The sequence below is a fragment of the Salvia splendens genome, chromosome 19, assembly GCF_004379255.2.
Source record: "Salvia splendens isolate huo1 chromosome 19, SspV2, whole genome shotgun sequence".
NCBI lineage: Eukaryota > Viridiplantae > Streptophyta > Magnoliopsida > Lamiales > Lamiaceae > Salvia > Salvia splendens.
In genome coordinates, this window is record NC_056050.1 from 1,613,737 (window position 1) to 1,673,277 (window position 59,541).

The following is a 59,541-nucleotide window of genomic DNA, read 5'->3' on the forward strand; positions in this document are numbered from 1 at the left end:
TGCCTTAAAATTAATGATCGAAATATTCATCTCCTCATCCATTACACATTTACATATAATGATTTTTTGCATGCCATGAATCAACAATATTCGAATGGCCAACATACACAATTGATTATATGATTTATTCCCATAGTTTTTTTTAGAGGGAACATTATTTTTGGTCCACGTACTTTGCCAAAGTATCATTTTAGGTCCGTGAACTTTGAAAATATCATTTTAGGTCCGTGAACTTTGAGTTAGTATCATTTGAGGTACTTTTTACTATTTCCAAGTTTTTTTGGACGAAAATACCCTCAATACCTTAAAGTATATATATTTTTAATAAATTTATCATATACTCATATTTTTTTATAAATATCTTTACAATATATTTTTGACAAATTTTCTAAATATAATTTGACCTTAAATATTATCACTTAATTTTGAGGGTATTTTCGTCCAAAAAAACTTGGAAATAGTAAAAAGTACCTCAAATGATACTAACTCAAAGTTCACGGACCTAAAATGATATTTTCAAAGTTCACGGACAAGAGGGAACATCATTTTTGATCCACGAACTTTGCCAAAGTATCATTTTAGGTCCGTGAACTTTGAAAAAATTGAATAAAGAACTTTCTTTAATAATAAAAAAATTGAATAAAGATCTTTTATAAATATCTTTACAATATATTTTTGACAAATTTTCTAAATATAATTTGACCTTCAATATTATCATTTAATTTTGTGACATGCAAGAAAAGATCTTTATTCAATTTTTTATTATTAAAGAAAAGTTCTTTATTCAATTTTTTAAAAAATTAATATAAAAAATTGAAGAAGCAAAATTAAGTGAAAATTATATTCAGAAAATTAAGTGATAATATTTAAGGTCAAATTATAATTAGAAAATTTGTCAAAAATATATTATAAAGATATTTATAAAAATTTATGAGTATATGATAAATTTATTAAAAATATATACACTTTAAGGTATTGAGGGTATTTTCGTCCAAAAAAAGTTGGAAATAGTAAAAACTAAAAAGTACCTCAAATGATACTAACTCAAAGTTCACGGACCTAAAATGATACTTTGGCAAAGTTCGTGGACCAAAAATGATGTTCCCTCTTTTTTTTATATGGTTTTATGTATTTTCTATAGTATGTGAGTGTTTCCTATCTGATCATGTCACTACCCACGATTACTAAAATAGTACTATATCTTTATCTTTAGCTTTAAACTTTAGTTTTCAATCAATACTACAACTTTAATTAACTTCATAAAAAAGTTGTCATTATACTATTTTGAGAGCCTAAAGAATCATTATCGTGGTTCATGTTAGATTCTAACTTTATAATTTTTTAGGACCCACGTGTTTCAAATTAAATTTATTTATTGCTACTTTTATGACAAAGTCATCGTTGAAATCCCACGATTGATTGTTCCATATATGTAATTAGCTTATGGTTATCTTGTTATGTGCCATTTTACATTTGAAAAAAATGAAAAAATATGAAAATCAAATAAAAAGAGTAATGCTTTAATTTGTAGAAATGTGTTACACATAATTGAACATCTAGAGAAAAATGTGTGAGGGGAGGAGTATTATTAAGCAATAATAACCTTCATTAGTGCTTATTAATTACCTTTTTTTCTTTTCACATTCGCTTTTTCACTTTGATAATTCGTTTTATATCATATCCAAAAAATTCCACATCTTAATAATTAATTTATCAGCATCAAAAAGAGAGTTGGGTGTCCATATCAACAAACTATTCTTTCAAATATGTTGTAGTATATTTTACACGAGACAATAATAAATAATCGGAAATATGGCAGAAAGACATTTTTGGAAACTCCATTACATCTTTACCAAAACAGATACATATCTTTTTTTTTCAGATTTTGAATAGTATATCAAAATACAGATCTTGTATTATCCTATCTTAGTTAAAAATATGTCAATTTTTATCTATTCATTACTTGTGTTGCAACAGATCATGTATTTACCCTTGTTGGCTCAGATTGGGCCAGCTCAGTCGGGCCTTTGGATCGGGTTTCTTGATGCACATGCACGAGCTCTTCTGGGGCAATGCTTGGTCTCATATCAATGAGATGATAAATAATTTTTTATGTTTACAATTTTAAATAATTCTAGTTGATAGAAAGTAGTATCGGTAGAAAGGGGTTTGTATTATTTCTTGATGATTTCATTATACACATTACACCAATATATAATACTAGGAATCCCTATACATGGTAAGTCTAATTAGCTTAATTACATGATTGCAATCTTCTATCTTTGGTAAGAGAATGATTCTCGAGTATCCTCCGTCTGATATTACGCAATCTTCTCCAACACTCCCCCTCAAGTTAAGCGACGGGATTTCCGATGCTCAACTTGCACAACACTTCTCGAAATATCTTCGAGTTTACCGCCTTTGTAAGAATATCGGCCAGCTGATCTTCGGATTTGACGTACGGCAGTTCCACTATCTTCGCCTCAATATTCTCCTTTATGAAGTGTCTGTCTACTTCCACGTGTTTAGTTCGATCATGTTGGACGGGGTTCTCTGAAATGCTGATAGCCGCTTTATTGTCACAAAATAACTTACACGTTCGAGACGAGTGTAAGTCTAACTCTCGCAGAAGTTTTCTTAGCCATAGTACTTCTGTTAGTCCACTCTTAATCCCACGGAATTCAGCCTCCGCGCTAGATAGTGCGACCACCTTCTGTTTCTTGTTTCTCCATGTCACAAGGTTCCCTCCAACAAAGGTAAAATATCCTTCAGTAGACTTCCTATCATTCGGATTGCCAGCCCAATCTGCGTCAGTAAATCCATGTATTTCTAAGTGTCATGCTTCTCGAACAGAAGTCCATGTTCTGATGTACCCTTCAAGTATCGGACGATCCTCACCGCCGCTTCCCAGTGCTCCTCTTGCGGTGCATGCATGAATTGACTTACTATTCCCACGGCGTAGGCAATGTCTGGCCTTGTGTGAGATAAGTAAATCAATTTCTCAACTAGCCTTTGGTATCTCCCCCTGTCCGCCAGTTTCGCATTTTCTCTCATCTGCAATCCATGGTTTTGGACCATAGGGGTGTCTACAGGCTTACAGTCTATCATTCCAACTTCTGCCAAAAGGTCGAGTATGTATTTCCTCTGGTTTATGAAGATTCCCTTTTTCGACCTTAGTACTTCTATTCCCAGAAAGTACTTAAGGAGTCCTAGATCCTTCATCTCAAACTCATTGAACAAGTTTCTCCTGAGCTCGATCATCTCCTCTGTATCATCTCCAATGATAATCATGTCATCTACATATATAATCAGACAAGTAATTTTACCTTCTTTCTTCTTGATGAATAGGGTGTGGTCAAAGTTGCTTTGTTTGTATCCATACTTCTTCATTACCTCTGTGAACCTTCCAAACCATGCCCTCGGGGATTGCTTAAGTCCGTACAATGTCTTTTTCAGCTGGCATACCTCTCCAACCTGGAATTCATTGGTAAAACCGGGTGGAGGCTCCATAAAAACCGGTTTTGGCAGCTCCCCATGTAAGAAGGCATTGGTCACATCAAATTGATGAAGTGGCCAATCTTTGTTAGCAGCAATTGAAAACAACACCCTCACAGTATTAATTTTTGCCACAGGTGAAAAAGTCTCATCATAGTCAATACCATAGGTCTGAGTGTATCCTTTTGCCACAAGTCTAGCTTTGTACCTCTCAATCGTGCCGTTCGGCCTTCGCTTTATAGTGAACACCCATCTGCATCCAACGGTCTTCACTCATTCAGGCAATTTGCTCTTTACCCACGTATTGTTCCTCATTAATGCTCTCATCTCTATGTTCATTGCATCCCTCCAATGCTTGTGTTTCATTGCGTCCTCTGCCGACTGTGGAATTTCCTCTTCTTCATACAGTGCGGCTTCAAAGGCTCGGGCCATCTTTGATAAGTTCCCGTGCACAAAGTTGGCTACTCCATAACGGCTCTTTCTGCCAACCTTTTCGGGAGAATATCTCTTAGGTGGGATTCCTCTTGTAGTTCGATGGGGAATAATATACTTTCCCGTGTCACTATCCACAGTGTTGTCCTCTTCCTCTGTACTTATAGAGTTAAGAGAAACTGAATCTTCAACAGGAATGGGTTCAGGTGTTACCTCGGATATCAGTGGAGGAGGATCTGTGGGACGCGGATGAGAAGACTCTTGCGGTGAGACTAGCTCGGCGGCAATGACAACTGGTGTTAGATCCTCAATCGAAGAGTTTGGAAGTGGCACAACCCAACTTAGATAGTCCGATGAACTATTCGGTTCACTCTCCCCCTGACTACTAAGGTGGGTGTGGTAGAAGAACTCGGTTTCTAGGAAGTTACAATTCATGGTGGTGATGATTTTTTTAGTGTGGGGGTCAAAACATCGGTACCCTCTCTGGTTTATCCCATACCCAAGGAAGACACATTTGGTTGCACAAGGCGACAGTTTGGTCCTCTCATGTTTCGGGACATGGATATAGACGGTGCAGCCGAAGACTTTTGGGGAGAGGTTAAGGTGTTGAGGAATTTTGGTTTTTGTGGATAGGACGTCAAGGGGGGTTTTTTGTTGAGTATTTTTGTAGGAAGTCGGTTCATGAGATAGACAGAGGTGGCAATGGCTTCGGGCCAGAAATGTTTTGGTACTTTGGATTCGATCATTAAGGCTCGGGTGATTTCAAGGATCGTTCGGTTTTTTCTTTCTGCTACCCCATTTTGTTCTGGAGTGTAGGCACAGGATGTTTGGTGGATCATTCCTTTATCTTTGCAAAACTAGGTCATCGAACTGTTAACGAACTCTCTCCCATTATCGGACCTAAGGGTTTGGATGGTGGTATGGAACTGTGTTTGGATCATTTTATAGAAAAAGGATAAATTTTTCGACAACCTCAGATTTATGTTTTAAAAAATATATCCACGTCATTCTAGTGCAATCATCCACAAATATCACAAAATATCGAAAATTACCCCCACCAGTAATTGGTGCAGGGCCCCACACATCAGAATGTATCAAGGAAAAAATGGAATTCATACGAGTATTTGTGGGTTTAAATGATTGTCTATGGCTTTTGGCCAAAACACATGTTTCACATGAAAAATCAGCAGGAATTGAAATGTTCGGAAAAAGAAGTTTAAAGTAACCGGAGGAAGGGTGTCCTAGTCTTCGGTGCCACAGACAAATTTCTTGTTTCGTGGATCCGTGAGCCAGCATCGCATTGCCATGTTGAGCTATCTCATCCACGTAGTAGAGTCCTTGCCTCTCATCCACGCCCAAGAATCCTCCTCGTCTGAATATCCTGTAATATGCAGAAAGTGGGATGCATTAGAAGAGTACAATTCAAGTCTCTAGTCACTGATAAACTCGTAGTGTAGCAAGTATTTTTGGATGTTTAACGTGAATACTTCAATGTTTTGTAGCATATTACTTGAGTTTGCATCCATTATCCACTACTTAAGTGTTTTGATGAGTTTGTCTAGTGTTTGGGGATAAAACAGGTGAAAATTACTTGAAAACGAGCTTGAAGCTGGATTACAGGAGAAGTGCCCGACCGGGCGTTCATGTATAAGAGAAACGCCCGGCTCGGGCGTTTGTGCGAAGAAGGAACGAATCCAGAGAGTTTGCCCGACCGGGCGTTCTGCCTCGGAAGAATCGCCCGACCGGGCGATGTGAAAGAATCAGGCCATCGAGAGATCGCCCGACCGGGCGTTTAGGCGACTTAACATCGCCCGGCCGGGCGATGTGTTCTGCGAGAGTTAATTGCTATTATTTCCGCCCCGGGTATAAAAGGAGAGCTAGGTTTTCGTGCCCAAACACACCAGACACGCCCCCAAGAGCAGTTTTCACATTGGAGAGCAGATTAAAGCGACAAAGAGTCCGATTCATCAAGAAGGTTGAAGACGAAGACGATTTTCCCACTCAATCCACCTTTGGGAGTATCTTTATTAGTTTTCTTATGTTTAGTTCACTTTCCATGGATTTATCTTGTGAATTTGCATTGAATATGAGTAGCTAAATCCCTTGTAGAGTTTTAGTGAAGACTACAATGAACGCTTTTGATTAATTTAAGGACTTTTGATTACCTATGCTCTTGTGATTTCTTTGTTTCATTCTTGTGCTCTTTCAATTCAATTGCTTAGCTACCAATTGAGTTTGTTAACCTAGTTTTGAGTAATCGAGAGATATAACAATGGTTCCCGACCCAACAACAGTAATTAATTCCCCATTTGCGGTTTTGATGTATGTATCAGATACTGTCTCATAGCTACTAAAATCATCTTTTTCCGGGGTCATAGTGTCTGTAGCTCCACAATCAAAAATCCACCCTTTATCCTTCGATCTATCATTATTATAGGTGTGCAATGCAGCGGAAATATTTTCTAGTGGTGCAAAGGGGTTTTCTAACACAAAACTACAAGTATTTGGGAATTTTCAAGTTTTAGGCAATATCTGGGGTGGTAAATGATATTTCACAGAGTCTGGGGGTCTAAACTCAATAGAGTGGGGTCTATTTTCGAAATAAACATTCTTTATGGGGGGCAATTCAAATTTAGGCTTCTTTATGGGGGACAATTTAAAATAAGGAAAAGGATTAGGGTTTGGTGTTAAACCAAACCCTTTACCTCCATTACCGCCGCCTCGAAGCTCCCGGTGGTTTCCCCTGGTCACCGATCGGTTCTCTGTTTTCGGCCGCGGATTGTCCCTTTTCGTTTATGGTGACCGCCATTTTTGCTTGAGCCGCTCGCGCCCTCTGCTTCTCCTCCCACCACTCCGGGTATCCGGTTAAGAGGAAGCACTCCTCCTTGGTATGTCTCGGTTTCCCGCAGTGAGAACAGACCAATCGGGATTTGTCCGGCTTGCTTCCTGGTCGGTAGGTGGCTGTGGTGGTCATGGTGGTCCGCGGGAGGTCGGGCGATGGCTCTGGGCAGCGAGGCCGAACCCTATTCCTCCAGCCGGCGAGTCGGTTGTTTTGCTGTCATCGTCTCCGACAGGTGGAGGGGCCGTGTTGATGCTCCTCCGGGTAGCCTCCCTCTTCACCCAGCCGTAGGCTTCTTCGAGTGACATCTCTGGTCCCTCCTTAAGGATGTCCCTCCGGATTGAATCATATTCCGGATTCAACCCCGTGAGAAACTTGATCAGTCGCTTGTTGTTGTAGAATTCTCGGAATTGGTCGACGCCCTTGTCGCAACATGTGATTGGTGATTTCTGGCAGCGATCAATATTGATCCACAGCCCGTTTATTTTCCGGTAGTATGTCTCTAGATCGAGATTTCCTTGTCTGATGTTGATTGCTTTTTCCTCCAGGTCGTAGATGAGATACGGATCCGCCTTGCTCTCGTAAGTCACCCTCAGGTTGTCCCATAATGCCTTCGAGGTTTGGTGATGTGCGAAATCTGCGATAATATCGTCTTCGATATTGTCGACTATCCATGAAAAGACGACCAGATCGTCTTCCTCCCAATCCTCGTACCCCTTGCTTGCGGGTTCAGGAGGCTCATTCCTGATGTACGAGTAGGCTCCTCTGCCTCCGATCTTGACCTTCATCAATCTGGACCAGATTGGGTAGTTCATCCCATTCAATTTGAACGCAACAGTAATGTTTTTGCTGTCCCTCAACTTTGTTGATGCTTTCGGATTCGTTTTCGTATCTTTCTCGGCGTCTGACATTGTTCCTGATGTAGGATTTGATTTCTGTGTTTGGTTTTGGCTATGGGTCGAGAATTTGGTATGGTATGGCTATGATGAAATCGTTCTGAGCCAAGATTAAACCTGCTCTGATACCATGATAGAAAGTAGTATCGGTAGAAAGGGGTTTGTATTATTTCTTGATGATTTCATTATACACATTACACCAATATATAATACTAGGAATCCCTATACATGGTAAGTCTAATTAGCTTAATTACATGATTGCAATCTTCTATCTTTGGTAAGAGAATGATTCTCGAGTATCCTCCGTCTGATATTACGCAATCTTCTTCAACACTAGTATTTACAGAATTTCTACCTATGTGGTTCAACTCCAAATATGACCATGGAAATAATTAACTGAGAAAATCCGAAAAGATAAATATAAAAATAACTTAACCTATTCAATGATTCAAAATATGGTGTAATCTGGAACAAAGATTTATTGATTGATTTGATTATAAATTGTATAAAGAACAATTATTATTATTATTATAAGTTAATGAACACCATAGGAAAGAATCAAATATCAAAAGCAAGTGTCTTTGTTCTATTCTTATTATTAACTATTCTTAACAAGTATTTGTGCCTAGATTTACCTTTCTTTTTCACTTGAAATCTATGGCTCTATTAAATCGTCATAATTCATTGTGACTGCTATTTTCATTAACTCAAACATCCTCCACTATAATAATTATCCATTCTTTTGCTAACTTAACTATTTATTAACCGTAATATCATGATAACTATGTTTTCTTATTAAAAAATATGTATACTTATATTTAATTATATAAAAGATTATATTCTCATTATGAAATTAACAATTGTATAAATAAAATATACTTCATTATTACAGAAAGCATTGTTAAATTGCAGAAAATTGGCCTTTGTGGTGGTCCACTATGGTTTCAAATCCAATCATGCCTAAAAGATAATGGTGTGATAGAAATTCGTGGGTTCCATCCTAAAACCAATTGGTGATAGGAGGAGAGGCTAATGAGACTTATATAGTGGATTAGCTCTTTGTGTACAAAGATGTGGGATATTTTTTATGTTCATTTTATGTTTCAATTATCTTGGAGGGGTTGGACTTTTTTATAATCGATTGGACAATCGGCCCAATTTTTTTCCGATCGGTTGGACCACTGGCCCAAATTTTCAGCCCAGTTATACTGCTGGGTCAGTCATTTTTTTTTTGGTTTCAGCCCAGATATACTGCTGGGTCAGTCAATTTTAGCCCACAATCGGTGATCCGCTCTGATACCATGATAGAAATCCGTGTGTTCCATCCTAAAACCAATTGGTGATAGGAGGAGAGGCCCATGAGACAGACTTATATAGTGGATTAAGCTCTTTGCGTACACCGATGTGGGATATTTTTTATGTTCATTTTATGTTTCAATTGCCAACATGGTGGAATATCAATTAAGTACATGATCATTGTTCCCTCGTTGAGTTTAGTAGTCATTGTGGTGATTGTCATGCTCGTGTTGATAAGGAGACGAAAACGGAAAAATGAGAGAGAAGAATAAGAAATAGGAGAAGAATTTCTTACATAGAATTGGAAGCAGACATAACATCATTTAGTGAGACTAACCTGCTCGGACGAGGAAGTTATGGTTCAGTATACAAAGCGACACTTTCAGATGGATTAGAAGTTGCGGTCAAAGTGTTCGACTTGCAACTACAAGGAGCAGCTAAGAGCTTTGCTACTGAAACGGAAATACTATGCAACATTCGTCACAGAAACTTAGTTCGTGTTATTGGATGTATTAGCAACACAGAGTTTAAAGCTCTGGTCTTGACTTACATGCCGAATGGGAGCTTGGATAAATGGTTGCATTCCGATATGTATGGGTTGGATCTTATAAAGAGACTTGAACTAGCAATAGATGTTGCAGCGGCCTTGGAATATCTTCACCACGGTTATACATTCCGGATTGTTCACTCTGATGTAAAGCCAAACAATGTGTTATGTGTTGCTTGATCAAGACATGGTTGCTCATCTTGTTGCTTTTGATATTTCTAAGCTTTTTGATGGAGGGGAAGCTGTCGTCCAAACACGAACAATGGCGACCATCAGTTATCAACGAAAGATCCACATTTATGTGTAAAGGAGCAATGTTTCTTGTCCCTCTTTGAATTGGCAATGAAATGTTCAGCCATTACAGCAAATGAAAGAATCAACACGATTGAAGCAGTTGCTGCTCTACACAAGATCTATACTACAATTGTAGCACTTACAGATAGCCATTGTAAAAAATATCCTTTTTTCGGATAGTATTCGCAATATTCGGGTTTGATTCTTACATAGCATTTATGTTGAGTTTCCTGATTCTTGTATAGGCCGTTTTGCAGCATTGGAATATAACCACATGCCAAGTGTTACACTATTTCTCCCAACAATCCAGGCAAAACTTATACGCTAATATAAACTTCTCATCAATTCTCTCCCATTCAAAGCACTGCAATAAAGACCCCAACGCCAACCCAACGACCCGCTGGGCCAAGGCTTTACCGGGGCACACGCGCCTCCCCATCCCGAACGGGAGCAATCGCGGAGCCTTGTGAGCGTCCGTATTTTCAAAGCGCTCGGGTTTGAAAGTAATGGGATAGAATAGAGTATTTTTTTTAGACTAAAGTCCAATTTTGGTCCCTTACATTTGCCTTAAAATTATTTTGGTAACTTTTGGTCCCAAACATATTGTTTTGGTCCAAAATAACCATTTTCTACTAAAATTAACAGTCAGAATGTTTGATCAATTTAATAACTTAATTATAATCTAGGACAAAAGTCCAATTTTTGTCCCGTACATTTTCCATAAAGTTCTTTTCGGGTCCTATACATTAAGTTTGTGACCTTGTCTGGGACCAAATATACAAAACAATACGTTAAGATCAAAATGTCACAGACTTAATGTATGTACCAAAAAGAATTTTAGAGCAAATGTAAGTGACCAAAATTGGAATTTAGTTTTTTTTTTATAACTTTTCCTCCCAAGAAAATATCTTTTTTCCCTTATAATATATTTCCAAAAATTAGTCCATTTTTGTAATAGCCACGAACTAATTTCCCGAGACTTATGAAAGAACGTTGGAAACGTGGAACGATTTCATCTTTTCAATTAATTAGCGTACGATGAGTATACAATTCTCAAACCCTTTTTTGGGAAACGCAATTTATAAGGGATGCAAATTTAGAATTTTAAAGAAAAAGGATAAGGATCGAATGAAGTGAAAGTGTATCCGTTCATTTCTTAACTAAACGAAATACGGTGTATATATTTCAAACATTCACTATATTTTCTGCATTTTTATCATTCACTCCCATAAATAATTTTGGTCTTATCTCCTAGTTCACAAAACCACCGCTCTCCACATCACTCTATTTTCTGCATTTTTTGACTATATTTTAAAATTATTTCAGTTCTAATATCGACTCCACATAATCATTGGAAAAATGAATTTTTTTTGAAATTGCTCGTTATCAATTTATAATTTTTTTCATTTTTCATATGATTCTTGAGTTGATATCGTAATTAAATTTATTTCACAATAAATAAAAGAAAAAAAATTAAATAAATTTAATTAACACAATAAAAGTCAATTAAATTTTGAAATCTGTTAAATAAATGTCTCACTAAAAAAAGCTCTTAGATGAAAATGCATTAGTACAATATCTAATGAAACAAAAAATTGAGGAAAGACAATGAAATAAGATGCACTGATACAAGAACCTATACAGAAGTGTTTTTATCAGTGTCTACTGTTTCTGTCACGACCACAACTCAATAGTACTAGTGAGCGTAGCTATTTCGTGACTAAAATAATCCCATCAATCATGAAATAAACATAAGAGAAATAAATCAACTCGAGGTAATAGTTTCGAAGGCGAATGGGTAGATAGTCAAAAGAAAATCAGAGCGTCAGGCCTAAATTCATAAATTCCTAGAACATAGTTCTACTGCAGTGGAAGAATCCAAGAAAAAATAGTATGTATGAAGACATACTACTTTGGGCTACCTAACTACTTAATAATAGTCATTTCCCAACACCTTCGCCTCCTCGTTCACGTTCAACTTGCACGTTAGAAAAGAAACATGCAGGGCTGAGTACTTGGTATACTCAGTGAGCATAGTGCCAAAAATAAGTTTCATTTAAATTTGTCAGCCACAGTTGAGTGAACACGGGGTTTTTATTTAAAAAGACCCAAGTCACTAAATTCCTTTCATTTTATAAAATTGATTGCGCAATCACATAAACATAGATACCATATCTGAAACGTAAGTGAACCGGGAATGTGGCCACATTCCATGACGGTCACTGGACTGGCCAACTCGAAAGTTAGCTCACGATCCCATATGTGTACACTAGTCCGAGTAGGGTTTGCGGCCCTACTGGGACCCGAATTCGATTAAACATAATTGGCATAGCCAAGCAGATAGGTATTCGTAAAAGCAAAACATGGCATGACAAACATGTATAGAAAATTTCACATATTCATGCTAAAAGTCACATTTTGAAAAAAAAAATGCCCACCTCGAAAAGCTATTTCCTTAGCCGAACAATTTCCTTGATTTGGTCTTAAACGACGCGCGAAGACGTCCCTTTAGGAAATAAAGATAGTACTTAATTAGGCTTAAGGAGCTAAATAAACTTGACGTGCATGCATTCCTAAGTGCGTGGTCATCTTATTCTATTTTCCCTATTTCATAGAAAATCCTTAAGCATTAATTTAAATCGAGAGATTTAATTTATTTGGAGGTTTAGAAAATTATTCGCTTAACAAGAGAGCGTTACCTCCTATGTAATTTATTCAAGCAATGACATAAATCTGAGGTCTATTCATCTTCTCGGAATTAATTAGCGTACCATTTCTTAACATTAATTATTTAGGCACTAAACTAAAATCAGGGGATTAAATTTATTATTTTGAAATTAATTAGAGACGACCAACACTTCAACGAGCCTAAGATTTAATCAGGAATCCAACTGCAGCCCAAGCTTCTACTTCACAATCATCCCCAACATCAAAAATAATTCTTCTGGCCCAACTTAAACTAAAAGGGGTGGCCCACGAGCAATTAAAATAGAAACAAAAGGAAGGAGGCCCAGCACTACTCATCCTCACCCCTCTTTTCTCTCTCAATTTCAAATCAAAGAAATCCCTAATTCCCCAATTCTCTCCTTCTCCTTCCCCTTCCCGTCGGCGCATCTCACAGCGCCGTCCATTAAATCGCCGGTGTTCTTCTCTTGGCGAAATCTCAGAGGGCAGCTGCTGCCCTACTCTCCGCGAGGCAGGCGTCGCCTCCTTCCACGCCTCACATCTCTGTTTAACAGCTGGGTCGCTGTGCGGCCCGCGACAACCTGTGGTCATCGCACCGCCTGCCCGCCGCCTCTCCGTGACAGCACAGCACCATCTCCGTCATTTCTCCGGTGTTAAGGCAGTTGCGGCGTCAGTTACCTCAGTGAGCCGGAGCCGCCGAGTCCTGCCTCTTCATCGGCGCCCCGCCGTCGGACGTTTGCTCATTAAGCTAAGCCTCTTTCGTTCCTCTCATCTAGTTCGTTTGGTTAGGTGTATATTGGGCGAAGCTTAGTGTTTGGAAACTTGTATGTAATTGATGTTGGAGATTTTGGCAGAGGTGTTTCAAAGTTTTTTTTTGGTTATGTTTAGTTTACTGGAAAGAGTTCCGATTGAGAAGAAAGGTTCTAACTTGCATAAATTTAGTATACACTTTCTTTGGAGTTCCCCTTTTGTGGAAGCTATTTACGGTTTTAAAATCCTAACATGCTGTGCCTATTTGTTTTCATGTGTTCATGCTTTCATGGTCCTATCATGTGGAGGAAAGAGTGTTACCTCTGTAATGTAGTTACCGTCCTGAATTTTCTGCCCCTAGAACTCAAACCCTCTTGCTCTCAAGCTCACTATGCTGCTGGAAAAACTTGATGCATATGAAGGGGGGTTTTATAGGCAACCTTGGTGCAAATTAAATGAAAGCTGATCCCCCTTTGTTTTCATGTCAAAACCTATCTCTCTTTTGTGATTTTGTAGTACTTTACACTTGATGCAATTTGGTCTTTAGCTTGGGATTACAAGGCTCCTCATTAACTCATTTTGGTTGATTGTGTGACTAAGAAGAGGCTGATACGCAGGGCTGTTGTGGAGGAGAGCTGGCAGGTTTGACTTGCCTCCTTTGGTAAGTCCTTTGTTGTCCATTCATAAAGGGGAATTGTCCCATTCCATCTAATAAGAGTTCCCATTAATTCCTCTTGTTTCTTTGCTACTTTAAAGGTTTTGTCTCATTTTGCAGGTGGAGCAAGACTTGGGCTGCCAAGCTGCTGCTCGCGACGTGCTTGCTGCCCCGGGCCCTTGGGCTTGCTACTGGGCCCACCGGCTGATCGGATAGGGCCGTGGTGGGGATGCGGTTTTGGCTCGAGAGGAAGAGGCCCAAAGTGTAGCAAAAGAAAAGATTTTAGTTTCTTAGCATTTTGGCTCTTTCATGAATATTTGTAAAGTTTCCTATATTTTTACTTCCATTCATGTAAGATGATCATGTAAATGAAAGTATTATTTGAGGTGTATGCGAACACTTTATTCGGGGAATAACTTCGTACCCTTGTACCACGTTCATTTTATTTTACAATATACATTAGCTTGTTTTAGTTCATTCGATTATTTCTTTAACTCTTGTTCTACGAACTAACAACATTAAGCATCAAAAGGGAGTAACGAGTTCAATTTAAAATACGAATCAAGAGAGTGAAAATTCTCTAGTTCGACATTAAACATTAACGGAAAGGATAAGAAAATAAGCGGGTATCACAGTTTCTCTACTTCTCTATATCTTCATAATGTTCATACAGTTGTGGTTTTCCACCAAAGTTTTATTTTCTAATCTAAATAAATTAATTTTGATTTTTCTTATTTTTCTTCCGAAATTAATCTTTCTTTAAATTGAAGCTGGCGTATTTATTGAAAGTGCCAACGTGGGTAAAACGGTGAGCATTAAAACAATGTCGTTTGAATAGAAAATTGTAATTTGTCTGAAAATACAAGAATTTGCAACGTTTTTAAGAATATCCTTCAAATTTTGAGATTTTCTAGAATTTTCCACAAACTTTGAAATTTTCTGATATCTCCCTAACAATAATTTTTTTCTAAATTATTTAATATCCAATACCTTTTAAATTTAGACATGAATATTAATTTATACTACATTTATTAAAATTTATGGAGATATTTAGACATGAATATTAATACATTACCATTTTAAATTATAAATTCTAATTAAAATCCCTTTTTATACATTGTTTTATTATAAAATTTCATCAACATGTATCGTACGGGTGTGATACTAGATGCTTATATAGCTCGGTTGGTGAGGGTTAAGCCCGAATGATCTTGGAAGTTATGCCTAATTATTATGATGTGCGTGCCCATTTGAATTGATAAGCTCAGCCCTTTGTGTCTCTGGTGGACTGAGCCTATTGGGCTAGGCCGTACCCGCCTAATTGATATCAAGAGTCAATGAAGACTAGACGTCAATCTTATTACAGTTGCGAAATTAATTCTCACCACATTTAATAGCAATATTTATATCGGACTAGTTCTATTATTTCAATTTTCAAGGCGATTAATAGCAACAACTTTTCTACATCCCAAAGTCATGTTTGTAGGGACAATTTTTAAGGCGATTAATAGCAACAACTTTCTACATTCCAAAGTCATGTTTGTAGGGACAGGAGATCATCATTTCGAATACAAAATATTTGTGGCTGATGATGGTAAATCAATACTACATTACATTATGCTGTTGGATTTTGATAAACATATGCTTATTTTCACTTTTTCTTGTCTTTTTTCAGTATTCAAGAAGCAATTCATATGAATCTAAATCAATGGATTAGACACTACTTCTATATATAACTGCTCACTGAACTATAAATAGTTTTATAGTTGTCGATTATCTCTTCGAATTCAATCCATTGTGATGTAAAATCTGAATAGTATAAATTAGAAGTAATCGTAATAACTATCATTAAAGAGATATAGTATTAAATTGATTTTCTTTGTTCTCTCCAAATAACAGTTGACGAAGACTCGAACCTAAAAAAAAGTCGAGGGAGACTCTAATTTCGCTTTCACGCTGACTAATGAACCAGATTACTTATAAATTACTACATCTTCTCCTAATAGATGTCACACTTAATGACATGTGATTTTTTGAGATGTTATTTTGTGTGTTGAGTGAGGAGAACATAATACTTCCTCCGCCCGCCAGGAGTCCCGGTTGACCATTTTAGTCTATCCGTCATTAGGAGTGTCATTTCACTTTTACCATAAATTAGGTTGACCTCACTTTCCACTAACTACGCATTCTCCTCACATTTTATATAAAACTAATATATAAAATTGGTTATACATTCCACTTTTTTTTCCATCTACTTTCCTTTGTATTTCTTAAAATTCGTGGCGAACTCAAATGAGATTTTTAATGGTGGATGGATAGAGTGTATTTATATTAATGTGAGAAATAAATTTTTTCAAAAGAAATATGTAACATCTTTTTTAAGATAAACTAAAAGAAGAAAGTGCAACATTTATTATTTTACGGATAAATAGTTAATATGTAACGGTCAATTGGAGTAGGCTTGTTTGTTTTAAGACAAATGTTTTGGAGACATAATGTCTAAGACATAATGAGGTTAAAGTAGTCATTTTAGATTGTTTTATATTTTTATTTAAATAAATATTTTATACATATACCATACTACCCTTGTGCATATAAAAACATTAAATTGTTCATTAATATACTTAATTAAGGACATTGCTCTAATTATGCGTATTCAATTTTTTTCTTTACATACAACCTTTATATTTATGATTGACAATCTTTTTTTTTTATCTCATATTTCTATTCATTTATTTAAAGACACATATTTAAAGTTTTAAAATAGTGTAATTCCATTGATTCTATATATTAATACTTGTTGAGTTTGTGGTTTTGATTTTAAAATTTTCATAATATTAATTTTTTTACATTCAAAAATTTTAATTTCTTTAAAATTCTTAATTTTTTTAATGTTACAACTCAGATCATATAACCATATGATGTTAAAATTTTAAAGCTATTTTACTATTTTCTTCCTAACTCTTTAATTCATTACTTTTCAAAATTGTAATATAATTAAATCCTTTGATTTTGGAACGTTGCATCAAACCTTGACAAAAAGTTACATATTCTTAACTCATCTATTTAACATTTTAAAGTCATATAATTAATATTTTCTCCTTTTTTTCTAAAATATTAGAATTCTTAACTTGATTCACTATTTCATTGAATAAATTAAAATTTGATATATGACATATTAATACTAATTAAGTTTACTATTTTATTTTAAGAATATCATAAGATTAATTTTAAAACTTTTACTTATTAAATTTTTTTAAAAATTTAATTTTAAAATTACAATCGATTTCCAATGCATACCGTGGTTTTTTAACATTCTTAAATCTAATTACTCCAATATCTTAAACTCAAATTTAAAAGACAAACTCAATCATTTTAGACTAAATCACAAAACCGATATAAATCATACTATAACTCCAATGCATAATGTGTTTTTGCACATTCATAATTTCAATTTCTCATAATAATAAACTAAAATATAAAGAATTGCAAAAAATTTACCAAGTTTTAGCAATGTTGAATTAAAAGGAATATAAAACGTTTGAAAATGCCAAAAAGATAGAATTAGTAAGTTTATTTGAATTTAACAGGAAGAAAAGTTGTAATAATATATTATAGATTATGATTAATAAGAAAATTATAAAAAGAAACTCTATGGAGAATTAATACTTTTTCATATTTATTTATTAAAAATTATGTTATAAATTCGGTATTCCTAATAAAATTTATATTTAATACTATTAAATTTTTTGACAAAAAACTTTTCAATGAACGACAACGTTTTGCTTTCAAAAATTGATAACTCATTTATTTTATAAACAAGTTAAAATTATTAATATTAAATTACTAATTTTTTTTAATATTCCAATCTTGTCGTATGTATATATCCAAAGAAGTACTCTATATTAATGTGTATTAAGAATTTTATATCACGTGAAACAATCATAATCTAATGGTATAAATTTACTTAATATAGCATTAGGGTAAATTAGTCATGATATAAAATATAGCTATGGCAAAGTGACATAGGGGCATTATGTCAAAGAGACATTATGTCTCTAAATCACTACTCTTTTAATTTAAAAATATAATAGTAGTGTAACAAGTTGAGTTGACGAGGACCTATACTACAATATATACAACGCCGATGATAACTATATGAAGAACGCATTCTATCAAATGAAACGCAGCAACAAACTAATGGAGACTTTTACCTTTTCCTTTGCTCTTGCAATCTTGTTACTAAATTGCTTTGCCATCTCCTTGGATTCTCTCACTGATAAACATGCACTTATTTCCTTCAAAAACTCCGTCACTTCTGATCCTAATGCTATCTTGAGCACCAACTGGTCACAAAATACATCAGTTTGTAATTGGATCGGTGTAAACACTGCCGTGTCACTGCTCTCAATCTCTCTGGCTATGATCTTGCTGGAACTATTTCGGAAACCTTTCGTTTCTCAGATATTTGGATATCAGTTCCAACAGATTCACAGGAATTTTACCATTCGACCTATCTAAACTGCGTCGTTTGAAGGTGATAAATGTGGGAATGAATTCATTCACCGGAGAGATACCACCATGGTTGGGCAGGTTACCTCAACTGAAAAAACTCCATTTGTATACCAACTTTTTCTTAGGTACAATTCCTGCGACTTTGTTTAACAATTCCAATCTCCCGATGTTACAAATACTAAACTTGAACCACAATCAATTGAGCGGGTCCATACCACATGCTATTTTCAATCAGTCTTCCCTTATAGAAATTGGTATTAAGAATAATAGCCTATCAGGTAGGCTCCCAAGTGATATGTGCAATAATATGGCCATCATCAGATTATTATTTCTCTCTGATAACCTACTTGAAGGCCAGATTCCACCAAATATATGGAAATGTACAAAACTTAAGATCTTGGAGTTATCCCACAACAATTTTAGTGGAAACATCCCACGTGAAATTGGGAGATTGAGCTTCCTTACAGAGCTATTTTTGGGAAATAATAATGGTTTTCGAGGTATAAAATTCTCATATTCCTTAATTATGTTATTTTAGAGTCCAAGCGTTTATGTGATGCAATTTGTTTATGCATCTGTGTCGTTTTGTTTTATGATAAATTACGATCGCAGGGGTTCCTCCAGAAATTGGGAATCTATCAAGATTGGAGACATTAAGTATTAGAGAGGCTTCTCTAACCGGAAATATTCCATCTTCAATCTTCAACATATCTTCCTTGACAACCTTGAGCTTCTCTCACAATAATTTGTCGGGAAGTATCCCAACTTTCCACAATCTGCCGCAGCTTCAGGAGTTGTATCTTCATAATAACAAGTTCACAGGTACTGCTTTCAAGTTTCATGAGCATTTTGTTACAAGTCTATTTTATTAATTTACAGATCTGAACCATATGGTTAGTTTGACTTGAATAGTGATCAGTATACAGACACAAACAGACAGGGGAGAGAAGATTATATCGAAAAAACAAAATAAAAATTGCGATCAGATACATGCGTGTGATTACGGTTAGATAAAATCTCTCTATATAAAAACTACTTCTTCGGTTCGGTCACAACAAAGTGGAGATAATTCTTTTGGACATGAGATTAATCAATTTTTTCATTTATCTTTAAACATCAATTTTATAAATTGCACAGCGTAAAGGTCAATTTTGGTCTTAAACATATGACCAAAATATTGTTGCAACTTGGGGACTCGCTGAAAATGTTCTATAATTTCTACCTGTTTCGGCGAGTCACCGAGTGGCAAGTTGGCGACACGCCGAAAAGTCCATGCCGCTGGTTTCGATGAGTCACCGAGTTGCAAGTCCGCGACTTGCCGGAAAGTCTCTAGAATTTCCGTAGGTTTCTGCGAGTCGCCAACTGGCAACTCGGCGACTCGCCGAAACTGTCATGCCTTTCTTTTGATTTCGTCTTTAGCCATGTGATGACCCAGACTCCTTCCTCACATCCCCTCCATGCTCCTTCCTCACATCCCATCAGTGTTCCTTCCTCGTCCACGAGCTCCTTCACGAGCGCGGATACCTCCTCTTGCTTCCTCCTTACTATGGCTCGTGTTAGTGGCCTCCCAATGTCCCTTAACGAGTTCCCTAAATCAATCTTGGAAAAGCACATTGAGCCACATAAATCCTCAAGCATATCATCCAACCTAGGAATAGGGTGCCTATATTTATCGTGATCTTATTGATAGCTCTACAATCCACATACATATGCAACTACAATCCTTTTTGGGGACCAATATGGCGGGGACGGCACAAGGGAATAAGGACTCACGAATCAAACATTTGGCAAGGAGTTCCTCGACTTGCTTTTGTAACTCTTGAGTCTCCTTTGGGTTTGCCTTGTATGCTGCCCGATTTGAAAGTGAAAACCCCGACATAAAGTTAATTTGATGCTCTATTCCTCTCACAGGTGGTAATGCACTTGGGAGCTCCTCCAAAAACACATCTTGAAAATCTTGCAAAACACTTATAATCAACAAAGGACAAGAGTTAATGTTAATAGATAAGCATAAATCTTTGCGGACCATGAGGATTATGGGGAGTTGGATATTTAGTGTCCACTCAAGGTCAGATGGACTAGCTAACAAGCAATTTTTCCATCCCGTCCTTGTGATTTTTCTCTTTTGGGGGGTTTTTGTTTTGCTCTCACCACCTCCACTCTCACTTGGTTTTTTTAGCTCACACTCACCCACTAGTCTTTTTTCTATATCTCTCTCTCTTTCCCTTTGTAGATGTTGATGAGGCTTCGACCGTACCTTCAATCCATTGAGCATATAGAAATAAACATTAGTATAACCATTTTTGTATACCTTCCTATCAAACTCCCACAGCCTTCCAAAAAGATATGACAAGTCGTCATAGGAATTATGTCACACAAAACATCATCCTCAAATACTTCATTCTTCAACGGGACTAGACATTGAGCTTTCACCTTTAGCTCATCGGCATCTCTAGCCATTGAAGCTTGGGACTAGACATTGAGCTTTCACCTTTAGTGTTGGGAAAAACGTGTGATAAAGGCAAGATTTTTGGGCTTTCATATGGCTAAGTCCTTTGGCCTTTCACCTTGTGTAACCCCCAATTTCTTTATGTAGTGTCTTAATATCTTGATCTTTCATGTCTCCATCTCCAGCCTATATAAGGCATGGAATTGTAGATGGAAAATATACCAACAAATCATTCTCTCTTCTCTCTAACTCTCAAGGGTTCTAGTGTGCATCTTAGGAGCATTGCATTGCTCGGTTCTAGCCTCCAATTCAAGTTCGCCGGAGCCTACGAGTTTGAGGTGCTTCAACTCGGTAGGAGGAAAGTCGTTTCATCTTTGGGGACATTGCGCCAATCCGTGAGCACTAGCCGGGGCGTATCTCATCTTGCGGAGAGAGGGATACCTCGACTCGACTTGAAGAAGACTATAGTTTGCATCTTGTTCCTTTTATTGTATTTACTTTGTTTTATTTACCTTCTAGTTTTTGGTTCTTTTGTAATAGCAAGAGTTTGCCCGTGTAAAGGCTACAATATTTCCAACAATCGCAAGACGAGATATTGTACTCTTGCTGAAATCATGTCGATGCGCTATGGAATGGTTAATTCCTTGAGATCTATTCTCTTGAGAATGATGTTTATCGTTTGTCATTTGACAAGCAAGACCAATTTAGACTTAGTAGTAATAATTGGGATGCATAGGTTATTGAATATACCAATGCACATATGGTTCAATATAATTGTGTACTTATTAACGAAGACAATATTGTGCAAATTATTTAAACGTGTTGTTATAAACAACAAAGATCACGAGGTGGTCGCAATGGTCTCCGACGTGAACCATGGTAACAATCCAAATGAATGATTTGTTGATATGGGTGCAACATGTCATGTGTGCTCCGAGAGAAGCGTTTTTTCTACTTACAAATCTGTTGGAGGTAGAAAAGTATGCATGGGAAACCAAGCCTCTTCTGAGGTGGTTGGTGTGGGTAATGTGTTCCTAAAATTAGGATCTGGAAAGGTTGTTACCCTTAAGGACGTGTGGCATGTCCCTAAAACATCCGAAATAATTTGGTGTTAGGCTGACTTCTAGTAAATCATGGATTTTCACTAGAATTTGAGTGTGAAAAGGTTATATTGACCAAGTATGGAAAGTTCATAGGTGAAGGTCACCTAGTGAATGGGCTTTTTAAGATGAATGTTACGGTCATTCACCGTGGAAAAGGAACAAGCAATAAGGAAGATGACGCATCCTCTTATTTGCTTGAGTGCTCCGATTTATGGCATTGTAGATTAGGACATGTAAATCTAAATGCTATAAAAAAATTAGTGAATCTTGATTTACTAAAAGTTCATGAGTTTAACTCACAAAAGAAATGTGAAGTCTGTGTTGAAGCAAAAATGACCAAGCTACCGTTTCGCTCGGTAGAATGGAACACAAAACCTCTAGAGTTAATCCATACAGACGTATGTGATTTAAAATTTATGCAAACTAGAGGTGGTAAAAAGTACTTCATTGCATTTATAGATGATTGCACAATGTATTGTTACCTTTACTTATTAAGAAGTAAAGATGAGGCAATTGAAGCGTTTAAAGACTTCAAAAATGAAACCGAAAATCAACTTAATTGTCGAATTAAGTGTGTTCGAAGTTATAGAGGTGATGAGTATGTAGCCCCGTTTGCAGAATTATGTCATGCAAGTGGTATAATTCACCAAACAACGGCTCCATATTCTCCCCAGTCAAATGGAGTTGCTGAACGAAAAAAATCGAACACTTAAAGAGATGATGAATGCTCTGTTGATTAATTCTGGTTTATCCCAAAACATGTGGGGGAGGATGTGTTAACAACGAATCATATCCTAAACAAAATTCCACTCAAAAATAGGGATGTGACTCCTTATGAATTGTGGAAGGGAAAGAAACCTTCATATACATACTTCAAAGTGTGCGGGTGTTTAGCAAAGGTACAAGTGCCGCCTCCAAAACAAGTTGCAATTGGCCCTAAAACAGTCGATTGTATCTTTATTGGATATGCATTGAACAGCAGCGCATGTCGCTTTTTAGTTCACAAGTCAGCTATACATGATGTAGCTGAAGGAACCATAATTGAATCTAGGAATGTTGTATTCTTAGAGAATGTGTTTCCTTGCAAGAAGCAAGATGATCGTTCTAGTAATAGAATGGTGGATGAAGCCACTAGTTCTAATTCTCTAAAAGAAACGAGGTCAAGTCCTGAGAATGAAGAACTAAGACGTGGTAAAAGAGTTAGAGTTGCTAAGACTTTTGGTCCAGACTTCATAACTTTCATGTTGGATAGTGAACCAAAGTCATTGGCGGAAGCTTTGTCTGGCCCAGACGCAGCGTGGTGGCAAGAAGCTATCAACAGTGAAATTGAATCCATCATGAGAAATAACACTTGGGTGTTAGTAGACTTGCCTGAAGGCTGTAAGGCTTTAGGGTGCAAGTGGATTCTGAAAAGGAAATATAAGCCCAATGGTACTATAGATAAGTACAAAGCTCGCCTAGTTGTCCAAGGCAGAAAGAAGGGCATGACTTTTTTATACCTATTCACCTGTTACGAGAATCACTTCCATTCGGGTGCTTCTTGCGATTGCTGCTTTGCACAATCTCGAGATTCACCAAATGGATGTGAAAACTGAGTTTCTGAATGGTGATCCGGAAGAAGAAATATATATGGAACAACCCGAAGGGTTTGTGGTGTCTGGGCAAGAGCGTAAAGTATGCAAACTGGTAAAGTCATTATTTGGGTTGAAGCAAGCACCGTTACAATGACATTTGAAATTTGACAACGTGATGTTGGCAAATGGATTCACTATCAATATGTGTGACAAGTGTGTTTACATTAAGAACACAGATAATGGATTTTTTATTGTGTGTCTTTATGTAGACGATATGTTGATTATGGGCAGCAATAGCAGAATTTTCAACCAGAAAAAATCAATGTTGAAAAGGAACTTTGACATAAAAGACATGGGTCTAGCTGATGTGATTCTCGGAATCAAGATTGAAAGGAATCCCGAGGAAATTGTCGTAACATAATCTCATTATGTTGAGAAAATGCTTAAGAAATTCAACTCGTTTGATTATAAGCCAGCAAAGACTCATTTGGAGCTCAATGTCCACTTGAGCAAGAATATGGGTGATTCTATTGCTCAAGAAGAGTATGCAAAGGTCATAGGAAGTTTGATGTTTATCATAAACTGTACTCGACATGATCTTGCTTGTCCTGTAAACAAGTTGAGCCGATTTACGAGCAACCCAAGCAAAGAATATTGGAAAGCTCAATGTAGAGTTTTGAGATACTTGAAGTATACTATTAACTTTGGGTTGCATTACACAAGATATCCCCAAGTACTTAAAGGGTACTGTGATGCAAATTGGATATCTGATTCAAAAGACTCATTTTCGACAAGTGGGTATGTGTTCACTGTAGGGGGTGGTGTTGTCTCGTGGAAATCAACGAAACAGATGTCACCATGGAATCTGAGTTTATCGCATTTGATAAAGCAGGGGAAGAAGTCGAGTGGCTCAGAAATTTCCTAGAATGTATTCCATGTTGGAAGAAGTCAGTGCCCGCAGTATTGATACATTGTGATAGCAAAGCAGCTATAGGTAGAGCACAAAGTGGCTTTTATAATGGTAAGTCTCGACATATTCGTCGGCAACATAATACCGTAAGGCAGTTGATCACAAGTGGCATTATCTCAGTTGACTATGTAAAGTCAGTGGATAACTTAGCGGATCCGTTAACGAAAGGTTTAAACCGTGATCAAATGCACAAATTGCTAAAAGGAATGGGACTGAAAACCACATCTTAAAAGATGAGTATAGTGGTAACCCAACCATACGATTGGAGATCCCATGGGATTGGTTCAATGGGAAAACGAAGCTATACAAATCTAGCTGTAACACTCAGAAGATTTTAATCTTCGCACATTCTTTTGAAAGCATTGAGTGTTGTAACCTGCACGTGGTAAGAGGTTAAGTCCTTTGACTTTTAATGATTCTTGAAATCTCAAGGAGATGCAGTATGGCAGGATACTCATGAAAGAATCACCTATGTAAGTGAGAAGTGAGGCCACTTCGTGTGTGTGAGTCACTTATGAATTCCAAAGAGGTGTTCGAAACGGACACAAACGTGAGAACTGGTGGAGTTGAGACAATACTGTGTTGATGCTATTGACTAGGCATACACCAAGGAGGAATAGTTCAAGGCATCGCGTCCACTAGCCCGCCGGTATGTCCGATAGTGTTGACTATGGAAGGTTCAAAATCACAAGTTACCTCTCCAAATATAGTATTGTTTCTCGAGAACTGAGCAAAGAGTCTGCATACATGCATTTGTGTCTGGTGTTGGTTTGAGCTTGCAGCGCTCTAACCAATGTGGGGGATTGTTGGAAAAAACGTGTGATAAAGGCAAGACTTTTGGCCTTTCATATGGCTAAGTCCTTTGGCCTTTCACCTTGTGTAACCCTCAATTTCTTTTTGTAGTGTCTTAATATCTTGATCTTTCATGTCTCCATCTCTAGCCTATATAAGGCATGGAGTTGTAGATGGAAAATATACCAACAAATCATTCTCTCTTCTCTCTAGCTCTCAAGCATTCTAGTGTGCATCTTAGGAGCATTGCATTGCTTGGTTCTAGCCTCCAATTCAAGTTCGCCGAAGCCTACGAGTTTGAGGTGCTTCAACTCGGTAGGAGGAAAGTCGTTTCATCTTTGGGGATGTTGCGCCAATCCGTGAGCACTAGCCGGGGCGTATCTCGTCTTGCGGAGAGAGGGATACCTCGACTCGACTTGAAGAAGACTATAGTTTGCATCTTGTTCCTTTTATTGTATTTACTTTGTTTTATTTACCTTCTAGTTTTTGGTTCTTTTGTAATAGCAAGAGTTTGTCCGTGTAAAGGCTACAATATTTCCAACATTTAGCTCCCCATCATTCCTAGCCATTGAAGCTTGTAAAGCTTAGGATGTTTGATAGGTTTCAACCCCAACTTAGCCACCAATTATTCATTCACTACATTAGCACAACTAACTCCATCAATGATCACCAAACAAGTCTTGGTTCTCACTTTACAATTCATGTGAAAAATGTTGCAACATTGCTCCTTATGCTCCTCAAGATCGGGTTGCACATTAAGCGTCCTAAGCACCACTAACGCCTTCAACTCCTCGTCGTCTTCCTCCCCACTAAAATATGTCATAGGAGGATCCACACTTTTCTCCTTGCCCTAAACCACTCCATCCTCCTCGTCATATCATTCATAGTTCACCTCCTTCAAGTTGTTTCCCTCCGGGACATGAAGATGTATTGGATCACTCTTAGAAGTGGGAGGCCTTGTGGGTCGGACCTTCTCACATATAGAAGCAATACCCATTTAACTCATTCAATTCCTCATAGTGGGCATATTGACTTGCATATATTTGGGCTTGGATCCCTTTCATCTCATTCATGAGCTCTGTCATCATCTTGACCATCATGCCCATATAATCAATTCCGGGCATAACGTCCATAGGGCCCACTTCTTATTTGGAACAAACTAAACAGAAAAGTGAGATCGTCTTAATTGGACAGAGAAAGTAATATTTATTACTCCTACGTCCATGTAGAAGAAAATCAGAATATTGTATTATTATTAAGCATCGGAAAAAAATAACACATAAAAGTAAACCATTGCAAAGAAATTAATTTAAAGTATAAAATAAATTAAGAAATCAATGTTTAAAAAGAAGAGTGAACTACATCTAATCTTTCACTTTTGCACGTAAATGGTACCTGATTTTTACTTTATATCGATTTTGGTACCTATAAATCACATTTTTGGTACCTAATGCAATTTTCATCCCAAATAAATACATTTTCCTATTTGTGTCATAGAGGATATTTTGGTCATACACAAAACTAGTATTACCAAAAGTGATATTATAATATTTTCTCTCATTCTCCTCACTCTTTATACTATTATTATTAATCAATATTAATATTATTATTTTGATGTTATAAATTAATAATTTATTTATTTTTAGTATCATTCAAATATACTTAATTATAATTATAATTACAATTATATTTAATTATTATAATAGTATTATTATTATAATACTAAAAACTAATAGTAATTAATAAATAATTATAGTATAATTATCTAAATTATGAATCATACAAGATTATATAATAATAATAATAATAGTTATTATTATTATTATTTTATATTGATTTAATAACTAATCAATATAGTCTTAATAAAAGTTTAAACTTGTGAATTGTATTTGTAATGATATAAAGAGTGAATATTTTTAGGTAGGTGTTTTAACTCTAAAAAAGTATAAAATAATTTAATAATAAATATTTAATTAATTTAATTACTTTAAATAATTAATTTGATTAAGTATTTTGTTCTTGATTTGTATTATGAATGCAATTAGATATATGTATAAAACACTAAAAAGAACCAGAAAAAAAAAATGGTGCTACGGATCCTACTAGTCTACTATACTATATTCTATGAGTAACGCGGGAATTAGCCATGGCAAATATAAAAATAGTAGTATATTGTAATTTATTCGAAAGTAGTCCACTTTTATTATTTAGTTCCTTAAAATTAAATAATTTTTATTTTTAGTAAAAAAGTTTCCAATGGGATAAACTCATTTTCTATTAATAATGTTTCAATTACTTTTTATTTTTATCTTTGGATCACATATATATATTAAAACTCGTTTTAAATTCTTACAAAAATTGTAGATTAAATACACATTAACATTATATAAATTACTAGTTTTTAAAATAAGTCCTATAGTAGTACATATGTACCTAAAATTATTTATTGTTTCTAAAATGTGATTGACCATCTAAGTTATCTGACTAAATTATTATAAAAACACATGAATTATTAAAAATAGTCTCTATAGAGCAGTTTAGTTAATACTAGTATGAAATTACAGTAATAAATAGTGATGTATCTATGAGAATGGGCAGTGTAGTAAAATAATTAAAATTTTACATATTTAAAATAATATGATTATACAGTATGGGGTTGAATTACGAGTTAATGATACTATACGAATTGGCCCAATTAATATTAAAAAAATCTGGTGCGCAAAATCAATTACAGATGGCCTAATATGGTGTTATTGTAAAACTCAAAAATAGTACTCCATGTAATTTCAATTTATGTAAATGTTTGAAGTAAAATTATTTTGGTGTGACATATATTTAAAAGTAGATTTGAGTTTAATGTAAATAGTTAGAGAATGGCGACAAAGATAGTAAATATTTAATTTATATTCGCTAGTTTATTTTATCACCAGGTATACCTGTGTTTTTGTTACCATTAAAAAAAGTACTCCGTATGTAGTTTTTCAAATAAAATGTCAAAACTTTTAGTCGGTCATATCTTGATTGTTCCGTTTTACTCCATCTGTCCGTAATTTAAAGTTTCATTTTGTGTTTTTAGATGTCCGTCATTTAAAGTCTTATTTGATATTTTTCATTTTAGGTAGGTGGACCCACCATTGAAATAATATATTACACTCAAATTCTATTATAAAACAAATATATAAAAGTGAAGTTCACATTCCACTAACCCATTTTCCCATTTTTTCTTCATAAAGTCAAACAATTTCTTAAAACTCATGCCTAGTTAAAATGGAATTATAAATGACAGAGAGAGGGAGTATTTCTTATAATGTAAAATAAACTCTTTTGGCATTAGGTATTTGGTGCAAAATTTTTGGAACATGGTTATTTAATATTTACCTTTGATTTACAAGTTTTATTCTAATCTTTTAAGTAATAATATCATGTTATATATTACTCCCTCTGTCCCAAGAAAGTTGAATCACTTCTTTTTTATATTTGTTTTGAAAAAATTGTAATAAATAGTTAAAGGGAATGTATACTAAAATAAAAGTGAGAATAATGTAGAGGAGAGTTTTTACTACATTATTCTATCTTTAACTTTACTGTGTATCCACTATAACTATTTATTAAGATCTTTTTAAAATGAGTGCGAAAAAAAGGTGACTAAACTTTGTTAGGATAGGATGGAGGGAGTATATATATTTTTTCTTGTAACATTAGAAAACCAATGCGCTAATATGTTGGAACAAAAAAACTTTTAGGTTTGGCTCCAAGTGACGTGTGTAACAGTATGCCATATATCAGAGAATTATATCTCTCTAGAAACCTATTTGAGGGGCGTATTTCATCAAATATTTGGAAATGCAGACATCTTGAGATGCTGGGATTACAGTACAACAATTTTAGTGGCAACATTCCTCGTGCAATTGGAAATACGAGCACGCTTAGAGAGATGCATTTGGCATACAATCATTTCACAGGTATATTATACATTATCCTCTTCTTCCTTGAAGTTGGATGCTTTATTACATTTCCCTCATGAATTTCACCTACTGAACAACTATTGCACTTCTAACATTTTGTGATAACAAAAATTCTTTAGCAAATAACTACCGTTATGAAAATTAGATTTTCAAATAGAGGAAATATCTTAAAATTGCACTGGGTTCTATGTTATATAACTTGGTAGCAAAAGAAAATATATATGTTCAATGTTATTACATCATTTATGTCCATATACATATGGCAGGTGAATTACCAGAAGAAATTGGCGCTCTGCCAATGCTTGAGATTTTCGATGTGTTCAGCAATTCTTTATATGGATCCATCCCAGCTTCCATATTCAACATGTCAACATTGAAGACAATACAAGCTTCACACAATAAGTTTTCTGGTATTCTTCCATCAAACTTGGGGAATTCATTAGTCAACCTTGAACTGCTCTATTTAGCTTCTAACAGACTCAATGGCCCAATTCCAAGCACTATTGTAAATGCTTCTAAACTTACCATCTTGGACTTGAATCTCAACTCATTTAGTGGATCCATTCTCTACTTTTGGGTAAATTGAAGCTCCTAGAAGCACTTATGCTTGGGGAAAATAATTTGAGTGGAGCAGAATTTCCTACTCTGGAATTGACATTTCTCTCTTCATTAACTAATTGTCGACATTTGAAGTACTAGGAAGTAACAAGCAATCCACTGAATGGCATCCTACCCGCTTCAATTGGGAATTTGTCCTCATCTCTTGAGTATATCGGGGCAGCAAACAGCAGCATCATGGGTGTTATTTCGACGTCGACGAGAGATCGACGACGAGAGATCGACGACGAGAAGATAACAATGGTGGACGTCACGGGCTTTCCCCGGGATCAGCTCCAAAACTAGGATTTATGCGTAAAAAGTAAAGAAGACGTAAAATAGGGAATTATGATATTTCTTCATTGATTGAATAGAGAGAAGAACAATAGTCCTATATATAATACTAATACTAACTTAACGAGCAAGAAATAGATATCCTAAAGATACGATAAATCAAACTAATTAATAAAGATATGGGGATCTCATGTGGATATGCACGTATCAACTCATCCCACCAACAATGGGGAAAATGAAGCAACTCCAAAGACTGCATCTTCCTAAAAATCACTTGGGAGGGTCCATACCTTACGATCTTTGCAGAATGAATCATTTAGGAGAGTTGTTACTTGATAGAAACATGCTTGTGGGCCCAATACCTGAATGTTTAGGTGAAGTTAAATCATTGAGAGAGATCTACTTAGATTCCAACCAATTGAATTCAACCATCCCTCCTAGCCTGTGGATTCTCACAGATCTTGTGGCTTTGAGCTTCTCCTCCAACCATTTAACTGGCCAATTGTCATCTCAGCTTGAAAATTTAAAGTTAATCGACTACTTGGATTTGTCATCCAATCAGTTTTCAGGCGATATTCCTAGCTCGATTGTTGGTTGCCAAATGTTAACATTTCTTAACTTATTGATGGGGTACGAACTAAACAACTAAACCCTAGTTGCGAGCCCAATAACAGTGACGGCCTATCAGCCCAAAACCCAAGAAAGAGTATCAGTTCGGCATGACCAAAGAGTTCGGTTCGGCACAACCAAAGAGTTCGGTCGCAGCCTACAGCTCGGTAAAAGCCAACCAATCAAGCTCTACTCTCAAAACCCAAGAAAGAGTATCAGTTCGGCATGACCAAAGAGTTCGGTTCGGCACAACCAAAGAGTTCGGTCGCAGCCTACAGCTCGGTAAAAGCCAACCAATCAAGCTCTACTCTCAGATCGGCAAAAGAACCAATCAAGCTCTACTCTCAGATCGGCAAAAGCTAATCGGCAAAGTTCAGCAGTTCGGTCTCAGTGTTCGACCGAACAAGGAGATAGTGGACCCATGCAGGAGCTCCACGACCTCCATTACACCCACGATCTATTTAGTGGTGTTAAGCAGTTATCAACCATCCACGATCTAGTGAGTGGTGCTGCAAACCACGATCTTAGTTCAATGTATAAATAGAACCTAGATCAGATAGACAGGGGTTAAGCTCTCTAGATCCTGAATCGTATAGCAAATCAGTGTTGTAATCTGTAAACGAGACCAAGCAATACAAATTTGCCCTCTCTTCTTCCCGTGGACGTAGATTTACCTCAGTAAATCGAACCACGTAATTTTCCGTGTTGTGATCATTTATTACTTGCATTTATTCCCATCAAAAATTCGCCACATCATCACTGGCGCCGTCTGTGGGAAACAGAGAACCAAAACTGTGATAAAAGCGAGTTTTTTATCCTTTTCCACCAAAAAAAAAAAATGCATACCAGATCACATAATACCCGTACTTCCGTCCGTGATGAAGGTGAGGAAGCTAGTCCAGTCCATAGGTCTGGAAAACAGCCTCGGGAGAAATCTGCCTCCAGTTCTCACGGTGAAGGAACAAACCACTCAAAAAGTCATCGCACCGAGCCTCCCCAGCAGCTCGCTTTGAATGAGGCTGTCAAGTTGTTCTTGGCTGAGAAGCAGGATGAGTTCCAAACATTCCTGCAAAAGAGCCAGAAGCCGGAGAAGAAAACAGCGGATTCTCCCTCCCCCTCCAGACATGAAAGTCACTACCGCAGTAGTGTCGCACCTTCCAGGAGAAAGAATCCTCACCACCGACATGTTCCTTCTCCTCCTTGTTACCGAAATCACAGGAGAACTCCATCTCCACCATACCGGAGAGATGTCGGATTCGCTATGTATGGAGCGCTGAAGACTCCATTTTCGGATGATATCACCCGGACTCCATTGCCACAGAATTACCGAACTCCGTCAATGACTTATGACGGGTTAGTGGATCCTCATGATTTCCTGGGACGCTATCAGTATAATATGGCGAACCAAGGTCTCAATGAGGTTCACATGTGTAAGCTGTTCCCCGAGCTGCTTATCGGGAACGCAAGAAGGTGGTTTGACAGCCTCCCTCAAGGGAGCATTAGATCTTACAGAGATCTAATGGATGCTTTTCACAGAAGATTCTTCCAGAAAGCGGAAGCCCGAATCACTTCGGCTCAGCTGCTTTCTATACGTCAAGGTCGCGATGAAAAAATTAGCGACTTCATGACGAGATTCCACAAGGAATGCCTACAAGTAGATGATCTCAATGATCTACTTGTCATTTCGGCATTCCAAAATGGAATTCTGCCCGGAGCTCTCTACAGAAAGCTCGTTGAGTGCAGTCCGCAAACAGCTCAAGAGATGTGGGACATTGCGGACCAGTTTTCTCGTGCCGATGAGGCAGACCGTCGAAAACGGTCTTTAGACAGCTCATCCAGAGGAGACAAAAAGAAGCCCGATCATAGCGATCAGGGGCTTCCTCGCCGAACTCCTTTTGAAAGAATTCAAAGGGCACCGGTACAAGGCAGATTGGGACCACGTCTCGATCTTGAGAAACCGCCCGCTCAGTTCGTACCATTGAACAAGTCGAGAGCGGAAATTTTCGAACTGCATTCTGATATGTTCGAAAAACCAAAGCGGATGACGAAATCAGCCACGCGCCGAAGTCAGGATACGTACTGCTCCTACCATCAAGACCACGGTCACGATACCGAGGAGTGCCGAAATTTGGCAGCAGGTATTGATGTTCTTGTGAAAGCAGGGACGTTAAAAAAATACCAAAGCAAGCTGCCGAAGAAGAATAAGAAACAGAGAGGTGCGAACTGCGCTCCTCAGGATCCTAAAAGGCAACAGGATCCCGAAGACGATGACGAGCCGCAATATGACGGAGTAATCCAGACTATTGACGCTCTCCCAGCCGGGAAGACTAAGTCGTCTCTAAAAGCAGAACGCAGAGGCGCCAATCGAGAGGAGCCTATGCATAAAAGGCTGAAGAAGGAGGAAGTAATCACGTTTTCAGATGCAGATCCCGTCCCGGCCATTTCTCCTCATCAAGACGCGATTGTCATTCAAGCCGGAGTGGCAAACAAACTGATCCACAGAGTGTTTGTGGATACAGGAGCGTCGGTTAGCATTCTTTTTAAAGAATGTTTTGATAAACTGGAAGTGGATCCAGCTCGGCTCAGTCCGGCCCCACTTCCTCTGAAAAGTTTCGCCCAGGAAGACACCCGCCCTGAAGGTACTATCAGCCTTCCGATTACGGTGGGAAGAGCGCCTACTAGCTCCAGTACGATGATCGAGTTTTTTGTGGTAAAAGCTCGGTCCCCGTATAACACCATCCTGGGAAGAGACTGGCTCAACACAGTTCGGGCCATTTGCTCTACTTATCACCTCACAATCAAGATCCCCACTAAAGGAGGGATTGCAGTCATCCGAGGTGATCAAAAGAGAGCAAAAGAATGTTTGCAGATTGCGCTTAAAAGTGCCGAGCAATCAGATCGGCACCATCAAGCATAGCAATCACAGCAGCCGGAGTCAGAGGCAGGAGAAATGACCGAAGTCACACCGGAGCCGAACTCGATGACAGTTCGGTTATACGAAGATGATCCATCCAGAACGGTCAAGATCGGTTTCGCGGGAACACCTCTGCTCCGGGAAAAGACCATCCAGCTCCTCAAAGAGTACAAAGATGTCTTTGCGTGGTCTCCGTTGGACATGACCGGAGTGTCTTCCGAGGTAATTACACATCGGTTAAATATTGATCCCTCAGTCCGGCCTATAAAACAGAAGCAAAGACTCTTTGCGGCAGAAAGAAATCAAGTCATCCATGACGAAGTCCGCCAATTACTGAAAGCGGATGTATTATTTGAAGTAAAATATCCTTCTTGGGTGGCCAATCCTGTGATGATCAAGAAAAAAGAAGGAGGATGGCGGATGTGCATAGATTTTACCGATCTAAATAAGCACTGTCCTAAAGATTGCTACCCCCTTCCGAACATAGATAAAAAAGTAGAAGCTTTGATAGGCTTCGAAATTTTTTGTTTTCTTGATTTGTATAAAGGATACCACCAAGTTTTAATGGATGAGAATGATGCTTCAAAAACGGCTTTCATTACTGACTTCGGCATTTTTGCTTATAAAAAGATGCCATTCGGTTTAAAGAATGCCGGAGCCACATATCAAAGGATGGTAGACAAGCTATTTCGGCACCTGATCGGAAAAGAGGTTGAAGTCTATGTTGACGACATAGTTATTAAAAGTAGAAGCACTTCGGATTACGAAGACAATCTCAAATCAACTCTCGACGTGCTCAAAAAAGCCAACCTCAAACTCAATCCCCAAAAATGTACCTTTTTGGTAGATTCGGGAAAGTTTCTGGGTTGTTGGGTTTCAAAGGACGGACTCAAGGCAAATCCCCTAAAGGTTCAAGTTGTTCAGAACATGGCAATGCCGAAGTCCATACATGATGTGCAAAGGCTAACTGGATGTCTAGCCGCACTGAATAGATTCCTTTCCCAAGCAGCCGAAAAGCAACTGCCGTTCTTCAATGTTTTGAAGAAGGCACCAAAGTTTGAGTGGGGAGCCGAACAGAAAAAGGCTTTTGACGAACTCAAAAGTTATTTAGCCGAACTCCCTATTCTCTCTGCTCCAACAGATGCCGAAGTGATATTCTTATATTTAGCGGCATCAGATCAAACCATTAGCGCGGTACTTGTACGAGAAGAAGGCCTAAAGCAGCGTCCCATCTACTTTACAAGCCGAGCATTAAGAGGTCCCGAAACAAGGTATCAACCCCTGGAAAAAATTGCTCTGGCATTAGTAAATGCAGCAAGGAGACTGCGGCCATATTTCTATGCTCACAAGGTATGCGTCTTAACCGATCTTCCACTTCGGCAAGTTTTGACTAAGCCTGAAGCATCAGGCAGAATTGCCAAGTGGGCCATAGAGTTGGGAGAACATTCAATAGAATATCTACCTCGGAAAGCCATCAAGGGACAAGCCTTGGCAGATTTTCTGGTAGAGGCAAAGTTCGATCAAGCAATCCCTATTATTGCCGAACAGAAAAGCCCTACCAATGATGAACCAACACAGCCCCAGGAACCCGAAGTAGAGCCGCCGGACTGTTGGATTGGATTCGTAGATGGAGCTTCGAATAAGACGGGAAGTGGAGCTGGTATTCTACTTATCGCTCCCGACGGACACGAGGTAACTTATTCACTTCGGTTCTTATTCCCAACCACTAATAACGAAGCCGAATACGAAGCCCTTCTTGCCGGACTTCGGTTAGCGCAAAGTCTATTTATCAAATCTCTCAAAATCCATTGTGATTCACAAGTCATAGTGAATCACATGTTGGGTACAAGTGAAGCCCGAGATGAAAGGATGAAAAAATACTTGGACAAAGCGCAAAGCATTAGCCGAAGTTTCTCTTATTTTCGGATAATCCGCATTCCCAGAGCGGAAAATGGCCGAGCAGATACTTTAAGCAAGTTGGCCTCATATCCGAGCTCAAAAGTGGAGGAATTACCGCACAGAAGCATTGATGATGCTGAGGTACTTTCAGTAACCAGCTCGCCGAACTGGATGACGCCAATATCAAAGTATCTAGATCAAGGACAACTGCCCGAGGATAAGAGAGAAGCTCGGAAAATCACATGCCGAGCACTTCGGTATGAACTTCATGAAGGAGTCCTATATAGAAAGTCCTACCTTCAACTGTTATTGCGATGTGTAGGACCAGAAGAGACGGACTACATCCTTAGAGAAGTTCATGAAGGATCGTGCGGCAGCCACATCGGAGCTAGAGCTTTAGCTAAAAAAGTTCTGAGATGGGGATATTATTGGCCAACTATGGTACAAGAAGCAGTACAGCTCGTTAAGAAATGTACGAAGTGCCAAATCCATGCAAATATCCCAAGGATGCCGCAGACCGATCTATGTGCTATGCAAAGCCCTTGGCCTTTTATGCAATGGGGCATAGACATAGTAGGACCACTACCACAAGCTCCTCGGCAAATGAAATTCTTGATCGTTGCCGTGGACTACTTCACAAAGTGGGTGGAGGCTGAACCATTAGCTACGATAACGAGCTCGAAGGCATTGGATTTTGTTTGGAAGAACATAGTTTGCCGATTTGGCATACCCCATATCCTCATTTCGGATAATGGGACTCAGTTCACCGACAAGACATTCAAGAATTGGTGCCAAGAGTTGAATATTCAACAGCGGTTCACTTCGGTCTCTCACCCACAAGCAAACGGACAAACGGAAGTAACAAACCGTATTTTGGTGAAAGGATTAAAAGCTCGGTTAGAACAAGCCAAAGGACAATGGGTAGAAAATCTTCCTCAAGTCCTATGGTCTTACCGAACTACACCAAAAACCTCCAACGGTGAAACTCCGTACAGTCTAGTGTACGGCACTGAAGCCGTAATTTCGGTTGAGATCGGCATACCCAGCCCCCGAACACTCAATTTCTCAACAGAACTGAATGATGACGGACTGAGAGCCGAACTAGATCTTGCCGAAGAAAGAAGAGAACTGGCCTGCATAAAAGCAGCCAAGTACAAGGAGCAAGTAACCCGGTATTATAACCAAAGGGTGAAAAAGCTGCAGTTTCAAGTGGGAGATCTCGTATTGAGAAACAATGAAGTAAGCCGAGCAGAAAAGCTGGGCAAACTTGAACCCACATGGGAAGGTCCGTATCGGGTGTCAGAAGTCCTGGGAAAAGGGTCTTATAAATTGACTCACATGTCAGGAGAACAAGTACCCCGAACATGGCATATTTCCAACCTCAAGAAGTTCCATTTGTAAGAGACAAGGTCCGGTCAGTCTTGTATCTAGTTCGGTCCTAGGGATATGTGCTTTCATGTTTCTATTTGTCCTTTATGCTGGTCATTTTATAAAAGTTTAAATTCTTTTTCGTCTTTTTTATTTGTCTTTATGTGCGTTTAGTCTCTATGTGCGTTTTGTCTCTTATAAATATTACTGAGGTATATTGATCTTTAAAGGCTGATCCCCTTTTTAGATCATGTATTAAAGACAATTGTGAGTCCAAGCTTCTAAGGAAGATACAAGACCACAATTCAGCTTAAGAAACAAGCAGTTCGTCTGAAACGGACTGCAATAAGCCGAAAACCACTTCGGTCAACCAGGGAAAGTCCAATCCAAGCGATAAAACTCGCCAAATTAGGACACAAAAGGAAAGTCCGATCCAAGCGATAAAACTCGCCAAATTAGGACACAAAAGGAAAGTCCAATCCAAGCGATAAAACTCGCCAAATTAGGACACAAAAGGAAAGTCCGATCCAAGCGATAAAACTCGCCAAATTAGGACACAAAAGGAAAGTCCGATCCAAGCGATAAAACTCGCCAAATTAGGACACAAAAGGAAAGTCCAATCCAAGCGATAAAACTCGCCAAATAAGGACACAAACTAAGTCCGGTCAAAGAAGAGTTTTCTTCATAAGACCGAAGACGAGTCCGGTCAAAGAAGAGTTTTCTTCATAAGACTGAGGACGAGTCCGGCCAAAGAAGAGTTTTCTTCATAAGACCGCGGACGAGTACAATAAATGAAATAAAAAAATCGCTGAACTGTAAATACGCAGTGATAGAAGCGAAATGAAAAAATTTCATTTATTAAGTCTTGTTCGGCATACAATTTCGCTGCCCTACGAGAAGGCGTTACACCATTACAAAGGACTATTCTACTGTCCACGGTTGCTAAAGTTGAGCCACCTATCCAAAAAATCCTCATGATGCTGAGTTCGGGCGTTCCGAACAGTTGAAGAATAAGTAGGTCGACGAGATGCTCTGATCGACCTACCGCCCCTTCCCTGAGTCCGGGAAGTTCTAGCACCTCGGCGGCGAAGAGTCTCTTCACGAAGCATCCGCTGATCTTGCTCACTCATAATCACAACTCCTCTACGAACTTCAGGGCGTTCTCGTCTTGACATTTCCGGTTGCTCCGGAGTCCGTTGCTGACTTGGAGTACGTTCTCGTCTTGACGTTTCCGGTTCATCCTGAGTCCGTTGTTGGTTTGGAGTAGAATCTTGAGCAAGTGGATTAGAGGTTTGAGTTGGAGTGTGAGCATCTGTTGGCGGGAAACGCCTAAGGAATCTCTCGATTGAGGGACGCCGGGAAAGAATGATGTCGTACCGAGAAGCCAAGCGCCGCAATGACTTCACAACTTGTTGGCAAGCCGAGCTCTCCAGCGCATTGTTCTTCCGGAGTACATGAAGCTCCTCCCACAGTTCATCAACTTGATTCTGAACTTCAGATATGGTCATTCCCCCGCGCCCGCAGATGAAATCCTCATATGCAGTCCTCTCAGCGATGACAGTGTTCAGCTCGGCCTCCAGATCTTTCTTTATGGACTTTAAGTCCTTATTGTTGGACTCCAGCTCCACTAACCGAGCCAAGAGTTCGTCATACTTCACCTGGTCATCTATGGCTTTTTTCTCAGCTTCGTTTAAAGCCGAAGAGTATAGCCACTTCCAGTGAAGTACCTCCAGCTCCTTAGAGTTAAGAATACAAAGCAGCTATGTCAGTTCGGCATTTCAGTTTACCGAGCAGGCAGTAAACCACAACAGGAGTAAAAGAGATTACGAAAAGCTGTAAAGAAGACACGAGTGTAGAAAGAAGAATTTTTCCATTCACAAGAAAAAATTTTTACACAAGGAGGGCTTCAAGGCCATTTTACAAGGAGAGAAAGAAACTAAACTAAGAGAAGGGAGACGAAATCATACTCCGCCAGTTTCGTCTCCGGCTCCTCTGTGGGTTTCAGCCTCCTTCTCCTTGTCTACTTCGGCTTCAGCCTCGGCCCCCCTACTCCCTCCAGCCTGCTCGGTGCCCCCATCGCCGATCTGCTGCACCTCCTGCTCGGCATGCCCGTCGCCGGCCTGCTGATCCGTCTGCTCGGTCTCCTTGCCGGCCTCGTTTTCCTGCCCACCCTCTGCGTTAAAGATTGAAGCGGGTGAAACAGGTCCCAAGGAGGCAAAGATGGCCTCCATGTTCTCGTCCCGGTCAGCGCGGCAGTTACGGACTCTTTCAGCAGAGAGCAGGACCGAGGAAGAAGCAAGCTCCTCAAGGAGCGGCAGACTCTGGAGACGAGCTGAAATCTCTCGGCCATACAGCGGCAGGACGACTTCGGGTCCCTGCTCAGCGTTATCGGTCATCAATTTCAGCAGATCACCGATAAAGGCCGAAAATTGATTGCTCAAAAAGAGTTTCTCCGCGAAAACACGGAGAGCCTCCCCCTGAGCAACCACGGCGGCAGCCTCCCTCTGTTTAGATTGCTCTCTCTGGATGATGAGCTGGTTTTTGGCACGCTGAGCTTCATCCTGAGCCGAGATCCTAGCGGCCCTTGCCTTCTCAAAGTCTGCCCGAGCCTGTTCGGCCTGGTGACGAGCAGCATTCAACTTCCTCTGCATCTCAGCATAATCGTTGGACGCTTTGGAGAGTTCAACGGCGACGAGCTTGGAGAGCATATTGTTCCTCTGAAAATGGAAAAAGGAAAAAGTCAACAGAGGGGCCACAAAAAATATAGGAAAAAAGCAAGGCCAGAAAATCAAGAAGAGAATTCACCTCTACAAAGTCCGTTGGCCATGCAAAAGGCTCACAGACATGTTCCGAAGGGGCCGCCAAGACAATGTCTTTCTCCGGCGCTCTTGGGGGTTTCTGAATCTTCCCCTTCCCCTTTGCCGAAGTCGACTCCGGCTTTTTTGGATCCGAAGAAGAGGTCTTCTGCCTTTTCGGATTCTTCTCGGCATCAAACGCCGAGCCGGTGGCTTTCTGTCTCTCCGGCTCATTAGATTCGGAGGATTTGCGACCGAGCTTGTTTAGCATGTTCACTGCCAAAAAGCAAGAAAACAAGGTTAGTCTTCGTCGTTAAAGCAGTAAAGCATAAAAAAGAAATCCTCACCCTCAGTCTCTTCGTCCGAAGACGAGATATCGAACACGGAGTCACCCTTGACGATCTCAGATTCCGAGTACTGTTTCCTAATCATAGGAATCTTATTGAGCTCGCCCTCGAGCTCGTTCAACGGTTCTAACCGAGGATGAGGAATTACGGACTTCGGCCCTCGCCAGGGAAAGCCCGGAGCCGCTGTCCTATTGTAAAAAAAGAAACGATTTTGCCATTTCGGCCATTTGGTTTTACAAAAGGCTCTAAAGGGCTGTAAAGGGATCAAGTAAAACCAGGATCCCTTCCTCTTAAACTGAAAGAAATTAAGGATTGCCCTCAGAGACAGATCCTTTCCTAATCTACGCAGTTCGGCAGCAAAGGCCGATAAGTGCCTCCAAGAATTCGGAGTCACTTGACCTAAAGGGAGTTGAAAAAAATCAAGAAGCTCTACAAAGGCAGGGGGAAGAGGGAAACGAAGCCCGCATTCCAAGCAGGCTTCGTAAACGGTGGCATAACCCTCCGGCGGCGAGTTAGCCCTATGAATGTCGTCGGGAATCACCACTAACCCCCAGGAAGAAAATATTTTCCGTGTAAGGATATCACAGTATCCTTACTCAAAATGCTGTGAAAATATTCTACCGTCTTCTCCCTGGACCTTTTCCGGCCAGAAGACCCCTCACCCCCCTTCCTACCACTACCTGATTCAGAAACAGATTCAGAAGAAGAAGACATGATTCTTACTCTTTGATGGTCGAAAGTCTGAAGAAATTCTTGAAGAAGCGGAAGAGAATTTTACGAAAAAGAGAGAGAATGCAGAAGAAATAATCGCAAAAGTGTTCCAATGATGAAGAAAGGAAATATTTATCAGATTCGCAGAGGCTTTTTCAAATTCGTCGCACCGTTTCAAATCCCACTTTTTCTGGATTCTCTGGCCGGATTTGCTGTCGCATTTAATGCGGACACGTGCAGAGCACGTCCCCTGACGTTAGCCTCCCCCTTACACTTATCTAAAATGCCGAAGTGATTCACTTCGCTTTTCGGGGGGGGTGGTGATGGGGTACGAACTAAACAACTAAACCCTAGTTGCGAGCCCAATAACAGTGACGGCCCATCAGCCCAAAACCCAAGAAAGAGTATCAGTTCGGCATGACCAAAGAGTTCGGTTCGGCACAACCAAAGAGTTCGGTCGCAGCCTACAGCTCGGTAAAAGCCAACCAATCAAGCTCTACTCTCAAAACCCAAGAAAGAGTATCAGTTCGGCATGACCAAAGAGTTCGGTTCGGCACAACCAAAGAGTTCGGTTCGGCACAACCAAAGAGTTCGGTCGCAGCCTACAGCTCGGTAAAAGCCAACCAATCAAGCTCTACTCTCAGATCGGCAAAAGAACCAATCAAGCTCTACTCTCAGATCGGCAAAAGCTAATCGGCAAAGTTCAGCAGTTCGGTCTCAGTGTTCGACCGAACAAGGAGATAGTGGACCCATGCAGGAGCTCCACGACCTCCATTACACCCACGATCTATTTAGTGGTGTTAAGCAGTTATCAACCATCCACGATCTAGTGAGTGGTGCTGCAAACCACGATCTTAGTTCAATGTATAAATAGAACCTAGATCAGATAGACAGGGGTTAAGCTCTCTAGATCCTGAATCGTATAGCAAATCAGTGTTGTAATCTGTAAACGAGACCAAGCAATACAAATTTGCCCTCTCTTCTTCCCGTGGACGTAGATTTACCTCAGTAAATCGAACCACGTAATTTTCCGTGTTGTGATCATTTATTACTTGCATTTATTCCCATCAAAAATTCGCCACATCATCACTTATCAACCAATTTGTTTGGCGGCTCCATTCCTGAATCTTTGGGAAAGATTAAAGGTTTGATAACACTGGATTTATCTTATAATAATCTTTCAGGATCAATACCCAAGTCCTTTGAAGACCTTCGCTTTCTTGAAAATTTCAATGTTTCCAACAACAAACTGGAGGGGAAAATTCCTGATAAAGGTCACTTTCTTAATTTCAGTGCTCAATCTTTTTCCCACAACTTAGCTCTTTGTGGTCCTATAACATTTCAAGTTCCACCCTGTCCTGAAAATCACCATCAACCATGGTTCATGAAAGTCATGTTACCAGCAGGAATTTCTGTTGTCCTTGTGTTGATTGTAATGCTTGTTCTCATGCGGATGTGCAAGCGGAAAAAAATAGCACTCACAGTTGATATTTCACCACCAATTAGTGAATGCAGGAGAATTTCTTACACACAACTTGAGCGAGGAACGAATTCATTTAGTGAAACCAACCTACTTGGAAGAGGTAGTTTTGGTTCTGTGTTTGAAGTAACTCTTTCTGATGGGCTGAAAGCTGCAGTGAAAGTGTTCGACTTGGAATTGCAACGAGCAGCAAGGAGCTTTGATGTTGAAACTGCCATATTGAGTAGCATTCGACACAGAAACTTAGTTCGAGTTATTGGATGTTGTTCTAATATGGAGTTTAAAGCATTAATTCTCACATACATGCCAAATGGAAGCTTGGATAAATGGTTACACTTGGGTATGTATAGTCTAGATTTTATACAGAGACTGAAAATAGCAATAGATGTTGCAGCAGCATTGGAATATCTTCACCATGGCCATACATTCCCAGTTGTTCATTGTGATATAAAGCCAAGCAATGTGTTGCTTGATCAAGACATGACTGCTCATCTTGCTGATTTTGGTATTTCCAAGCTTTTTGATGGAGGAGAAACTTTCATTCAAACACAAACAATGGCAACGATCGGTTACGCAGCACCAGGTGATGATTGACGCTAATTTTTATACCTTTAAATGTTTTACCTAATTCTTAACAAAATGTTGAATGCATGTGGTTCAATTAGAGTTTGGAATGGAGGGCAAAGTGTCAACAAATGGGGATGTATACAGTTTTGGGATACTTCTGCTGGAGATGTTCACAGGAAAGAAGCCAACGGATGATATTTTCAGTGAAGAAATGAGCTTAAAAGAGTGGGTAAGTAAAGCATTAGAGAAAAATGTAGTAGCTGAAGTGGTGGCATCTGCTTTGTTAAGGGAAGATCAGCATAAATTTGCAAATGAGAAATGTTTCTTGTCAATATTCGAATTGGCAATGAAATGTTTAGTCATTTCAGCCGATGGAAGAATCAACATGATTGAGGCAATGGCTGCTCTGCACAAGATCTATGCAACAATTATAGCTGGTACTATATTCCTATAAAATATAAATAATTAATGGCGTTATGTATTGTTGCATATTTGTGGAGTAATTTATATTTTGAGTTATAGAATTAGGGGTATGTGTGGGAATATGATAACTCATGGAGCATGAACACTAGATCATTGCTTGGTTCAGTTACAAACTGATATAGCCGTTGGGCTTAGCGGCGGATTTAAGTGTGAACAAAGGGGCACGAGTGTACCAAAAAAAAAAGTGCTAGTAGTGGTACAGTGGTAAACATATTTCCTTGTCATCCAGTTTCATTTCTTATCTATACAATGTCCTTTTTCTATCTTTTATTTTTATTTTCTACTAAATTATTTTATTTTTCTTTGTCTTGTAAAGTATTTTAATGTTTAGAATGCATTTAATGTTGTTTATCTTTTTGTTTATTGTACATTCAAAAACCTTCTAAGTAATTTATTTAATTTTCTCTTATAAACACTTATTGATTCTCTTATCATGCATTTATTTTACCTTTATTATTTCTCAATCCTTTGCAAAACAATTTAATGTAGTTTTAAATGTTTTACTCTTTCTAATGTATTTAAATTTTTATTTTTTCTATTTTGAAAAACGACTAAATTTATCTTAGATAATTGAAAATATGATTTCTTCATAAAAATAATATATGTTGCTAAACTTCAAATAAATCATTCATATAATACTATAAATATTCTCATTTTTATATATATTGAAGTTTTTATTGTCGAAAAAAGATATAAAATAATTAAAGCATCGATCGAATTTTAAAACTCTAAATCGTTATAACTATTTATCGCACCCCCATATCGAAAATTATAGATCCGCCACTGGTTGGGCTAAAGGATCTTGGATCATTATAACTATTTATTGCTTGTTTTATTATTCTCGTTTTGAAAAAATAATATAAAATAGTTTGAAAAGGAAATAAAGTAAAGTAAGATGGAGAATAATATAGAGAGTTACTCTCTACATTATTCTCCCTCTTACTTTAACTTTTTCTCCACCTTAACTATTTTATTTTTCTAAAATAATGCAAAAAATAAGCGTTTCACTTATCTTGGGACGAAGAAAATATTAAATTATGAGTTAATTAATTTAATTAACACATGCCCAATAGGTTGGCCCAAACCCATTCTTCAACTACGTGAGACTTGATATGAAAATCTATTTCACTTCATCTAATTATATGCATAAATCTAAAAAATATTATTCACTCGTATTTTAATTAAGTATATTTATTTCCATTGATAATAAAAGTCTCATCATAATTATTTATTTCATGTATAGTTAGAATTGGATTTTATTTATTTTTCTTACTTTGTATTTCCGCATTTTATAAATATGTGAAATATTTATATCATTCACTCCCATAAATAATTTTGGTCTCTGTCTGCCACTAATTCGCGATTTTTTTAGTGACATGTCCCTCTATTTTCAGCATTTTTTTCAGGTTTCATTGATATGTGTATCACAAAATAACATAAAATCATCACATGCATGAAATGTTTGCGTAATCTTATGACATGACTTGTTTGCATCATTATTTATATTAGTATTATATTATTAATATTTTATTTTTTGATATATTGCAACTCTTACAAATACGTAAAATAATTGAATTGGGCCGGAGAGTTTGAAGCAAAATCAGATCAGGCCCGGCCCATCCACAATTCCCATGTGATTACTGATTTGTTGACTCATAAGAACCCAACCACGATTCCTAAACATCAAGCTGGGGAAGGAGATGAAAATCAGAATCCTTTTTGATGAAAATTCTTCAGGTCTGTTAAATTATGTACATTATGCATTTGGTTTTACTTTTTTTAAAAAAAAATTGCATAAATTAAGATTAGTTGGAGCTGTCATAATCTGTGCAATATGTTTAGAATTTTGGTGTATTAAAGAATCACAGTTTATTATTAAGAAAACAACTTAGAATTCATCAGACCTAAATGGATAGTTGTTTCTCATCTTAGTCTCAGACTTTCCATGGCTTATCTTATTTTATTTCCAGAGCTCTATTATTAATTTATCATGAGATAGCCTCATAAGTTGATGATGAGAAAGAAGGAATATTTCCCAATTATTGTTGCTATTAATAATTAATAATCTGCTTCACGTTTGCTTGTCTGCTTGTTGACTGGATAATAGTTATATAATAATAAATAAGTTATAAAGGAAAACTTTTTCTCTGTTTATTAGTTTAAGAGAGGAAGAGAGAAACAATTGATAGAGTTGAATAAGTTAAGCAAAGACAACTAGCAAGCATAGCTTTTTCTATAATCTGGACATGATCTCTATCTCATCCTCCAGCTATATATAATAATCCGTTCCATTTCAAAGCGAAACATTTCTTTTATGGGCACGAGATTATATGTAGTGTTATTTAGTAAGTATGACAAAGAGAATGGGTTTTCATATTTAGAAATGTGTCATTTTGAAAGAGACATTGCAATAAGAAAAATGTGTCGTGTTGAGACGGAGAGTATTTATTTTCTCAACCATTGCAACAACTTTTGCAATTACTTCCTTCGTCCCCTAAAAATAGAAACTCTTTCCATTTTAATCCGTCCCATAGAAATAAAAACTTTCTACTTAAGGTAATTTTTTTCTCTCTACTAAGGTGGGATCCATTTTCCACTAACAGATTTTTCTTTCTATTTCTCTCTTACTTTATCAATTTTGTATTAAGATCTTTGTCGTTTTATAAGTTCTTACTTTTAGGTGACGGAGGGAGTATTATTTTGTTAGCTTTTTATAATTTGAAAAGTTTAGATTATACTATATGGTGTGTGCATGTTCCAAGGAAATAATTTGTTGTTCTTTTAAATGAGTCCAAGAACAAAATCTGGCAGAATATCATATGTTAGTGCATCTTGTTCTTTTGAATCTTTCCTTTTCTTTTTCTTCTATTTTTAAAACTTGTGCACGAGCACCACTCTACCATGTTAGTGTATATAATGATATTATTTTTTATTGAATTGATCAATTGACAATATAAAATTAGTACTCCTATAAGAAAAATAAAATAGATTGTGCATCCCACAATGTTGACACTAGTTAATTCCTTGATAAAGTCAATAGAAAATTGTTCGAATTATAATTAACTTTAAAAAATATTTTATTAGTTTTCTAGGAAACTTAGCTTCTATCAATTTCCATTCCTAACGGTTGGATTTCTTGTTTTTGCTACCATCCAAAATCAAGAGTTTAGATTAATAATTAAATATGTTAGTCATCTAGATTTTGTATGCTAATCATGTTACATTTGTTAGATAATTGAGGCACAAGCTAACACCATTTGCCACAACACACTTCACTCATTTGAGGTGCTTAATTTCAGCCCCAAGATTATGATAAGAAACAAAGGCATTGAGTAATCATTTTCACCTGTTTTAGACAGATCCAAAGTTAATTTATAGGCACTAATAAAGTCAAGTGCTCACCAAATAATTAATTTATTTCTAAGTAAGCTAATACTCGATGAAGGTTGATTTTGTTATATTATTATTATTATTATTTTTTTAGCTTAAGTTGAAAATAAGATGAGTCACCAAAGTTACCAAAGTTTAGGCTACTTTTTGCCCCCTTTATTAAGACAAAATATCTACTTGTTAATTAGCAGTGGTTTTACTGTTTCACGTTTAATTAATGTTTATTTAGTTACATGGGTGGGGGCTATTGCCGTCCTAGGATTATATGAGGTTAACAACTCTTTAATAGAGTTCACCACTCTAAATATTGATTAATTTTTGGGTTAATTGCCTATTAATGTATAAACTTTTATTTATTTTGCAATTTTAATATGAATTTTTTAAAATATTTTAATAATGGTTATCACATTTTGCAGTATTAATAATTCGAGTTTTGGTGATCATAAGAGATCACTAATTAAACTCTATCTAATTAAGTAGATAGAGTTTACTTTTTGTATATTTAGCATGTGGATGAAATAATCAAACAAGAATGATGCATATGTGTTCAATGTGATTTAATTTGATTTTTACTCGTATTTCTTATAGATGTAGGAGTACTATATAAAAAACTTAATAGCATATATAGAGAGAATTTACTTTAGTATTGGTTTTGTGCTTTTAATATTAATTCTTAATATTCAAAAATAAAAAAACTAAATCATGAGTAGGGGGCCCACATGAATACTTTATCACATGCTATCCACATGTCGACAAAAGCGTTAGTTGGATTAAATTGTATGCCTTTGTCTTAACGTTTCTAGTTCCAAATTCCAATTTTAGTACTACTAGTATTTCCCCACAAATAAAAAAGCAAATATAATAAATAAATATAGAATACATAGGAATGTAACTGGATCGCAATATCCATTTGAATAGATTTTAAATGAGAACTTCTATATTTAAATAAAGATGAATAGTAGTAATTTTTTTCGATAATGAATATTTATAAAAGTAGCCTATATTTTACCAAAATTATTGATTAGTTATGATTTTGCAACTAATTAAGGTTTTGGCATTGATATAGTTTGTTACGAACTTACGTGACACTATCTCGCATCAACTAAAACGAAGTCATAGTGAAAGCAATGAATTGAAACAACATCGTATTATACTAAATTAAATAATTTCATTCATTATTCTCCCTTCAAACTTGTTTCTAATTTTCCATTTTACATTTTCTCCCTTCCATGTCATTCTTTCTTAAGGAAAACTTTAATTCAACAAAAAAAAAAAATTTCTCTAGTCGACATTGTTTGGCTGTCTATAATATGACATCTAATAACGTCACATAAAACTATATTAGTGTCCAAATATTGATTAATTGCAAATCAAAACAAATCAATGATTCAGTATACTTTACATGAATATTTTAAAGCTAGTATGTAAAATTAAAAAAAAATTACAAACAAATTACTCACTAAATTATTAGATCAAAAAGCTATATGAAAACAGAAACTTGTTCCGAGATTTGAATTTTTCATTGTACATTGGGATATTAAATACAAATTTATTATCCTAACTGTTAGGATATCCCACAATGTGTTCATCAGCTTTGACTTTCAATCACATCTAACAATGACTTTTGTATAAAAGGCCATTTTAAGCTAACTAAACCTGGGGCCCTAATTACATCATTTTCTTAAGATTATCTGTATTATTTTATTTTTATTTTTGTCAAATATATAAAAATATCTCGACAGCACTGATGCACGTAATTCCTAGTATTTATTTCTGAAGTAAATGTAGAAATTTTATGCATCGCAGTACATACTAGACAAATCAAAGAATCAACGTAATAAAAAAATATCATGATTATATATTACAAGTAAAGTAAAATTTTCAGAATGTATTTGATTGACTGCATGCATGCCTTTTTTTTAATCAAGTTATGTTTAATTTTTAATTATTTCAAATTCTTATATAAGTTTCAAATGTTTATATATACCTAGACCGTGCATGGTTGAAATCGATTATTATTATTATTATTATTATTATTATTATTATTATTATTATTATTATTTGTTTTGAGTAATTTTTTATTGCTTTTGTGAATTACATACTACAAAATTTGTATAAATTGTCTCATTGTGAGACCGGGCGAGATCTAAATTCAAACTTGATATTTCAGTGACATAATTTTAATCGGGGTATTCTGATTTTAGCATTATTATGACTTAATATAAACTCAAATATGACATCATTTTGGTTGACGTCTGATAGTGTCATCAACCTATGTAGTGTTGAAATCTAGACGGGTTGTAAAATCATAACTGATTAATAGGTTGGTTGCAAAATTAGCACGTATCCATAATTTGATAATTTACTGACAAATTTTAAAGTTAGTATGCAAAACTACAGGCAAATTGCCTTTTCTGATTTTACTAGTGATCATAAAGATATGTATCTTGATTCGTCTTAACGTGAGACTGGCTGACCCAAGGAGATCACCATAATATGTGTGCAATATGCAAAAGATGGAAAGGATGGATGTATGAGGGGTTTGGGACATTATATTTTTCTTTGCCTAAAAGTTGATAATAAAAAGATAGATATATAGGTCCACTACAATTGCAAAACAATGTTGCCCACTAGAAATGAGAGGCCATCAACACACTCATTTCCTTTTTCCTTTGGAACTTCATGTAATGTCTATATCACTTTCAACATGACTCCATACTTATAGTATTTTTATGGCATGACTAAAGACACTATTATTTAGATGTCCAACTTTTCTCACATTATCCAATCAAGGGAGTGAGATCATCAATTAACCAATTCAATATGGATCTATCATGTGCTTACATGCCAATGATATGTATAAAATGTCAATTTACAATCTTTGAAGTATAAACAAACCCTAAGCATTCACAATTCAATGACAATCTAGCACAATCAAACATTTACAAAGTTTTTTAAATTAAAGATTATTGGATTTAAATTTTGTTGGGATTATATAGTTGGAAAATTGAGCATATACTTGCATAAATTTATTGCTTGGAGCCCTATAATCTTATTGAAATATCAAATATTAGATTACCTCCAATTTATCTCATATAAATTTGACAAATCGCACTCTTAGCTATATAAGTGACATATGTCTCTTAAACGTCCCCACGGCGCATTCATTGTGTTCGACGTCCCTGTGGAACGAGCTAGAGCATCGAATTTTGGAATGATCTAAGGACATCCATAATAAGGCTCGATTTCACAATCGCCACACATACTGTGAAATTGAATGTGTTTTGACTGAATTTGAAAATTTTTAGTGACAAAGAAAAAGCGAATTGTAGTTGAAAATGGGTCCTTATTGCAAGTTAAATAAGGATTTAGGTAGCATGCATATATTGCTTGTAATGTGAAAATAGGCTAATAATGTAGGGGTATATAGCCTATAGCCTCTTGCTCAACTATTTCATAACAAAATAAGTGCCATTATAGTTGAACCATTTCCTAAGTCATTTGGTCTATAAAGATAGCTACCTTTGAGACAAAGAAATCTTAACACGCTTCACTATTCAACTCTCTCATTCTTCGACTCCCATCATTTTATTTTATTATATTTTTTCCAAGATGGTTATAAGTTGCTTTCTTATTTTAAATATCATTACTACCACAAACACCCTAAGTTTATTTCATTTTTATTTATTAGGACCATTAAAAATTCAACGATAAAGACGTGGTAACTTGTGCGTACACTTGTCATTGGATGAACACAACATTGATTTTGATAAGTAAATAAAAATTATGAAGTAAGCTGGTTTTTATTTTAAAAAATGCACACATATTTATAAGCCGGCGACACTACTCAAATGGGTTGATGTAAACACATGAAAATTGATAATCACTGATTTGCGCGAATAAAACTTCGATATATTTAATTGACATATTCAATACTTGTATAAATATTAATTGTGGTTGAGTTTTTATGGTTGTCTTATTGAACTCTTTCTCACTATATTCGATAATTTGGACATTTTTCTATTACATTAAAAAAAATGTATTCACTTTATTAGGATGTGGTAGATTTTGCATAATACATGTACATTGGATCCTTATAGAATACATGAAAGGATTATACTTTATCAAAAAATGTACATACAGAAAATAGTAAGTGGAGTATTATCTATAAACCAGACTCCGATCCAAAGTAGTATACTATATAATTATATTCAATAAAATTTCTACATGTACATAATAGTCTTATCTATAAGTAAGACTTCAATAAAATTTATTCTCTCATCCCAAGAAATTATTACTCCATAAGTTGGTTGACAAAAAACTTTACAAATTTCGAAGACCTTTTTATGTTGATTTATGTGTGTGGAAAATACAAGGACTGATTTGAACTGAATTCAAGGCAATAGTGGATTTCTAACTTAATTTCAACACAGCAAGAAATGCCAAATTAATGTTAAACCAGAAACCCAACAATATTGTGGTATTATAACCAAACATCACTTTGTTCTTCACCAAAATTTGTTACTATTATTTTACTTATTGATTATATCCTCGAATATTTCTCAAAAATGCCGTTAATTAAACGTTGAAATTGCAGCAAAATAATTAATATTATTATTACCATTTATAAGGAATTTAATCTTGGGTTAATTCCTACCTTCTTTATATGTTAAATGGGATATGAATCAAACTTTTTGCATAAAAATATAATTTTGGAGAGAATACATAAATAGAGAATAGTAAATTTATGGAGTCACGTTTATATAATAACAAATCGGTTTATTTGTAATAATTTTATTCAACTTTAACTACTTTTACTTGTTTATTAATGCTGATTTTGGCTTTATAGATTAACATTCCTTTTTCACCTTATTTCTCTTATCACATTATCCCTATATCGCTTAAATTTACTACTATAATCTTGTGCGGATAAACATAATATGGTCATTCAACATCATTTAATTGAAAAAATGACTAAAGTTAGGGGATATAGATTGTGATTACAAGGTGGAAATTCAACTTTTCTTTTTCTGTTCAAGACTATGAACAGACTATGATATTCACTGGTTCTCAATAACTAATTATCTCGTTGATTTGTAGCCATTTCGAAGTACTAGAAGTATTCCCTCCGATCCCCATTAGAAGTCTCATTTTTTACCAGCGCAAGATTTCAGAAATTATTTAACTTTGTAAATGAAAATAATAGAAAAAGTTGTGGAATGTGGGTCCTACTTTAATATACTATTAATTTTATAATAAAATATGAATGAAATGAGTTAATGGAATGTAAGGTCCATTTACCAAAAACAGTAAAAGTAAAATGAAATTTCTAATGGGGATCAGACGAAAATGGCAAAATGAAACTTCTAATGGAGACCAAAGCTAGTACTCCCCCAGTCTCATAAAAATATGTGCACTTTCCATATTCGTCCGTCTCACAAAAATATGTGCATTCCATTTTTAGAAAGTTATATCAATTTAATATGTAGGTCTCACTATCAACTAACACTACTTCACAACCATTATCACTCTCTTATTTTACCATACCATTCTCCTTCTCTTCTTATTTTACTAATTTTGTATGCCTAAATTTTATAGGACGGAGGGAGTAGTATTTTTTAGTTACATATGATAGTATATTTATATAATATTCCTACTTTAGTATTTGTGTGACTGTTATGTCAATATATATATATATATATATATAGGAGGTTGATCAAAACAAGTATGAGTTTATATAAAGAAATACAGGCCAAATTTCAGCCATAGGATATGGCGAGATCATCTTGATTTTAAAACATCTGATGGCTCAAATATGTCATTAAATATTTTTATTTTATTCAATAAAAATCCATTAAGGTTAATTAAGTAATTAGCTATATCACGTTGGTTATGGCATCTCCTATAATCTTGCCATTTCTCTTTCCAATATCAGAGTTTAGGCGTGAATTATGAGATAAATTTCTTAAACTGCATCTTCTACCTATATTCATCTTCTTCAGCCACTGTAACATCAAACTTCAATTATAATTGTTTCAGATTATTGTTTTACATTCTTAAATATATATCATCTTCGTTGGAAGATCATAACTCCAATCGAGTTACAGATTTTTCTGTTCAATTTTATATTCTATATCATCATCGTTGGCAAATCGAAAAATCCAAAATGGAATCCGACATACATTCTACTTCGCACGTAGATAATCACTCATATTCCGATGACGTTGTTGGCAATACAAGTTATGGTCATATTTTTTATTTTCAGTTGTTTGTTCTGCTCTGATTCACATATTTGTATCTGTTTATGTCATCGTATTCGTTTATATGAATCTTTTGTAATTATATTATTTGATCGATTTATCCTCTATGATTCAATTTCTGTATAGTATGACACATTTTAGTTGAAGATAGTTGTATGAGTTGTATGCCGCGATTTCATCCTATTATGACATATTATCATTCTACATCCAGTAGATGGAAGCTTGTTTTTAATCTTCATCGTTAGTTTATCATGACCCATATATCCATCTATTATGACCCAAGTGATTAATTTAAGTTTTTGGTGTATAAAACACTAGTTTTATTTGATGACTCTAATGTTGCCTAAATATGACCCAATATACCCACATAACGATATGACATATAAAATCGTTTATTATGACCCAAAAGTATATTTAATGTTATTAAGAATTTTTTTTTGCAGGATTCAATCGTTATAGCTTTTTTGTATGTTAAAAACTTGCATAGACTCGTGTAGGGAGATGATCAAAATAAAAATGCATTTAAATCCAGAAATGCAGCCCAAATCTTGGCCCTAGGATTAGATGATCTAATGGTCAATAATTAACCAAAAACACGGAAGGTCATAATTAAGCAATTTTAGGTCATATATATAATATTTGGGTTTAATGTCATGCTAAGATCATTTTAGGTCATGTTCTGTTAGCATGACCTAAAAATTAACTAACTATGACCTAACAATGCACTACGTATGATATTGTTCTACGTCTCTGTATTTAAATGTAGTTGCATAGATCAAAACCCGACTCGTGTATTGGTTTTTAAATATGATCAACGCACGGGAATATTATTCGTTCGTACTACTACTATTTTTTTTGCATCCAAACATATATATCTAATAGAACGAGTCATTTTGGTTTTTATAGTTTTATGCCATGACTCATGTGATGGTATATTATGACACAGATTTACCTGACAATTCTATGAATCACATTCAATATATATTACAAGATACAACATGGTCATTTTTGTTTTTTTGTAGTTTTACGCAATTCCTCATGTGTCCGTATATTATGCCACAGATTTACATAACAATTATATGACACACATTCAATATACATTACAAGAAATAATTGTAAAGAATTTAAAGGTCATTTTAAGGGAATTTTTTATCAGCTTATAGATGAAACAATGTGTTGTACCAATGACATCCACATGCTGAATAAAACATGATTCAAAAACAAGAGAAATACTATCTTTGATGAAATGAACAAAATGATCCACTAATCTAAGTTACGACATAATCATTTGGCGAGATCCATAGTCAGCAACCAGTAATACATAACTCGTTCATCTGGAGTAAGCTTGCATGACACTGTAACTGCTCTCTCAAGAAATGGTGAACGCAATGCATTAGAACATCTCAAGTCTGCCTTAGGGCGAATGTTCATCTTCAATTTTTGTTGGTTGTCATGTAGCTACAATTAGACGGTATAGATCAGTTATATGTGATGTATAAATTTAATATATGTTCAGTTTAGGCAGTACACGCCTTACTACGTATAACTAAATAGATAATTACAACAAATCTTACTTGTTCGTTTGTATAGACGACCAATTCTTTGCCCAGTTTTGTTTCTGACTTTTTAGCGAAAGGTGTGACAAAATCCTCATCAGCATCATCACATTCCATGTACGCTTCCACTGCAGACTGTACAATGGCTTCCACATCGAGTTCATTATCCTACATATTTATTACCAGAAAGGTACATAAGACGTCATACAAAACTGTACTATTTCATTGATAATGTAATTAAGGATAGACACATACATTAGTTTCATCCTTGCTTATAAGCTTATTATACAAAATTGGTATTGATTTCGTTCCCGAAGCTTCTGAATAAAATTCATCAGCAGCATCATCTCCACCGCCTTCCATGTAGTCGGCCATGGCTGATTTTACAATCTCTTCCACATTGATACATCCTTCATATTTATAATACATTGCACATTTAATAAGTGTAATAATATTTGGCTGACGTTGTTCTACTTTTTTTTGGTTCATAATGGATGCATACAAGAATATATTTCAAAGCTGGAAGTACCTTTTCTAAACCCGTCAGATGTGATGCATTGCTACTACTGTTAAATGATGTACCAATTATTGGGTTGTTGACCTGGTACTCACTCTGGAACAATCATATATGTTAAGTGTTATATATCACCTCAACAAACATGGTAGTACACATAGTTTTCGAATGACATTTTAACATTAACATTTACCTTTGATGCACACAAAAGAGCTGCTCCAGAACTAACACTTATAACAGTTTTTTCAGTGTCCGAGATTTGGATCCTTCCTATAGCTGTGAAGCTACTAATCTCCGAAACAGACTAAAATAAATGGTAGTATTAATGAATGTTTACGTATGTCATAGATATACAAAAAAAATTGCATAGTATGATAATATCAAGACTTTAACCCTATTTATTGCGATCTATATCAATAAAAGTAAAAAATTATTACACAACAATTACCTTGTTTACTCCGGCCTGTGGTGTAACAACACAATTCTGTACTCCATTTATGTTAGTTCTTTTTCCTTGTTTCAAACCGATTCTTCTTGCGAGATCACCCTGCAATTCAGTTTGGTTGTCAAACAAAATACTTTGGATAATGGTATCAAAAATCAAACTAAAAGAGCAATTATATGCTAAATATATAATAAAAGTTTTGAAATAGGTTCCAAATAGTAGTACGCTCGGAGAATACACTAACAAGTACAACAAACATTAAATATGTGTTTTCGGTCATACTAATCGATTTTTAAGTCATAAAAACATATGGTTAAATTAGGTCATAACAAGCTGGAACTTGGTTATATGTCCAACGCGTTCACTGACAATGACAAAAAAATTAAATGGAGAATTTTGGGTCATAATAAACGGATTATAGAGTCATAATACATACGTTTAATTTGGGTAATAATAAGCAGGCTCTAGGTCATACGCATGGAGAATATGCGTTTGGGTCATATTAAACACATATTTGCTCATGGAAATAAAAAGGTTAAACATCGTGCTAAATGAGTATGACCCTGGGTTCCACATTGTCACTGCATCATTACACATTTCAAAAGTCTTGTCCACAACAAGTATGGCCATGGGTTCCACATTGGCACTGGATCATTACAAATTTCAAAAGTCTCGTCCACAACAGTATTCAAATATTTAGTACAGGCAACTTGGTTCACCAGCAAAAATTACATTGGTTTCGAGTTAGTCTTCAACTTTCGTTCTTTATTACATTACATTTGTAAAACTAGGAATTAAACATTTAAAGTGTAACACCAGTGGCTGAGTCATTTTTGGATTTAATTACATAATGTGCAATGTGCAATGTAAGCATAAGAAAGAGGTTAATATTGAGTCATAAGTGTCATAACAAAACTATTGTGTAATAGACAAATCATCACAATCATAGAAAGTTATTACTATTTTTTTCATGTACATACCTTTTCCAGAATTGGATACTTGTTTATCCGTCTCTTTCCCTTTAGACGCTTGAATGATTTTTGTATGAGTTCCCGTATCTGAAAGCATATTACAACTACGTGATACTTTTACAGAAACATATTACAAACATTAAACAAAAATGAAATTTATTTAAACTCCAGCCTGTCACCAAAAATCAAACTTTATTTCCCACAAACAATGGGTAGTACCTAACCAGAACAGTGAGGAATATATGACAATATACAACTTAAGCATATAAATATTCATTTATTCCATAACTTTTTTCAGCATACTTATTCATCAGTAATTAAAGAGCAGAGCTACAATAAGGGTTAGAAGGTATAAATTTAACCTTGATTTATGTCATGGATATCAGGAATGGCTTCAGTTGAGGGTTCTGTTGAATTTTCGACTTTTGGTTATGAAACAAAAAAACACAAGTAAATACCAAATTCCAAAATAGAATCAAAACTACATGCATCAAAATACCAGAAATTGGTATCGTATTTCCTGTCGGAGCTTTTGGGATAATTGGTAGCTTTTTCTTCGACGTCGTTCTTTGATAAACTACGTGAACAACAAATTGAAGATATTAATCGGCCTGATTTTGTCAACTTCAAGTCATGGGTTACAACATCTTACTTACCTTTTCCGTCATGAGACGCGGATCCAGCTCTTGTGTTGACCATGGTTGAATTAGAGTTTTCTTCCCCTTCTTCGTTGAGTTTTGGATTCTTACTAGGTTTTTGGTAGCGGAAACGGATTTTCTCGCAGAGGCGTTTTTTGGTGCAGGCGAAGATGAAATAGTGGAGGGGATGATTAATTTGTAGAGCTTTGTATGGTTTGGGCTTTTCGGATGGCAAGAATATTTGTGTGTTTTTCAGAGCAGATTCTAGGGTTTGGGCGTTTTTGAGTTGAGATTTTGGGGAGAGAGAGACGAATTGAATGGCGCGATCAGATTAATAACGTGTGGAGTAATGATCCCAATTAATCCGCTATTAAAAACCGGAAGGCAGTTGTTTATATTTTATATACCTACAGTACCCTTACATGACACAGAACACTACTATTATGACCCAAAGAAATCGTTCCCAATTGCAGATCGTGGCCATTCATTTCCAGATCTCACGATCCGTATTTGGTCTGAATTTCTTTACATAAGGGCTTCTTTTGGAAGATTAAAACCCTATATATATATATATATATATATATATATATATATATATATATGGGAGCGTTATTCTCCTTTTCACATCTTAGATCCTTTTTCCTTCTTAATATTACGCGTTAGATCTAAGGCATCAACGGATCAGATTGATTCTATAAAACTGGTTTCGTGTTGCATTATAGAAGGTGGTTGTATGCATTACAGGGTTATTATTGACATTTGACGGAAAAGTAACTGCCACATTTTGGTATCTGCGAATAATGCACCACATGGTCACGAGTAATGCATATAATTGACTATATAATGCACAATATGTGAACTGCAATGCATACGAATAAGATGTACCATGTTATGATGTTTGGACACACGTTTCTTGTTTCCCCTAAGGGTTTAATAAGCTTAGGGGCTAGGGTATACTACGTAGACACGTATGTAATCTTCACATGGTAACGAGTAATGGATATAATTGACTATATAATGCACAATTTGTGAACTGCAATGCATACGAACAAGATGTGCTGTGTTATGATGTTTGACACACGTTTCTTGTTTCCCCTAAGGGTTTAATAAGCTTAGGGGCTAGGGTATAGTACGTACGCATTAATAACAAATTATAAAACGATACGAATAATTCACCAAATTGTCACGAGTAATGGATGTTATTAACTATATAATGCACAATATGTGAACTGCAATGCATACGAATAAGATGTACCATGTTATGATGTTTGACACACGTTTCTTGTTTCCCCTAAGGGTTTAATAAGCTTAGGGGCTAGGGTATAGTACGTAGACATTACTAACAAATTGTTGTTATTGGAATATACGTATGTGCATTATTTGGTTTAGGCAGTGCATTATGTAGCTGTTAATTGTCATTATCTCAGTATATTATGCATTATTAGAGGTATTGTGTATATGGGTTAATCAACGGATTGAAGATTACATACGTGCATTTAGTAATGTCTACGTACTATACCCTAGCCCCTAAGCTTATTAAACCCTTAGGAGAAACAAGAAACGTGTGTCAAACATCATAACATGGTACATCTTATTCGTATGCATTGCAGTTCACATATTATGCATTATATAGTTAATAACATCCATTACTCGTGACAATTTGGTGAATTATTCGTATCGTTTTATAATTTGTTATTAATGCGTACGTACTATACCCTAGCCCCTAAGCTTATTAAACCCTTAGGGGAAACAAGAAACGTGTGTCAAACATCATAACACAGCACATCTTGTTCGTATGCATTGCAGTTCACAAATTGTGCATTATATAGTCAATTATATCCATTACTCGTTACCATGTGAAGATTACATACGTGTCTACGTACTATACCATATCCCCTAAGCTTATTAAACCCTTAGGGGAAACAAGAAACGTGTGTCCAAACATCATAACATGGTACATCTTATTCGTATGCATTGCAGTTCACATATTGTGCATTATATAGTCAATTATATGCATTACTCGTGACCATGTGGTGCATTATTCGTAGCGGTTTCCAGCCATTATTAGATTACTATTGTACCCTCATAATGCACAAAATAGGACAAATAATGCAACACGGGATTAATTACCCAATGTTGATCTTGACCGTCCATTTCTCTAATCTAATGGTTGATATTAAGAAGGAAAAAGAAGGAAATATAGGAAAAGGAAATGAATACATCCCTATATATATATATATATATATGAGTGTTATATTGCTAACTCAATACTTAATTGTTAATTACAATTAAATAATAGCCATTAAATATTCAAATCATGGGCTTAGATCATCAGCCCTGGAATGTCAATACATAAAAAAAAGTCAATAAGGGTATTAAGGTCAATTTACAATAAATTAGTTATAACTAACTTTTGAAAAATATCTCATAACTTTAAAACGCATAT

At 36.3% G+C, this 59,541-nt stretch overlaps 2 protein-coding genes and 1 long non-coding RNA gene across 3 annotated transcripts; all 3 read left to right on the top strand.

Annotated features, from left to right (window-relative positions):
- The first annotated feature begins 12,728 nt into the window (after positions 1-12,728).
- On the top strand, positions 12,729-14,366 carry LOC121780217. Its single transcript, XR_006045984.1, has 2 exons — positions 12,729-13,895; positions 14,010-14,366. It is a non-coding gene; the product is annotated as an uncharacterized LOC121780217 (long non-coding RNA).
- Positions 14,367-18,077: 3,711 nt separating this feature from the next.
- Positions 18,078-29,900, top strand: LOC121779370 (LRR receptor-like serine/threonine-protein kinase RGI1). The gene is made up of 4 exons (XM_042176703.1): positions 18,078-18,904; positions 19,017-19,226; positions 29,036-29,254; positions 29,524-29,900. The coding sequence occupies exons 1-4, from the start codon at positions 18,442-18,444 to the stop codon at positions 29,841-29,843; spliced, it is 1,212 nt and encodes a 403-aa protein (XP_042032637.1). The 5' UTR covers positions 18,078-18,441; the 3' UTR covers positions 29,844-29,900.
- A 12,284-nt stretch (positions 29,901-42,184) lies between these two features.
- On the top strand, positions 42,185-43,292 carry LOC121780117 (probable LRR receptor-like serine/threonine-protein kinase At3g47570). Its single transcript, XM_042177638.1, has 2 exons — positions 42,185-42,854; positions 42,937-43,292. The coding sequence occupies exons 1-2, from the start codon at positions 42,185-42,187 to the stop codon at positions 43,290-43,292; spliced, it is 1,026 nt and encodes a 341-aa protein (XP_042033572.1).
- Positions 43,293-59,541: the final 16,249 nt, after the last annotated feature.

Excerpts from the sequence above, each read along its gene's own strand:
- LOC121779370 (XM_042176703.1), top strand. The coding sequence starts at position 18,442 with ATGAATTCATTCACCGGAGAGATACCACCATGGTTGGGCAGGTTACCT. Across the intron at positions 19,227-29,035 it reads TCATAATAACAAGTTCACAG|GTTTGGCTCCAAGTGACGTG; the intron begins GTACTGCTTTCA and ends AAAAACTTTTAG. Across the intron at positions 29,255-29,523 it reads GGCATACAATCATTTCACAG|GTGAATTACCAGAAGAAATT; the intron begins GTATATTATACA and ends TACATATGGCAG.
- LOC121780117 (XM_042177638.1), top strand. The coding sequence starts at position 42,185 with ATGTTACCAGCAGGAATTTCTGTTGTCCTTGTGTTGATTGTAATGCTT. Across the intron at positions 42,855-42,936 it reads GATCGGTTACGCAGCACCAG|AGTTTGGAATGGAGGGCAAA; the intron begins GTGATGATTGAC and ends TGGTTCAATTAG.